This window comes from Rhodamnia argentea, chromosome 2 (genome assembly GCF_020921035.1).
Source record: "Rhodamnia argentea isolate NSW1041297 chromosome 2, ASM2092103v1, whole genome shotgun sequence".
Classification (NCBI taxonomy): Eukaryota; Viridiplantae; Streptophyta; class Magnoliopsida; order Myrtales; family Myrtaceae; genus Rhodamnia; species Rhodamnia argentea.
The window spans coordinates 16,755,592-16,824,909 of NC_063151.1; the positions used below are offsets into that span (position 1 = coordinate 16,755,592).

The 69,318-nt window shown below is 39.1% G+C and overlaps 8 protein-coding genes and 1 long non-coding RNA gene across 25 annotated transcripts; 6 read left to right on the plus strand and 3 right to left on the minus strand.

Annotated features, from left to right (window-relative positions):
• The first annotated feature begins 1,406 nt into the window (after nt 1-1,406).
• LOC115757520 (probable protein phosphatase 2C 55) lies at nt 1,407-5,422 on the plus strand. The gene is made up of 6 exons (XM_030697778.2): nt 1,407-1,773; nt 2,068-2,992; nt 3,354-3,678; nt 4,272-4,421; nt 4,722-5,012; nt 5,109-5,422. Exons 2-6 carry the CDS (start codon nt 2,226-2,228, stop codon nt 5,127-5,129), a joined length of 1,554 nt encoding a protein of 517 aa, XP_030553638.2. The 5' UTR covers nt 1,407-1,773; nt 2,068-2,225; the 3' UTR covers nt 5,130-5,422.
• A 4,247-nt stretch (nt 5,423-9,669) lies between these two features.
• Nucleotides 9,670-13,478, plus strand: LOC115757536 (DNA polymerase zeta processivity subunit). 6 transcript variants are annotated; one of them, XM_048274405.1, is made up of 6 exons: nt 9,670-10,106; nt 11,694-12,183; nt 12,269-12,349; nt 12,515-12,627; nt 12,755-12,944; nt 13,179-13,478. In XM_048274405.1, exons 2-6 carry the CDS (start codon nt 12,153-12,155, stop codon nt 13,394-13,396), a joined length of 633 nt encoding a protein of 210 aa, XP_048130362.1. In that variant the 5' UTR covers nt 9,670-10,106; nt 11,694-12,152; the 3' UTR covers nt 13,397-13,478. The 6 variants fall into 6 exon arrangements, with proteins under 6 accessions (XP_048130362.1, XP_048130364.1, XP_030553677.1 ...); XM_048274407.1 differs by having other exon boundaries at nt 13,226-13,478; XM_030697817.2 differs by having other exon boundaries at nt 12,119-12,183.
• LOC115757530 (protein WHAT'S THIS FACTOR 1 homolog, chloroplastic) lies at nt 10,105-11,515 on the plus strand. The gene has a single exon (XM_030697796.2). It carries the CDS (start codon nt 10,271-10,273, stop codon nt 11,462-11,464), a length of 1,194 nt encoding a protein of 397 aa, XP_030553656.1. The 5' UTR covers nt 10,105-10,270; the 3' UTR covers nt 11,465-11,515.
• A 4,619-nt stretch (nt 13,479-18,097) lies between the features above and the next one.
• On the plus strand, nt 18,098-23,124 carry LOC115757534 (deSI-like protein At4g17486). 7 transcript variants are annotated; one of them, XM_030697809.2, is made up of 5 exons: nt 18,098-18,119; nt 18,234-18,348; nt 20,368-20,682; nt 21,396-21,683; nt 22,672-23,124. In XM_030697809.2, exons 3-5 carry the CDS (start codon nt 20,472-20,474, stop codon nt 22,914-22,916), a joined length of 744 nt encoding a protein of 247 aa, XP_030553669.1. In that variant the 5' UTR covers nt 18,098-18,119; nt 18,234-18,348; nt 20,368-20,471; the 3' UTR covers nt 22,917-23,124. The 7 variants fall into 7 exon arrangements, with proteins under 7 accessions (XP_030553669.1, XP_030553667.1, XP_030553668.1 ...); XM_030697807.2 differs by having other exon boundaries at nt 18,100-18,119; nt 20,423-20,682; XM_030697808.2 differs by lacking the exon at nt 18,098-18,119 and adding an exon at nt 19,341-19,514 and having other exon boundaries at nt 18,226-18,348; nt 20,422-20,682.
• LOC115757537 lies at nt 18,197-18,540 on the minus strand. Its single transcript, XR_004017346.2, has 2 exons — nt 18,369-18,540; nt 18,197-18,332 (listed from the first exon to the last, which is right to left on the minus strand). It is a non-coding gene; the product is annotated as an uncharacterized LOC115757537 (long non-coding RNA).
• A 1,181-nt stretch (nt 23,125-24,305) lies between the features above and the next one.
• On the minus strand, nt 24,306-29,447 carry LOC115757531 (lysophospholipid acyltransferase LPEAT1-like). Its single transcript, XM_030697799.2, is given in 10 exon segments — nt 24,306-24,725; nt 25,100-25,163; nt 26,096-26,236; nt 26,914-27,047; nt 27,201-27,269; nt 27,548-27,612; nt 28,065-28,102; nt 28,235-28,354; nt 28,784-29,230; nt 29,233-29,447. Coding segments are annotated over 10 exon segments (1,149 nt in total). The 5' UTR covers nt 29,284-29,447; the 3' UTR covers nt 24,306-24,705.
• Nucleotides 29,448-33,924: 4,477 nt separating this feature from the next.
• On the minus strand, nt 33,925-35,090 carry LOC115757533 (peroxisomal membrane protein 11A). The gene has a single exon (XM_048274402.1). It carries the CDS (start codon nt 35,023-35,025, stop codon nt 34,225-34,227), a length of 801 nt encoding a protein of 266 aa, XP_048130359.1. The 5' UTR covers nt 35,026-35,090; the 3' UTR covers nt 33,925-34,224.
• An 11,371-nt stretch (nt 35,091-46,461) lies between these two features.
• LOC115757532 (NAC domain-containing protein 83-like) lies at nt 46,462-52,564 on the plus strand. Of its 5 annotated transcripts, none has more exons than XM_030697801.2 (6): nt 46,462-46,558; nt 47,621-47,844; nt 49,267-49,493; nt 49,596-49,769; nt 50,598-50,892; nt 51,940-52,564. In XM_030697801.2, exons 2-6 carry the CDS (start codon nt 47,679-47,681, stop codon nt 52,206-52,208), a joined length of 1,131 nt encoding a protein of 376 aa, XP_030553661.1. In that variant the 5' UTR covers nt 46,462-46,558; nt 47,621-47,678; the 3' UTR covers nt 52,209-52,564. The 5 variants fall into 5 exon arrangements, with proteins under 5 accessions (XP_030553661.1, XP_030553662.1, XP_048130358.1 ...); XM_030697802.2 differs by having other exon boundaries at nt 46,484-46,743; XM_048274401.1 differs by lacking the exon at nt 46,462-46,558 and adding an exon at nt 46,783-46,965.
• An 8,777-nt stretch (nt 52,565-61,341) lies between these two features.
• LOC115757538 lies at nt 61,342-64,690 on the plus strand. 2 transcript variants are annotated; one of them, XR_004017347.2, is made up of 7 exons: nt 61,342-61,763; nt 62,885-63,011; nt 63,524-63,663; nt 63,804-63,866; nt 63,985-64,053; nt 64,296-64,450; nt 64,545-64,690. XR_004017347.2 is itself a non-coding variant. In XM_030697821.2 (6 exons), the coding sequence occupies exons 1-6, from the start codon at nt 61,554-61,556 to the stop codon at nt 64,380-64,382; spliced, it is 696 nt and encodes a 231-aa protein (XP_030553681.1). In that variant the 5' UTR covers nt 61,342-61,553; the 3' UTR covers nt 64,383-64,690. The 2 variants fall into 2 exon arrangements, 1 of the variants encoding a protein (XP_030553681.1); XM_030697821.2 differs by having other exon boundaries at nt 64,296-64,690.
• The last annotated feature ends 4,628 nt before the right edge of the window (nt 64,691-69,318 follow it).

Consider the following 69,318-nt stretch of genomic DNA (forward strand, 5'->3'; position numbering starts at 1 on the left):
TTGCGTTGAGAATTTTGTGAACACTTGGTAATAGCTAGTGTCGAGTGAGTCCTCGGCCAACGTCGATTCGCCCTTGATCGGCATTGAGCAATCGTCGGGCAACTATGCTTGACCTCCTCCACGAGTTTCCAGCTACGCTTCCAAACCGTCAAAGAGGAGATGATAAACAATGGAGTGAGGGTAAGAGGGGAATATGAAAGTGTTAGTGAGGGTAGATTTGAAAGAAAAAAAATTAATTAACCCTAAAATTTGCCTTCCAAAAATGTTGAAAGCCCAAGGCACGTCCCCTTGTCTTGGCTTTGAGCTTTTCCAATGCTAACGTTTTTTTCTATGGCAGTCCCAATAAAATTCACCAAACATCCTAACTTTTTATAAGGGACTTTGGTCCTTTGAAGTTCAGATTGTGGCATATATATATATGTACGCAGATTGTGGGATTTGATCGGTTCAACCTCCAGTTCCGTTCGTGGAAATCCCTCTATGCCCCCACTGATTGCACCCAAAACCTAGAAGTTCTATGAAGCCTTTTTGTCTAGTTTGCTCTCTCGAGTATTATGTATGATGATTGAGCTCTTGGGACTTTTCATTTGCAACGGTGTGCCTATGAGAAAAAGATGAATGATCTCATTTTTGTTTCCTCCTAAATTTTGATGAAGAGCATAAACGGCCCATTGGAATATGGTTGTATTTGGCATGAAATGGGTCTTAAAATTTAAAAACATCGTGAATCTATGTACCAATATCTTAATGTGGTGAAAATGACGGGATTATCGGATTAGATAAAAAAAGGAGTGTAAGCGCGTGGGCTACGGAATCTAGATTAAGTACAAAGTAAAAGTCAATCTCGACAGACCCGCAATATTTTCCCTTCAACATCAAAACTCTTCTTCTTCTTCTTTTTGATCATATATTGCCGTTCCATCTTCTAAGCATCCTGTAAAATACTTACTTCTATATATCGAGATTGCTATCGCTAAAGCTAGCATTTGAACTTCCCTTCTTTCCTTTGATTGGAATGTTGGGCATGTGATCTCTCAACAAAGCCAACGCTACCTGAGAATAAGTAAGTAGAAATTCCCACACGAATCACGTTCAGGAAATTTCACGCACAGCATCTTGTTGTACCTTCCAACTTCGTTGGCACCCGACACCAACAAAGAACGACCACCGCAAAAAAAGGGAATTAAGAATGTTAGCTCTGCCACGCCGGCCGTTGCAAAATGACCAAACTAACCCCCGTTAATTCCCCGCGCCATCGCCCTTCGCGAAGCTAATGTCGCGGTCAAATCGGTCAAAACACAATTTAGCCGTCATAAAATTCATTTTGTAATCACTAGAGTCAGAGCGAAGGATTAAACACCTTCATCTCTTTTGCCTCTCTCGCCGCGCTGGGCGTTTGCTAGGGTTTCGTCATCGTCAACGCGATCGCCATCGCCATCGCCATCGCATCTCACTTTGAAGCTTTTTGCTTCGAGAGGAACTCTCTCTCTCTCTCTCTCTCTCTCTCTCTCTTCGTTGGCTTCTTACCGTTCAGCGACGGCCAGTTGAAGGGCAGAGAGGGAGAAAGACAGGGGCCTCGTGTCTGCCACCAAACGCCGCTCGTGCTTTGTCCTCTTGCTGGAGCTTCGCTTTCGGGTCTTTCGATCGTCCCCTGTCCACAGGAGCTGATTCGTGGTTCCGGAGGTTCTTGTTTCCTTTCGTGCCTCGACGTTGATTCGTCGTGCTCGTGCTCGTCTGCGATTGTCTTGAGGGCCGGTGATCCGACGAGGGCAGGTGCGATTTTTGGGCTTCAGCTCATAATTTCTGCTAATTGCGGCAGAGTCTGGCTTCTCTTGAATAGCTTCTTCTGGTTAGGCGAATTTTATTTGTTGGTGATTAGTGTCGTATTGCTCTATTGCTTTTGTTTTCCTGGAAGAAGATGTGCTAAGGGTTGAGGGTGATGAGTTTTTACCAGGAGAGTTTTTTTTATTATTATTATTGAGCTTGTCCCTGTTTTTTGTGATTGTTTTAAGACCTGGTTATTGGAGGTGATTTGCTCATTAGTCTAGTCATTCGCTCTGTTTACAGGTCATTGGGACCTTGTTGGGCACTGAAGAGGAGACTGCCAGTTCCCTGCGAAATAGATGTTGTTGAGATATGATAACACTTGTCGTATCGGCTGTTAATCGCTGTGCTCTTTGCTATAGAAAAGTTCGAGAGAGACTGTTTTATTTTAGGAGTTCAAGATGCCACCCTCCTCTATTTTGAAATTGAGATCTGCTGCTCAGAATGGTGTCCCGAAAGCGAGTATTGGGAAGGATGGTAAGGTGCAAGGGCCAGTGGAAGCTCTAGTCGAGCAAGGGAAGTCTTGGTTTGGAAATTCTAGGTTATTTCATTCTGTGCCTTTTTCTGGAGTTCCAGACCTGCAATTGCTTTTGCCTCCTGGCACTGTTGTTGCTGCAAGATCAGATTCGCAGTTAGCTAATCAAAGAAGAAACATCTCTGTTGTCGGAGCTCTGTCTCGCACATTTTCTACTCCTTCAGTGTCCGGCCCTTCATTTCAGGTTTGTGCATATCACGTTGATCGGACCTTATCTGAATCAGGCCAATCTGTGGACAGCTGCAAGTCTCGAGATAAACCAATGGCTGCCTGTGGTTCAAGAGCTGTGTTGAGTGATTGCCGTCTGGATAATTTAATTTCGCGGCATCCACATCATTCAGTGTCTGCAAATCATGCTACTGCTTATTCTAGCAACAAAAGCTTTGACAGTTGCCAAAGAGTTAGCATGAGTTTGAAAAATAAGGAGCAACCCAATAAGCATCAGATATATGGGTACTTTGTGTTCAGTGCCTTGAAGGGGAAATACAATTCTGGTCAATACTTTGAGTCAGGGCTCAGAGATCTTTTTGCTTCATCTTGCAGAAGTTTATCTACAGGCACTGCTCCAGATGTCTCCTTTGACAATTTTTCGAGGGACGAACAGCTTGGAAGTGAAACAGCGTCTTCTGAGGGGTATATTTCTGTTTTAAAATTCAATCATTTTGTTACTTATTATGGTTCTTAATCTGTGTTTCGTTTTCTTGGTGTCTTATTTAAGATTTCTCCTTACAACAAAATTAGGCAAAGGACAGAAGGCTTGTTGAATATTTATACTTGGTAGCTAATTTGGTTTGTAAAGAACTTGGTAGGTTTTTGGGTTTGTAATTCAAGTAGGTTCTTTCTTACATAAGTTGTTTTCTTTTTCTTTTTCTATGGTTAGCCATTGAATTAGCACGAGCACAGTGTGCCATGAAACTATTTAGTCCTTCCTCATTATTGGTGGAAAGGTTTATTTGGTCCCTTGTTATTTATGTTTGTCTTTCTGTGACACCAGAACAAATCTACCTGGCAAAACACTGAAGTTACTTTCAGGGTCGTGTTACCTACCCCATCCTGATAAAGAAGAAACTGGTGGAGAGGATGCTCATTTTATCTGTTCTGATGAGCAAGCAGTAGGTGTGGCAGATGGTGTTGGTGGATGGGCAGAGTATGGAATAGATGCAGGGCAGTATTCTCGAGAGCTTATGTCTCATTCAATTACTGCTATTCAGGAGGAGCCCAAGGGCTCTATTGATCCCTTCAGAGTTTTGGAAAAGGCATACTCAAGTACCAAAGCAAAGGGTTCATCCACAGCTTGCATCATTGCTCTCACAGACCAGGTATTGTGCTCTTTGAACACAGGTCTTACCATATGATGTATCTGTTATTGAAAATAAAGATGCATCTGTCCTTGAAAATAACTAGTATTTAAACTATTACATTGTTTTGATATTTCCCTTTTTGGATGGCAATACAAATCACAATTGCTTCTGCTTTGTTGCATCCACAAGTAAATAGTTGAATCACATCATATGATTTGTTTTAGTGGGCAGCAATGATTCTGAAATTTTTATGGAAGAGTGATTCCACTTGTTTGGTTGGACACTAGGTCACAGAGCTCATAGAATTGAATACGCTCGGAGGGAATTTTCCAGCTGATCTGGCTTAGTTGCAAAAGATTTTTATATGTCTTGGGTGCGTTGATGTATATTGTGTGCATGAGGTTGCTTGATGGAGTTGATTTGCCTGACTTGCTGACAAATTACTTGTGCTGGTTACATATTGATCTGCAGTCCAAAAAATGGATGATTTAAGATGAATCTTCCTTTGACTTTGAACTTTTCCACAGAAGAATGATGTTGTCTTTTGAGTTGTCTGGTAGGATGATTTGCTCTTTTCAACAATCGTATGTTGCTCCTTTTTTATATGGCAGGGTCTCCATGCTATTAATTTGGGTGACAGTGGGTTCATGGTAGTCCGGGATGGATGCACAATCTTTAGGTCTCCTGTTCAACAGCATGATTTTAATCTGACCTATCAACTGGAGTGTGGAAACAGTGGTGATTTACCCAGTTCTGGTCAGGTCAGTAAAGGCGTTAGTTCTGTTGTGTCTTATTTTCCTAGATACTCATCGCTCAGCTATTTACTTGCCTGGAGTTAATTCTGCTTTTCGTTGTTCCTATTCACCTGTTTGCTGACTTTTGCCCTGGGATTATCTGGTTTGATACGGTATTGAAAGTAACTATTAATTTGGAATTTCTTGTACAAGTCGACATGTCGGTGGTAATGAAATAACTAAGCAAGGATTATACATGCTTATGATTCGCCATAATGCAACTGTTGGTTCAATATTCCAGCTATCTTAATGGCCTTCTTGACGCAGGTATTCACAATTCCTGTTGCACCGGGGGATGTTGTAATTGCTGGTACTGATGGACTATTTGATAACCTCTACAACAATGAGATTACTGCTGTAGTTGTTCATGCGACAAGGGCTGGTCTAGGGCCTCAAGTCACAGCTCAGAAGATAGCAGCATTGGCGCGCCAAAGAGCACAGGATAGGGATCGACAGACTCCTTTCTCTACTGCTGCACAAGATGCTGGTTTTCGCTATTATGGTGGAAAGCTTGATGACATCACTGTTGTTGTTTCCTACATAACCGGTACTAGAGATGTATGTTCTGTTCCTTTGCATACTTCATTCATTTTCTTTTTCATATTTGGAGATTAGAACCTAAATCATTGATTGCTCTTCTGCTTGCATCTGTAGGAAAAACAATCGTCAGCTTAAGATGGTGCTCCTTGTACAAATATGCAGTCATCACACGAGACAGATCAATTTTGGTACTTGTACTTCTAGGTTGTGTTATTTTCAGGGCTCAAGCTGACATGGAATATCATGAGCTAGAAAGCATTTTTACACCCCATATAGACATTTATTGGTTGATGGTCTCTGAGCAGCTCCTGTAAATATCGTTTGGTCGGCATGTCCATAATGAATTCATGTGATGAGTAAAACGCCCGTGACTTTGCAAAAATTACATGAATTTCTAATGGGTGAGATGAGATTACGGTGGGATAATATTTCATCTTCTTCTGCCCCCCTTTTCTTTCTTGTGTTTTTTCCCCCTCCTGAGTCCCTGAATATTGGCCAAACTGAACTTAAATCTTCGTGTGCCCCTAATTGAATGGGAGAGAGGAAAATTTGCAAGTGACGCCCTGAACTGTTTCATGATGTGTGTTCGGCTTAGCCTGGTAAGCCTGACACTGACTTCTCTTGTTTAGTTCACTTCATATCGTTGAAACTCCTACTAAGTGCAGGTAAGGTTCAGTTGGTTTATTACTTCTGTCTTGCTCGTCCACATGTTTGTTCCTTCTGTTCTCCTCTCTCTTGATTTATGAAACACAATAAAATTGTCCGTACACTTCATATGTCAAGTTATTCATGCTTGGAAACCATTTTTGTGTTTGATTCCCTTCCCATTTTTTTTTATTTTTTATTGATGATTTCTTCGTTTGGGATTATGGGTTAAAACGAGGAGCTTTGGCTACTTTATGACATTGAGATTTTTATGTAATATCTTTGTGTAGCGGTCATACCTTCACTTGCTATTACTGTAATGTTTTGTTTAACGTATGTACAGATACAAAGCCAACCCATCAAGGGTGTGGTCGACTTCCCTCACTCCTTCAATACGTTTCACCTGGAATCACTAGGAATCACTCTGTAGAGTCGAAACCTTCCTTCACAAGATTGCAGAGAGAATCACCAACACCATCCGACCGTAATTGAAACAATTCTTTGATTATTGTAGCTAGACATTGACATTATTGTATGTTTTAAATGTTGATCGTGACATTGCCCGACGTAATTAAAAGACTTGGTTGCACTTGCACGATAAGGGAGGGGGAGAGGAAAGCTTAATTGGATCATTGTTTTGCATGTGAGCTGGTATTATTGTTTTGTCATGGGAGATGATGAGCGGATCTTATCACTAGAACTAGGAATATGCTTATATCGGAAAGACTTGTCCGCTTGTGAAGGATTTATCCTGGAACTTACTATACGTAAGGCTTGAGCCTTGAGCGGAGGGAAAGATCTCCCACCCTCGCACCTCAAAAGGGTTAACTAAAATGAGTTTGTAATTTGAAAATTGACCCGCCTTCAGAATCGCCGGACTGCCAAAATATTATCTAAAGGTGGTATTTCGTCTTATACACATCAAATAAGTATTTATGCACGAATGTGAAATAGAACATACATAGACGGGGGGCTTAATTTCTTTTGTTAATAACATGAAATTGGAACATACTTTAGTTTTCATAATTTGACGACATGCGGGCGCGATATCTCAATGTTTGTCCAAATTTGACGTTCATTTAAAATGTTTTCAATTTTCCCTCTTTGAAAATACTTTCGCTAGTATTGTGCGTTGTAGAAGACTCCATCGCCCCGAAGGTGGCGCGCCTTTTTGCTGAGAATGGCCTCGGAAGCTATTTCTGCCTTTCCTGCTTTACCAGCCCTAACCATGAAAGGTCCATTAGGGTTTTCTCTCTCTCGAGCTCCAAGCTCGAAGCTTTGCGACCCCCCCTACCAGACTGCTTCTTCTTCCACCACGATTGAGAGAGAGAGTTGCAGGAGAGCAATGGAAGAGTGCACGAAAGAGATCAAAAGGGCACTAACACCCTCACCATCTCGGCGAAAGTTGCTGTTTCATGGCATTTGTTCCCCTGTCTCTTTCTCTCTCTTTCATATGGATTAAACAGAGCTTTAAGAAGACTTTCATACTCCTTTGCAGCTTAGGGCATGTAGATTTCGATAGTTAGGAAAAGGGTGCGCGCTTTGCTGTATCTGATGTGTTTCGCATTCTTCACTACCGTAGCATGACAAATCTGACTTATTCCCAGAAAAAAAAAAAAAAAACAAAAACAAAGTGAAAAGTCTGCTTGACCTTTAGAGGTTGTTAATATGCTTTCCAGAAATGCTACTGCCTCTTTGATGTTTCATGTCCCAGTGTCCTCATAGATGCTCAGACCATTTCGGATTCTGTGTTTACTTCAGCTTGCCCTTCCTATGATCTTTTAAGGTTAGTAACTTGTAGAGTTACAAACGAGAGACGTATTCTCTTTTTCGTTGTCTTTCTAAACAGTCAAAAGAGAGATGTAAATCCCGAAAATGGACGATGCTGATATAAAGTGGGAAAAAGACTAGTAATGTATGCATTATGGTCCTTCATTGATGTAATATGTTGAGATCCTTCGTTAATGGTATTGTAAATAGGAGGTTAATTTCATTCCCCCTATTTATAATACCATCAATGTAGCATCTCAACATGCCCCGAGATTCTAATCAACAGTGTCCTGAGATGGAATGAGCTTCACATCTTCCTGCACGTTCTCCCATAAAAAGGAAGCTGAACAAGATGTTGCTTAAATTGCACTAGATCAGTTTACACACATGCGAGGTGTGATAGTTCTGTAGTTTCTGCTTATATGCTTGATATGCATTGCAATCATGCCACTTGAATTTGATAATTAGCTGAAATGCTGTAAATCATTATTTTTTGAATTGCAGTCATATCCTCATTATGCAAGTGGTGATCTTGAGGAAGCCTTGAACTAGACCGATTAATTCATTTGAGACCTTGGCGGATATCTTTCTTTCTTTTCCTCACTTATATTGTCTTGCAAAAGTTGATCTAGTGCAACTGGAAAATAATATGTTTGCTTCACACTGTCAATGCTATAGTTTGATTCTTGATTCATCCTTTTCAATTATTTCTCGGGTTTATTTTAACTATTCTACTGGTAATTTCATTATAGCACAGGATTCAATCTTTGGGGAGTCTATTCTGAATGAACATGCAGCCAAGATGAAGCAGGAGATGCCCTATTGCACAAGTGTCCACCCACAAGGACCAGTTCCTGTTTTTGTATCTCATTTGGTGTTCAATGGTGTAGCTTAAACCGGAAACATTGGTAAAAGCAAAAAGAAGGCTGAACAATTGGCAGCACACGCTGCCATTCAATCCCTCTATGATATGCTATTTTCTTTACTTTATTTTGAAGATATGCATGTTTCTATCAATGCAACTAATAGCAAGTTGCAAATGGTTCTTTTGAAGATGATAAAGTCTAATTTCAGACTTCATGCTGCATATGATACATGAGTACCATTTTTGCCTTGAAATCAAGCAGCAAAAATATTACTGCCGGTTGAAGCAGCATCGGTTGCAGTTGTAGTTGAAGGTCTAGTTTAAGTAGTAGGCTGATCAAGAGGAAGAAAAATAATGATAAGTGAAGTAGTGTGGCTGTGTTTTTTTCTTTTTTTCCTTCAAATTCTGAGTTCAGTGAACTTGTATGGGGTGGATTGATTATGTATTTATGTTGTAGTAGTGCTTGTAATCCCTCTCTTATCATAATAAACTATGCTTGTTCGTTTGATATGTGATGCCATCGATCGAAATGGATCAATGTAGCCTTGATTTCTTTGTCTTAGTCCGATGGTCATTTGTAATTTTATTTATATGGGCAAGATGGACAGTCTAAGAGTTTGCACAATGCCAAGGTATGGTTTGTTGTTCAACAAATCATACCAGCAAGGCATACCAGAGAGAGTTAGGAACAATGCCAACCTCCTCTGTTGCGGCTTGCAATGGAGGAGCTTGCATAAAAACATGTGCAAATGTCCAGCGGGTCCAACAATACGTGTGATTACAGCAGCTCATACATGAGTGATTTCCCACCATTTCTGCAAAACATGTCCACGAATGCAACAAATGTACAAGCAAGGATTATACATGCTTATGATTTGCCATAATGCAACTGTTGGTTCAATCTTAATGACCTCTACTTGACACTGGTATCCGCAATTCCTGTTGTTGCAGGGGATGATGTGATTGCTGTGACTGATGGAAATTATTAAAGTATTGTCCCACAATGCTTGACAACGGGTTCTAAATGCTCTTTATATTTATGTAGTTTTCATCCATCTATTAATTAAGTTTTTGGATTGAACTTTCTAACATGGTATCGTAGCAAGTACTAACCCTTTCGTGAATGTGCGTTGTAAAATATTGAGTCTAGGAACGCTAGTATCATAAGTGCGAGTTTCGATAACCTTGCTTCGTAAGGAGGTAAAAGTTTGCGAGAGATGGGAGGGAGAGACATGGCAGGCCAAAAAAAAGAACTTGCAGTCTGTTACAACGACGGGAACCGGCCGGACGGTCCAGGAGAAAATGGCATTGATTCGGTCAGGGCTGGGTTTTCGGGCCGGATGTCCGGACCGACCGGTGCCTAATCTCCGGTCCTTGAGACAAAACCCCCCAAAACCCTTACTGCAATATCGTAGCTTTCTTCTGCCAAAGATCTTTTGTTCTGTCGATTTTCCAAGCTATATCTTCCATTTCAGCGACGAATTTCTCACCGATCTCTGGCACCTTTAAGAAAGGTAACGCACTCGTTACGGTTTTCCTTTCACGATGATCTTACGGGGAGGATGACGGGATGACATCGAGCAATAGAACAGCGAACGTAGTCATAAGATAAAAGAGGGATTTGATAGGTTTCATACCGGGGGCGTGTGCTGGCTTTAGCGGATTCTCTTTATCTCAAAATTTTCAGTTGGATCCTCAATGATTGCTGCAGATTTGTGAGCTTATGTTCCGCTCTGGATTAATTGATTAGAAAACGAGCTGCCCACGGGATTGCCTGTAGCGGAGGGGGATTCGGATTCGGATTCGGACGCGTAAGAGATCGCGATTTGGTGGTACGTCTTCTGATGCGAATTTTGCCAGGCAAATGCAATTAGATTGTCCAGTTAGGTTTCCTTTGCTTTAGCTTGGTGACATTTTACATATATGTGATCGCGCTGGGTACGGATTTGGTATCTCAGACTGTTCTTGGTTGCTGCGTGTGGTGTCTATAAGTTTCATGATTAAGCTTTCAGAGAGATCTCCGAGATATGCCATCAGAGTTAGTGATGTTGCAAATAGGTCGTCGCCTTCAGTTCCCATTTCGAAATCGTGGTCCTTGTGGATTCAGTTGAAGCAAAAATCCAGTCGAGCAGGAAGACCCAAGAAGAAAATCTACCATAGAGTCCCGGAACTTGACAAAGTCATGGACTTGCAAAAGAAGCCAGCTTTAATCCTACAGCTCAAATCTATCATCCAATCCCACAAGAACCAATCTCTCCTCCTTAGGGACCTAGAAAAAGAAGTAGGGTTCGTTCAAAAGTGGAACTTTATGGCTGTGATTGAAAGGTACCCTTCAATGTTCCACGTAGGTGGTGGCAATAGAATGCCTCCTTTTGTATCACTCACTGAGAGAGCTGAGAAGATTGCTTGTGGAGAAGCTAAAGTCAGGACGTTAATGGAACCCATTTTGGTGAAAAATTTGAGGAAGCTGTTAATGTTGTCCGTGGATTGTCAAATCCCGCTCGAGAAGATTGAATTTATAGGGTCTGGACTGGGATTGCCTGATAATTTCAAGAATACTTTGATCCCAAAGTACCCTGAGTTTTTCTCAGTCAAAAATGTCAATGGAAGAGATTGCCTTAGGCTGGAACATTGGGATTCCTCATTGGCTGTTACAGCCCGTGAGGAAAAACTAGCACGTGAAGGTTTTCTGGACTCTAACGTAGGTCAAGAGAAGGTTAAAATATCCAAAGATGGTAATTATGCAGGTCCCTTTGCGTTCAGAATGAGTTATCCTGCTGGTTTTAGACCAAACACAGGTTATCTTGCAGCAGTTGAGAGGTGGCAGAGATTGGAATTTCCTTCACCTTACTTGAACGCGAGAAGATTTGAGGTAACCGATCATAAAGCTCGAAAAAGGGTGGTGGCTGTGCTTCATGAGCTCCTCAGTTTGACTATGGAGAAAAGGATGTCATATTCACAATTGGATGCATTTCACTCGGAGTATCTGTTGCCATCTAGGTTGGTCCTTTGTTTGATCAAGCATCAAGGCATCTTTTACCTTACTAATAAGGGTGCTAGGGGCACGGTGTTCCTTAAAGAAGCCTTTGATGGATCAAATCTATTAGAGAAGTGTCCTTTGCTATCTTTCAATGAGAAGTTTATGGAACTTTGTGGGCGAAGGGCTACGAGTTCATGTGTAACAAGATGACTTTGTCAGATGGTGTTGAATGATATATACTTAATCGTTCCTTTGTCCTGACGTTGAGAATGTAATGCCTTAGATGGAGTCAAACATAGTTTAACATGTGAAGTACTTTCGCTGTCTCTAAAACCTCTTACTGAGATCTACTTTGTGACACTATGCCTTTCCAAGTGGAAACAAACTTAGGCAAGGATTGCTAATGAGGTCACTTATCCAAGTACTATCTTTGTAACAGGTGTCCATACTTCGATTGATCCAATTCGTCCAATTAACAGTTTTATGTCCAAAAGAAGTTACACGTGTGATTTAATAATTTTTTGGGTGACTCGACAAAGTTGGATGGACTGAAGGCAATACGAAAGGAGCAAAATCAATGTGCAGCTGAGGTTTCATCGTCAGAAGGTAGACGAGATACCATAAGGGCCCAATATCTTGATAGCACCTTTGTCTTCGAATGATGGTTAATTAAGTGAGAATTACTTGAGATTGAATTCTGATTTTGTGAATAGATGGAAAGTTTTGTAATCTGTTATGCTCGGTGAGAATGATTTGGTCAAAATGAGTTAAATAGGTAAATTCAAGTCAAACTGATTCTGAACCCACCTATTTGCAACTGCCAGTTCATAGACCCATTATATACATCAGCATTTCTATTATTAGCCGGTGCAGGAGACATTTCAGAGAGAGAACACTTATGGATCGGAGAGAGAATCGATCTCCCCAAGGTGATTTGCTTTTCATTTGTTGATTTATTTATGAAAAGACTGGTTGTACTAGTTCTTAGTTCTCTTTTTTCACAAAAAATTGCAGGCGAGACTGCTCGAATTCTGGTGGAGTTCTTAGAGGTTGCCATCACTTCCATTGTTTACCTCAAGGGACTCTATCCTTCTGGTAAGAAAATAGCCGTAGCTGTTCTTGAATTTTTGAATGGGCAAAGAAATAGGACTTCTTGATGAAAGCAACTTTGCTATATTTGGGGGCTTGTGCCTCATCCTTTTGACCTTTTTACTTTTCTGCATCACCTACCAATATGTATATTTGCCAAATTTTTTGGAGGTGCCTTTGAGAGGAGGAGATATTTGAGTTTGGTTGTCCATAGAGCTCGGCATCCTCAACTCAGGGATTATATCCATATGGCTGTATCAGGGCTTCAACCTTTCATTGAAAAGGTTTGCATGTTTCTTTTCTTTTCCTTCGGTAGCTTGTATTCCAATTTCCAAGTGAATAGAATTGCTTAACGAACACTTGCCAGTGTTTGGAGCCTCTTCACAAATGAGCTTTTTGAATGGATAGCAGGGACTGATAGAGAGAGTAGCTGTTGTATTCTTTGACACTGGGAATATCCCACTGGAGAGATTCATTTTGAAGTTCTCAGTAAACCAGTCATGTGGCTCAAAGGTGGAAGATGTTGAGCTAGAATTTTCTCTTCGATCATTTTTGATCAAGTTGTCTGTGTCCCAACCCCTGACTAGTGCTCTTTCTCAAGGTAAGTAATTCATGTCTCGGATGCAGTTTTTGTCTTGTTGGTGGGTACCCTTAAGCTCGCTTTAGAATGTGTGTGATTATGCTTGTTGCATCGTCGAGGATGAAAATATACTTTAGGTGTTGAAACAGTCGAAGCATCTTTTGAGCTCAGCTTCCTCGTTTCTTGTGAGGTCTATGTTTCTTGGTTCTTAGTGCTTGTCAGTTGGGGACCATTCTTCTAAAACCATCATGGCACTAGATTGCAGGTGGGAGATCGTAGCTTACTTTTGTACGATTCCTCAGGCCAATGTGGGCAACACTGCTGCATTGTGGATCCCGACGGATACAAAGCAGTGGCAGCAGCCTCCACTCATAACCCCCATCAAGTCAATGAGCAGTGAACCTTTGAATGTCCAGTTATATTTGGAGCATCCAAGTTTATCCAAGACGATGAACTCCAACCTTCAACGATAATCACGTTATGTGTAACATGTAAATTAGTTGGCACTAAGTAGAATTTGACAACTTCCTTCCATTTTGATGGAAATAATGAGTTGATAGATTTTGCCAATGCTCATTTTCTCCACCGAGATATTGCAGGGTCCTATCTTTCAGTTCATTTGTGAGATCTCCTTACCTGTTATGGAGTCATTCGGTTTTCCAAGAACGAGTCGGGTACAAACTAGGGGCAGCATTCCCTTAAGGAGTGCCCGACCATGGAGGAAGGCTGACGACTAGATTTTTGCACCTGCTCATCGTTTCTTGATCAAATATCTGTTTTTTTCCTTGTCATGTTTTGCATTCAACATCTGTCTCGGGGTTGATTAACCGTCTGAAGAATCTGACTTGCCCCCCACCGGAGGGATTTATGCATTCCGGCAACTCCTTGTCTATGCAATTTCTCTATAGTTCTACATCTGAATTGGTTAGAGCTTATATTTGTAAAATGGATGATGAACTTGTCATCCTGATGTATTTTCGGAGGAAATTTTCAATTAAGAGCCCGGAGTGCTCTCATTTTCTCAAATAAGGGCATAAAGTGAGCTCATTATTTCAAATAAAGGCATAAAGTGGTAATAACTAATTTAGATGAGGGCTTGACCTCACCTTGTCGGCTAATTATTACGCCGATCAATGGCATTTTTGTTAAAATACAATTGAAACTTAATTTTTAATTAAATTAAATTGAAAATTAAATAAATCAAAAAAAAAAAAAAAGGAAGAAGAAGAACACACAGGCGAGAGGGCTGTCTCCCCACCACCGGTGGGGCGTTAGGCGAGTCGGCCTTGCCAAACAGAGGTGACGGGCCGTTGGCCTTCCCTAGAATTGGGCGGGGGCGGGTGACCCTCATCTAGGCCTGACAGAGGACTACGGCCCTCACCCCGTTCCGGCAAGGGAGAACGAGCCTCACCTTTGGTTTGTGAGGTCGCCGTCCCTCACCGAGGCGCCGGAAACCCGTTGGCAATGCCAAATGTCCCACCGGTGTGAGGGCGGCCACGGGTGAGAGGCGATCCTCTTTCATTTGAAAAAATGGAAACCATCATTATTGGATGATCATGATACTTCCCAAAAATCGAAATTATGGATCAAACTACCTCTAGCCTACGGTTTATCTTCTTCCTTTTTTTTAACTTTTAGATTTTTTTTAAAAAAAAATTCAAGAAACATAATAAGGGAAAAATAAGTAAGTGACCTATATGCCCTTAACAAGCCGGTGAGTCAAGTCCTTTTTTTAGACTAATATTGACACTTCAGGTCATTATTTGAAATAATATCTATTTTATGTTCTTATTTGAAATAAGATTCACTTCATGCATTTATTTAAGAAAATCAGGGCACTTTGGGCCCTTATTTGAGATTTTTTCTATTTTCGGGGTGCCAATAGATGAGGAAAATAGATCAAGGCTTACATTGTTGTGCAAACCGCGTATGACCTTCAAAACCAAGTCAACTTGGGCAATTGGAGTGATGGTGATTTATTTTTCTTTTAGTCCTATTTTTTAGTTTTTAAATTGTATTTAAAACTTTAAATTTCATAACATTATTGTAGACCAAAAGCCCCACTCCTCAATAAGGGTGATCGGTTTCAGGTGGATAGGTTTCGATCGTGAAACTTGAAACCTACCTTGTTATAATCGATTTCAGTTTTTAGATCCCGAAACCTATCACGTTTTTCTAAAATCTGTTCTAGAACCTATCCTGTTTTTCTTGTTCGGTTTTCAAGGTCTACCTAGGAATATTTTTTTTCCCCTTTTTTGATCTCATATTTTACAGCAAAATAATGTGAGCAACAAAACGACTCAAAGTAAAAAATGATCAACATAAATCCCTATCCGCAAACACGTGTTCACATATAACTATAAACAATGAAAAGTTCAAACTCATAACACATACAATTATAAACAATAAAAAGTTCAAACACGTAATATAAAATATAAAATATAAAACTCCGTTCTCCATTCATCAAAATAAATTTTAAACTCCATTTTCCATTCATCCATAAAAATATTGCTCCAAAGAATAGACAGAGAGGCGACAAAGAATGGAGAAGAATCAAATGAGGCAAGGTAGAGTGAGTCCGAACTTAGAAAAATTATGTTGTTTTTACTATAGTCAAAAATCGGTTCCGAAATCGGTTCGATTCTCTAGTGGGTCTTCACTTGAAATCAAGAACCGGACCTATTCAGACCGGTTTCAAAATATCGAAATCGGGAACCAAACCTGTTCACATTGAAATCTAGAACTGGACCGATTTTCGAACAGTCCGATCCTATTCCTAGTTCTACCCGGTCCGGTTGCACACCCCTACTCATCAAGCATCCTTAACTTCTGAGGAAAAGTGTAGTAAAAAGTAAAAGTGAAGTAGATAAATTCAATTGACATGAAAAAGCAGAATTCTAATTAAAGTGAGTTCGTTTAAAAACTAGGGGTTAATTTTTCTATAAAAAAAATTGCAATCTTAGGTCCTTTCCAATTTTGCCTTGATTTTTTTTTTTTTTTTTGGTCTAAAATGATCACAAACTTTTGCTATAGTTCCAAATATGCTCCCACGTGAAAAAATGGCCATTAGTTTCTGAAAAGTTATCACTATTAAAGCCAGGTAGAGGTTCATTATCATAACTCACGTCTTTACAATATTTTTACCTTCGTATGGAACAACAATTGCTTCTGATGTTGATAATTTTGAAGAGAACAGTGGCTATTTTTGGACGCGGACAAGATTTGGGATAGAGTGGAAGTTTTTGATTATTTTAGACCAAAAAAAAAGTTTGGGACAAAATTGGATTTAGACCTAAAATTTGAGTTTTTTTTTTTTTTAGAGAATTAGGTCTATACACTAGTGATGATAAATAAATAAATAAATAAAAGAGCTATTTACATCCTTCTAATTGCGGATAACATCACACTATACAAAAAGTCCACAAGCCATATAACTCAATCTGAAAGACTCAATGCTAAGCATTTGGAAAAGAATTGATGGACACATTGGGCAGTCTTGTATTAAACGGGCTAAACAACTACACGACACATGACTAATCAAGACTTATGAGTCCCCACCTTAAAAATTATGTCCTTTAAGGATTCTCATGAAGTCTTTCGAGGAAACAAATTTATATGACAAACTTCTTTTTAACAATTGAAGTGAAGAGGAGAAAATGACGGAGTTGTAAGTCAGTCTTTTTAATATATCATCGCCGTCCAATCAGCGGCATTCGTAAGATTCCGGTCCTGTAAGTAATTCTTAAGCAAGAATGTTCTCTATCTAATAATAATCATATTACATTTTCGCTGCTTAATTCAATCAGATAACATTTTCTTTTTCACTTTCTACGAGTTGGATTCATTACTTTGTTTTTTTCTTTTCATCGGATGAAATCGTTTATCAGACAGCTGGTAGTTGCTCAACTCAAGAACACACAAGATGTTCATGAATGCCTTTAAAACTTTTGATAAAGCCTGCGTCCACGAGAAAGCTCTCTTGATCTCTACCCTCCTCCAAGCTTGGACTTATCATTAAAAGCCCCCCGTTGACTTTTGACCGTTCTTCAGACTACAATGCCAGGAGAGATGAATAATTAAATACCGTAAATGTGTTATATCGATGGTCAATAATGGAATGATTTTTTTTTTTTTGGTCTAAATAATGGAATGAGTTGAGGGGCTAGCATTGTTTTATTCGATTTGTTTATTCTTTTTCCCAGTATTTATTTTTTTTATCCATTTTTTTGCAAGCTGTGTGACATTTATTATATTCCACGGGGATCATCTTTCTGGGTGGAAGAAATTGGCAGAGAGAGGAACAGAGAAAATGATCAAAAAAGTCATATACATATTGCAATTGTATCAATTTGGTCTTAAATCTTTTTTTTTTTTTTTTGTCAATTGAGTCTTAAATTTTTTGCATTCATCCTAATCCAATCAATCCGGTTAATTTCGACCAAAAACCACCGACATAGAGCGATCGCTTTGACGTGACATGACCGATATTAACTTGGACAATTTTTAATAATATTTTAATATTTTTGAATTTTTCATTACTTTTTATTTTTTTATATATTTTTTCCTTCCTACTTTTCATTTTATGTTACCACTGGTCCACTGTGGTAGGCAAGTAACGCGAAAGCAGTGAGATACTTACTTAGTTAGGGTTAATTACTGCCGTCGTTATCACCTGTCTAGAAACGGGTCGACTGAAGTGTTGTGAATCCTCAAAGTAGAGTAGGGGAATTCACTCTTTCGACGTATGTTTGGCGAGGTGTGTTTAGGGTACGCCTTTTACCGTTAAAGCAACCCAAGACAGATCTCTTTGGTAAAAAAAATGTGACTTTTTATTTACTTTTTGGATGTGTGTGATCAGTCATTGTCTATAAAATGTCGGCCGTCGTCAACTATTCTTCTTTTCTTTTCTTTTTTGGGTTATAAGGGGGGACTAATGTGTCCCAGTTGTCGCGCTTTACCAATCTGCGAGTCCAATAATTACCCCCAGGCAGTATATAACTATTCATTTTCTAGATTCTATTTCCTCCTTTTTGTTTCTGTTAAAATTTCTCGTTTCTTTCTCGCAAGTTGTAGCTGCAAGAACAAGACAGCATATAATTCTAGAGAGAGAGAGAGAGGGAGAGAGAGTCCGTGATTGAGCAGTGAAGATAGAGAAGGCAGGTGAGAGAGTCTTTGGGTGGTCGCTTGAGGCTCCGAGTTCTTCGTCTTTTCTCTGTCTTTTTTCTTTTCTTTTTTTCATTCCCACATTTTTCTCTGCTGGGTCTTTCTTCTTTTTGATGTTGTTGTTGCTGTTGTCGTTCTGGTTGTCAGAAAATGAGAGTGTGTGTTTCAGGAGCAAGCATTCTCTTGCTCAAAGACTGAACTTGGTGGCTTTTGGAGGTGGTCCTCCACTTGGGCTCTAATGGCGGCCTCCTCCTCCAATTCTGTAAGTCCTATCTCTTTCACTCTCTTATCACTCTGCCATATTTGGTCCGCTGCTTTAATCTCGAGATTTCCTCTTCAGTTTAATGGTGGGTACTTTTAGACACCTTGTACTTCGCCAACTAAAGAAGAAGAAACGATAATTGATCTATTCGTTGCTTTTTCGTTTGATCTGGTACTGTAGCTCTGTAATGCAGGTGAGCTTGTTGTGCATTTTCGTTCCTATTTTGCTTTGTCTCTTGTTCTGTGCCATTCTGAAGCAGATCTCTGGTTCTTGACCCTTAAGATCTGAAGTTGACCCTGTTCGCTTGGTGGGTTCTTGAGTTTGAAGCTGCTGGCTCTGATGCTGCAATTTTAGCTCCGGTTCTTTTTTGTCTTATCTCCTCCCAAATTTGAATAGTTTTTGGTAAAATGAGTTGCTCTACTTCAGTTGTCTTTTAACTTGCAGAAATGAAAGAATTGTGTCCTCTGCTCTTTTGAGTTTTAAAATGAAAAAAAAAGAAGTTTCGGGCTTGAATTGAATGGGAGTCAGTCTTTTTCCAACTCTGTGATGTCTTTCTTTAGCTGCTGCAATGAGAATCTCTACTGAGATGATGGAATTTGGCACACATATTTTCTGCCTCGTGCTCTGGATACAATCCAGAATGCGCTACTTCCATAGAATTTCACCTTCACAATGAAGGTCTCATCCCCTCATGTCACCCCCTTAATTTTCATCGCCTTTGCTATGAACAATCTAAGCAGTTTTGTAGTCAGTTTCTCAGCTATTTCCAATCAAGTTTGACCTAATTGTGCTAAAGGTCGGTCAAAGCTTCTGCCACACATATTCTAGAGTGGAGAAGGCTACTTTTCTTCAAATACCGTTTGTTTTATTCGTTATTCACCAAAATATTATAAGCCTGCATCTGTCATCTTTTTCATGCTTTATTTTTTTTCGCCTGCAATGTCATGACATGCACAGCACTAACTAATATTTCTTGTTGACTTGTGTCAAAGGGTGGGAATCATGTAGATTGGTTACATTCTTGAAGCTTTCTGAGTTTAATCTGGGGAGGCTTATCTTGTATTCCTGTTTCAAATTTGACCATCTAGTCTTTTGGTGCTTGCTAAAGAAATACCCTACTGGATTGAAACATAGTGCTTGACCTTATTTGATTTGCTTATATCTGGGTAGACTTGGTCGTGTATTTGACTGCGGTATTACACGTATATATGGAGAAAGATTCATGGATGACTGCAGTCACTGCTTATTTGTGATTTTTTGGCTTTAGGATGTATAGTTACTATCTATGCTAACATGTGAACGAAAGTTGTTGGAGAGGAGTTGAGTCCCGAAGATCCCTTGAAGCATATAGATAGAAGATCAGAGCAAGATTCCTTTTATGGAAGAACTCAGTAAAAGTCAATTGATAAAAATACTGAATAACTGATTCATCTTTTTGCTTATTGTGAGTGCTGTAAATATGTTTCCCCAATAGTTGTTTGGCCCTCATGTTGATACAGTAACCTCCCAATCTCTGAAATTTTTTGACGTCACCAGCCTCAAAAGCTAGCATTTGTAGATAAGGCATTGGTCATTTATATGAAATCTTAGTATGAAGTGAAAGGCTGTTGCAGTTAATTTTTCACATCGTTTTTAGATTTGCTAGTCATTGGTTTATCTAGTCTCTTCTGCTCAGCAAATTTTGGGAAATTTGATGATTCCTGATTTTAATGGCTGTTTGATTATCTTGACACTTTGATAATTCAGGATTCCATTCATCAAATCGCAATGTTGACATTATTATCATTTGGTTGAGAAGTAATTTATTAACTGATTTTAGAGCTTTGGAATGCAAAGAAATGTCCTTTTCTAGTACTCAACCAATTCATTGCCACATTGTCGACCTTCTCTTCTCCCCCCCCTCCCCCAACCCCCCCACAACCGCGGCCCCCTGAAATAGTAAATAAAGTCATTAATAAATAAAATGCAGCATGAATTCATACAGGTTGCTTATGGTTCTGCATTGGGCCTATTATTCAGGTTGTTTGTTCTCCTTTGACTAAACTTTTGTTTCTATTGTCGGCCTTTCATACAGGTACATAAAACTTTTTGACTGAGATTTTGTTTTTTCACCCAAGATAAGAATGAAACTGGGATCCAAGAAAGCATGGAAATCGGTGGTTCCCCGTCGTTTGAGAGGCAAATCAGCAGCCCGGTTCTGCTTCCTTCCCAAGGCAAAGTCAGTTGACTATGGTCCAGGCTGTGCACCAGTTTATCTCAATGTGTATGATCTGACCCCAATGAATGGATATGTTTACTGGGCTGGACTTGGCATCTTTCATTCTGGTGTAGAGGGTAAGCCAACCTTATTCAATACAGAATTTATTAAAATTATTACATCTGGTTGTCCTTTTGGACTTAAAATGGGAGCTTATATATTAAATAGTAGAAAGGGGAAGTTACATATCTGGGCATATATTAGTTTAACATGTAGAACAAGGTGCAATTCTAGTGGAACATGGAACTGCGCTTGATGCTGAGTGGTTTCGATCTAAAATGCATTTGAAAAGACTAAAAGTTCAAAGTTTTTGTTGGTGTAGTTTGTTGTAGCATATGTGGATCTTACTGCTCTTCTTCTGACTCTAAACTCTTGAAAGTACAATGACTGGATATATCTTTATTTTACATTCAGACAAACAATCAGAAAGATGAATCAGTCAGGAAGTTAATGCTTTTGTACGATTTTCTCTGTGAAAATTTTGAATGAACTTCCTGTAAACCAATACAAGTCCTACTTACCCAGCAAGGATACGTTAGTGAACCGTTTGGATGAGTATAAACATGTTCGGAAAATCCACGAAATGGTAAGTTGGATGTATACCTAAACTAATATTGCTGCCTGGATCCTCGAGGAAGCTATTCGCTAGTGGAGAAAGACTTCACGAAATTTATTCCGTCTTTTTTTCTATGAATGAGCAATCACCGTGCATTGTAATAAATCCAGATATCACTGCAGTTAATACTTCCGAACTTAGTTCTACGTTTTGACAATTGCAACTTCTTTGCAGTTCATGGTGTAGAATATGCATTTGGAGCCCATGACTATCCAAGCAGTGGTGTTTTTGAGGTCGAACCTCGGCAGTGCCCTGGCTTCAAGTTTAGAAAATCGATATTCATTGGGACCACCTCCTTAGACCCTACTCAGGTTAGGGAGTTCATGGAAAACCATGCCGCAAGCTACAATGGTGATTCATATCACTTGATTTTTAAGAATTGCAACCACTTCTGCAAGGATGTTTGTTACAAGCTGACGGGGAAACTGATTCCAAAATGGGTCAATCGGCTTGCGAAAATAGGTATCCAAGTCGTATCTTGCTTTTCTACACTGAGTTTCTTCTGAAATATAATACAACCCAAAGCATGCTTCCGGGGTGATTGCGATCATGCTGGACTTTTTGTCTTTTGTCTTTTTACACTACAAGTCTACATAAAAAAATGGATAAAATATGCATGACCTTCATTTCATTTTAATATTTCTCATGAAACCTAACTGTTCTAGAAATTGGTCATCACGGCCTAGCTTTTATGCTTCCTTTAAACTCATTTTTTGAGCTACATAAGTTGCTGCTTTTTTCATCCCAAATATACTAATGCCTATCTTTTGTGATGCTGCTGCTTTAGTTCAATTTCTCTTCTCCAACTCTGGAGGATTGAAAAGTTACTACCTTTCCAGTTTACTTCCAAGATAGTACCTCTCAAAATTGCAACATTTACTTGCATCATCTGGACTTCTTTTCACTCTTCTTATCTGTGTATCTTGCATCATGTTAACGAGGTCATCAAGGGCATTTGTTGAGTATCTTAATTTGGAAGGAGGATTTCTAAAGCATTAATTAAAATTATCGACAGAAGATATAGAGCATTGAAAACTGCAAATTTTCCTTATTTGATTACATGGCAAGTGCCTAGAAGGCTCTTTTAACAAAATCTCCATAATAATTTGGTTTTGTCCATGGACGGATGTAGCAGAATGTTTTCTGCTACTCACTGCAAAATAGATCGCAAGCCTTTCATGTGTGCGTGTAACTTAAAAGAAACATTGGTTTAGTCCAGAGATGAATACACGGTTTAGCGTTTGGTGTGCTGGATACCATGGCCCTCTTTCTTCCACAAGAAGGACCAGAAGAAGAAAAAGGACTGGTTAGTTCTAGTATATGATAAATGATAGATCCCCAAATATAGAGAAAAGAAAATAGTACTCTTTTATTCCAATATTCTTCAATTCTTCCCGTTGGTTACTCTCTTAAGTTTTTGAGGATTTCCACTGTATCTGGTCCATCATAGGTTCTGCCTGCAACTGCTTACTTCCCGAAACCCTTAAGATCGCTGCGGTACGTCATGAACCTAACTGCCAACCATGCGAAAGTGAGAAGCGGAGGTTAACAAACAACTTCAGTTGCCTGTCTTCGATATCAATGAGGCAGAAGCAGTTATCCACATCCTCGTTATTCCTCCGTTCTCCCTTGAGAGGCTGTCTACCGCCTTGGGAACTCAAAAGGTCTAACAATGGCTCCCTGAAGGAAAGGTGAGAAAATGCCAGAGTGAAACTGCATCCCAATGGCTTCTCACATTTGCTTATGCTGTGCTGGTTAGAAAAGAAGCTCGTTGCCAATTGTAAGACGTGTGTGAAACCCCTAATTCTCCGCAGAAGGCATTCATGTGAACTGAGAGAGAGTAATCTGTATACAGTTAGGGACTTTATGTATGAGTGGTGTGCTTGTTCCCTAGGTTTTCTGTACCAAGTCCGATGGAATGAGAAAGGATCCTGCCTGTCCATCTTGTAATGTGCTCACTCTCTCTTTACCTTCATGGTTGTTCAATTGTCTGGACACTTGAATGAAGAAATTCTGTACTACCCCCTCATAGGAAGTAATTACATTTTAAGTGGTCTTTGACGAGGAAGGTTTCGATATTTCTTTGGCTTCCTTACCCTAGATGTCTGCTTTGGTTCTCTTCAAGATGGAGAGGGCTTGCATCACCTGAGAACCGGCTTCAATCCTCTAGCAAATGCCGCACTGTTTAGAAGTATTTGTACATGAAATACAGCGTGTGATACTATTTATGCCTAGCTGGTGTGACAAATCAATTTTTCCTAGACATATTCTTTCGAGCACAACATAACACTCTACTTATCTTAAGTTGCAAAGTTGATGAATGGATTGTTCTTCGAGGTTGCCCAGGAGAATTTACTGCAACTCCATGGAACTTCAGTATATACTCATGGACATCTGTAATTCTTGTCTCGCGATTGCAACACCAAATTGGACTCCAAACTTTTAACAACCAAGATAAGATCCCGCCTAAGGTGAAGTCGTTGGGACTCATTCATGGCTGGTATAGGCAGCTGCAGCACTGAAGAATTAACACCCACTAAAATTTCTGAAAAGTAAAAGCTTACCTTCAGGGCATTAGGTTTCTAGATGTCGCTGGGTGAGAAGAAAAAACAGAAATAACTGAAGATTTCTCCTTCATGACATGATTTCAAAACCTGTCCCTGCCATTTGATCTAATCTAGGCAAAAGAAATTTGTAATCTAGACAATAATAACGGAAAGATAGAAACTTGTGTAGGCTTGTTGGATTGACAGCGATGAAGCTACTATAATATGTCTTGTCCTGCTGCATTCACCATTACTCTTAGTGTCCACAGCAGTGAAATTGCTGAATCTCATGAGAACTCTTCTAAGCTGCCATCTTAACAAACTTAGTTCATGCATTTGCGATTTCTTTCTTTTCACATGCGTGAAGGAGTTTCACATGAGATGCCACATGGAGCCATTAGTATTTCATTTTCAGGAGTTGCAAAGACTCATCCGCCACACAGTGCACACCCGGTGCATGACAAGTACAGGCCCCCAAGGATGGAAATGTCCCGAATAAAAGTTTCAGTGCGATCTAAGTAGCAGCAGATATATCATCTGAGAGGTTAAGAATTGCAGGCAATCCCGAATATGCTTCACATGATCACCCACTTATAAAGCTTAAATGTCAATATGGAATTGTGGCTACCACTACTCCCAAGCTAAACCTACAAGCAGACTATAAACTGATGTTCCCATTCCCCATGGCTACACAAGAAGTGCCTCTGTGAAAAAACATTCAAAGTACAGTTAATTAATCAATAATGTAAAAACGAAACTGTGGCCAGATTCGAAAATGCCACCCTAGCTACAGAGGAAAAAACTATGGTGTGGAAAATACATTTTGGTCGGGTTCGATGCAAGTATTCTGGTTCTGCACAGGGTTTTCACAATGATTTTTTAGTTTGTTTAAATTAATAATAGAATTGAGTAATGAATACACAGACGGCATATCCAGATTAGCATTGGCAAATCAAACCTGCAGCACAACGAAAGAGAAGCTTCAGCATTACAGATCCATATTGCTGCTCATAAGGTTTTATTTAGGGGCTTTGCATTATTCAAGAGACAGGCCAACACAACCCATGAAAAAAAAGCATTAGCATCACGACCTTCAATTGTATTTCAAAATTTCAACTTTTCATTCACTAAATTTACTGTAAGTTACAAGATCAGCTCAACTATTCCCATTTCCTTCAAATGGATAAAATGATAACCTTTGCATTGGCAGAACCAGCCAGAGCAAATATCACTGTATATTATACTCAACCGGAACAAGAAATCAATTGGGAGCCTAGCCATGAAATAATCAGTCTTCTTTCTGATGCAAAACACTAGGCAGGCTATTATTACCATTAAGAGCCGCATGATATACACGCTTCTCAGCGAGGCCAATATCTGATAGAATCAAATGACCCTGCAGGCAAAACAAACCAATATTTCTGACTCAGATGTGAATTATGTCACCGTCATGCCTTGTACACAGCTTAGTCGCAGCTATATGACATCAGCAATATATATGAGTTTCACAGCGTAGTTCTTCATAGTAAAAAATCAAATGATAAATTAAGGCAAAGTCCAGTATCCAACATATACTAAACATTGACTTTAGACCAGGAATAAATGGAGAGAGAGAGAGGGAGAGAGAGAGAGATCTAATGAAGGTCTTTTCAACTTTCTGATTATTTTCAATGGCTTTTGATCAAGTCACGGGGTAAGCAACTAAAGACAGGAGATCTGAAACCACAGGAATGGAACAGACAGGTGAGTTTGGGGGTGGAGTAGGAATATTCATTTTATATTATCTCTGCAGTGCTCTCATAACTTGGAGGCCCACATATGTTGCACGTGCAGGGAAAATACTCATGTCTTAAAGAAAATAAGCAGTAATTTTAGTACCCAGATGTTAAGGGATTCCATTTGAAACTGTCAATGAGTCCAAGTTAACACTGACATGCAATTTGCATAGGCCTGTCCTGGCTTACTAGGTTCAGAATTTACAGCAACCCCCCTTCAATGGGTGCCTCGACAATGGAAATAGGTAGTTGAATTGATTTTCTACTCAAAATCCACCTACTTTGTGAGAGATCAAATTTCTCTTAATTCACACTCAAAAGATTCTTCCTTCCAGAAAAGGAAGAGTCACAATGTCTTTACAAAACAAACTGTAGATGAACATACATTTGTTTTGAAATATCGAAGGAGGATGGAATGTGTTCTGCCAATGATAAGCTAACCTAATCCTTACAGCATTTACTTTGTCAGGACCATAAAGAGGCAACTAAAGCAGCCTACAAGAAAACACCGACTTCAAATGCTACACAAAGCTAGAACGATGACAGTGCATACCTCTTTGGCCATCAGCCTTCTAACATTGTTCGCATACAGTTTTGCATCACCCTTTTCTTGCTCTGATGGGTAGTAAACAGGCAGCCGTGTCACTTCAATATGATTTATGAATTGACAGAGAAGAAAAATCACATGGCGAGCCTGCAAAGAGAATCCATGATTACTTTTCATTTGGAATAGATAAAGCAACCCAAGATAGTCTTTTCTTGAAAGAAAAAAAGAACAGATAGGTTCTCAGAATTTTGACTTGTGCAAAGAAGTAGACAAGAATACAAGCACGAAGAAGATAAACACGTCACTAATATTTATGAGACTACATCATGGTAACCAATACAAAGAACAAGAACGAACTGGAAAGCAATAATGCAAACTTAAATTTCTTTTTTTCCGTTTTAGACTTGACAGATAGCTTCAATTTGGCAGGAGTCTGTCCAGCAAATCAGACCTCTTTCTTTCTTTACCTCGAGCATAAATTCTATGGGTTCTATCCTTAAGTTGCCAATTTTTTTGGGACAACTTAGCGAACAGTCAAGATGAATCTCCCACTAAAAGATGACTAGTTTGAGCATCCTCCCTAGAACAATGAAAAAACTTCTTTTAGCAAACCCTAGAGAGATCATCCATTCATTATAAAACAAATGTAAGGATTCGGAAGTCCTCTCATCATGCCAACTGAAATGCATGAGTAAGCCAATTAGAATCTAATGCAAAATAAAGTAGGTTCGGAAGAAAACTGAGGATGCTGGCCAACATTGTGAAGTTTCCTGCAATCTGCATCTTGAACTTTGTTGATAAGGAAGGAAAAGCCAATAACTCACCCCACTTATGGAGTCCCAGGCAGGACTAAATCTCTGATAAGGATATTTTAGGATCACCGGAAGTACAGGAGCTTTTGCCAAAAATGCACCTGTCTTGAAAGGAAGTAGGTAGTCCCCATTTGTGGTTGTGCCTTCTGTTGACAGTAGATTGTTACTATTTGATAATTCTCAGATAACATACAGAAAGAGACAAAAAAAAACTGAGCACCATGGCACAATGGAAGACCATAGTGCTAGACATATTTAACCACGATCAGCAAATATGCAGAGGATTAAATAATGATAACCTGGAAAAAGCATCATCATTGGAGCATCTTTGTTCTGATGAGCTTCCCTAACTCTTTCAGTGATAACACCTACAAAAGAAATGCCAGTGTAAGCTGTCAAATATTTGGTATGGTGAAAAAGTACTAGAACCCAGAACTGCTAAAAAAAAAAAAGAAAAACTGCAAGGAGAATAGATACTGTGTCTATCTTACAAATCATTCGGAGCATAAAGGCAAGAAGGGGAAGTGCCAAATGATCTAGTTAAATGAAAGAAGTGAACAAAATGCAACAATCTATTCTCAAGAGTAAGTAATAGACTGTGTCCAGCTCGTGCAACAATTTGGCCATGTCAGCCTAAGGTACGCACCGGAAACACCCTTGAAGTCAGATGACTTGGACTCTCGTTGAACGTAGACACAGCCAAGGCATTTGCTGCCAAAAGCAAGCGATAAAGGGTATCAATTCCTAAGCATGTCTATCAAGAAAGGCCAATAGCTGGCAATGGACAAAGCAATTAAATCAGGAATGTAGAAGCTATCATATTAAAAATTTTAAAAAAAATCAGCGGATGTTCACATGTGCAGGTGAAGGTCACGATAAACGACTGTCAAAATTCATGGAAACAGAAAGACAACCACACATAGAGACTTGGCATTTTTTGGTTAAAGAAAAAAGATAAAGTTCTAGTATAAACTTCAATATAGCCATTTGACTAATATTCAAAATGAGGAACCAATGATCAAAACTAAGAAGCAAGTCCGTAACAAAGATCACATGACGATCTGGAAGAGAGTATACTTCATCTTCGACTACAAATAAAATTACGTAACAGTAAAAACACGTAACCAGACAAATTCAGGATGCTCACAGAAAAGTAGACCAACCTGATGAGACCAACCAGAGGAAGTTTAGCCACTGATCTCTTCAGCCATTACAGAAAAAGAAAGAGATTGTCAGCAATAATAGAAAAGGTACAAGAGAAGATAAGGCACCAAAGCCATTATGACCTAAGCGGCAGAAACAGCACATTCTCACGCATGAAAAGCTAACGAACCTTGGCCACAAAGCTCGGGAAGGAAGAAGACATGTGGTACAAGATATCAACGTAAGACACGTGATTGGATACAATCGCCCCAGGTCTTTCCTGCTCTCCATGTTGTTTCCCGCCCTCATTCTAATGATATTGGGGAAAAACAGAAAGAATTGGAGTCATTCCTGTGCAACAGAGGAACAAATGGATTTTGCGAACCCAAAACTCACTATCAATCATATCCCACAACGAAAATCACTTGTAAATGACTAGGCTAAGATACCTCACAACAACAGGCCGTGGATTCACAATCAAGTTCAATTAGCAAGGCGTGTGTTAATCCCATTCATAGGTTTAATTGATTCAATACCAAGAGTTGATGAGAACAGATACTGAATTATCGAAACTTATTTCAATTAGCAAGTGAAAAGCCCTAGTGACCACTACACAAAAACCAATCCTAAAGCAGACACAATGAATTACTCCTTATCTCTGAGAACAGAAAAACACAATCAATATCAATCAAGCACCAATAGCTTCGAACTAAAACTCAAAAGGGGGAAAGAAAGGTACTTCAGGACCGCTGGAAGCGCCACGGAATGTCTCGTTGATCCAATAAAACCCAAAAACGAAGAGCATGGCTCGAGACAACACCCTCCCGCACGCAACAATCACCTTCCTCCTCCACCCTCCCATGTGCGCGTAGTCCTCCTGCTCCCCCTGCTCCTCCCGGTTCGGCGCCTTGAGCAGCGTGCAGGCCCTACAGATCAGGTAGTACGCCACCAGTATCACCAGCGCCGCGACCACGCGCATGGGCACGAGCGTGGCCATCGCGACGCCGAGAAGCACCTTCTCCCGCAGCGGGAGCTCGCCGCGGCCCATGCTACCGTAGGAGTCGCGGCGGACGTACGCGGCGAACCGCTTCTCGAGCTCGGCCAGGTTCTCCGGCGTGATCGAGGAGGCCTCGGTCTCGGCCTCCGGCTCCGGCTTGAGGAGGGGGCGGTCGTCCTTGTCGGAGGGGGCGGGGGCGGGGGCGGGGCAGTGGGGGTGAGGTCTTTGAGCTCGCTTTCCATGTCGGAGGGGGAGATTCTGCTGACGCGGCGGGGGACGTTTCAATGGAATCGGAGCGGCGGGAGCGGCGGCGGCGGCGGTTGCATTGTGGAGGAGGAAGAGAGGAGCGCTGGTAGATCTGAGAAAGCTAGTGTCATGGTTTTCCGATCGTTCGTTGGCGTGAGAGTTCTGTTTTTTTCGCTTTTTTTAAATGCGCCCACCAAGTGGAGTGGTCGGATTCGATGCCGGTATGGGCCCCGCGACGAGGACAGATCGGGCACCGATCGTAGCCCCTCGATTGGATGACGTGTCATCATCAGGCGGTGGCCTGTTGGAGATTTTTTATTTTCTTTAGTTGATTGCTTAAGAAGTGCACATGGGGCGTTAATTAATTAATACAATCCTTTGAGCACCACACATTTTACCAAAGCAACAAGATCTTTTTTTGTCAAAAAAAAAAAATCTTGTTGCTAGATAGACAAGAGTTGGATTTGTGATCCATTGAGATTTTCGATTCTAAGTTGATCTTCTCAACTATTTTCGTAAGTCTCCCCGATCATCATCATATAGGGAACAAGAGATGGGCAAGTGCTCGTCAACCCTCGTCGAAACTCAATCAAGAGTCTCTCGCCAACTCAAATGGCGGAGGAGGAAGAAAGCGGAACTCCCCCTCCTCTCCCTTTTTCTCTTAAACCTTTCAATATGATGTCCGATGCAGATGTTATCTCAACACTTTCGATAGGCAATTTTGATCGCACTACCTTTGCCTTGTTAAAAAAAAAAAAAAAAGAGGTCATGTCATAGAAGGACCTAACAACAAAAATCAAGTAATCACAAGGTGTTTCCACCATGGTCTTGCGAATCTACGACCTAGTCTTCAAGCCAAAAATTATGACTTTAATTTCACAGTTTATCCTCGATCTAAAAAGGAAAAAATCATGGCTATTCTACAAAAGATGGGTCCGATCGTCGATGAAATCACTGGTCTCAAACTCCCCTATTTGCATCTGTCAAGGATGGGGCGACTAGGATCGTCTAGTGGGTCGTAATGCGCAAATAAATTTCGCAACTCTAAGTTAAAGCAATTTTCGTATTGAAGGCTTCGTTTGTTTCACAGAAAATAAATTATTTGAACAATATTTTCCTTAAAACGATCATTCATATCTTTCACAAAAATAAATGAATTTAAAAATATTTTCATCGTCTATGAAAATCTTTATACAAAAATTAGTGTCGATAACAAAAAATTTCTCCACTAACTACTAATTTCGAGTGACACGAGCAATTATTTTTAAAAAATTATTTTTGAATTATTTATTTTTGCGAAACAAATGGAAAAATTGGAGTACAGTCAATTTCCACGAAACGTATAAATTGTTCCCCTTTCTTTTCATGTTGGTTGAGGGACAAACGGATATTCGGGGAATCCTAAATAAATAAATAAAAACGAAGTGATTGATTCCTCCTTGCATTAGTGGGGGGTGGGACCCAATATTGACTTCACGTTAATCAAATTTGCTTTATCCATTTTATTTTTTATTTTTTATTTTTATTTTTTGGTCGAAGCTTTATCCATTTTCTCCCGCAGCCAAAACGGCTCACATCTTATTTTCCTTTTTTCTCGATTGGCCTTTTTCTGTTTCAAAGTTCTCCGGTTGACAGGGTTTTTGGTTTAGGCTAATACCACGGAAAATTCAAAACCGATATACCTGCAACAAATTTATCATAAATTATTTTTTAACCACAAAAGACTCTAAATTGATACATTTGTAACAAATTTACCCTTCATTAATTTTCGTTAAATATAACCGTTAAAGCATTAAGTTGTATGACACACGGCAACCGACGAATGCACTAGTTTGAGGTTTTTACTTTCTGTTTGTTATATATGTGTATCGGTTTGAAATTTTTCATGGTATTAACCCAATTTAACGGAAAGTAAATTTATCAAAGATATATAAGTTTGAGACTTTTTGTGAAAAAAAAAATTAGTTTAGGGTAAATCAGTCACAACTATATCAGTTTAGAATTTTTAGTGATCAAAAAAATAATTTGGTATAAATTTGTCACAAATATATCGGTTTCGATTTTTCGTGATCAAAAAATTATTTTGAGGTAAATTGGTGTAAATTTTTCGTGGTGTAAATTTACACCAATTTAGGGTTTTTCATGATATTAACCATTTTAGTTTTAAACTTCGTTAACAAAATACTCGGTACTCCGACCCAAAAAAAAGAGGACGAAATACTCGTATTCTCACATACGTAATCTTCGAAAAGACTAGATTTATGCACAAAAAAAAAAAGGCTCTTTCTTTCGAGGTAGAACGTGATTTTCTCGCAAAAATACTCGTACATGCAAGAGCACATGATGTATTGCATTCTCGCAAAAATATTCTAATTTTTTTTTACTTATTTTATATTATTTTCGTTACTCAATTCATGACGTAACATGTCCATTAATGCATATAGACGGATACCAAAAACATGATTTTCTTATGTTATAACTCTAGTAAATGGATGTTATATGTCCTTTTGATTAATCATCAGCTGCCAGAAATAATAACAGGCTCGGTTTTTTAGCCGCGATAGTTTTATACAAGTTTGCAATTAAAATGTGTACATTTTTATGTGCAGATTTTATTTATCTGTAACACAACTATCGTAAACCCATGACCACAATATTTTCAAATTTCACTATAATTACATCGAATCTTTTTTCCATGTTTTTTTTTAAAGAAAAATGACTACATATGCTGGTTTGTGTGTGTACCTTTAAATCTCAATCTCTGATGTTACCCATGGAAGTTTTAGAAGATAATCCCAGCATTTCCATGGTAACTATTCGAAGTTAAATCTAATATTCTTTTGGTTAATAACATGGAATACTTCAAATTGATATATTTGTGACAAATTTACTCATTTTTTATCACAAAGAACCCAAACAAGTACACATGTGACAATTTTAGCCAAAACTACTTTTTTGAACACCAAAATCCCCAAATTGGTATACCTATAATAAATTTATTCCAAACTATTTTTTTAACCATAATAACCCTAAACCGGTACTACGTGACAAAAAATTTACCAAAAATTATATTTTTGACCACCAAAAATCTCAAATTAGTACATCCTTAACAAATTTACCCACAACTAATTTTTTTACCACAAAAAATCTCAAACCGATGCACATGCGACAAATTTACTCTCCGTTAGTTTCCGTTAAATTATACCGTGAAATTGTTGAATTAGATAACACGTGGCGGTTGATCAGTATATCGGTTTAGATTTTTTACTCTCTGTTTATCACAGGTGTATTAATTTGGGATATTTCGTGGTATTAACCCAATTTAACAGAAATTAATGAAGGGTAATTTTGTTACAAATATACCAATTTAAGATTTTTGGTAGTAAGAAAAATAATTTAGGATAAAGTTGTTTCGTGTGTATCGGTTTAGGATTTATTGTGGTCAATAAATTAGTTTGAGATAAATTTATTATAAATATACTAGTTTGGGATTTTTGTGGAAAAAAAAATAATTTAGAATAAATTTATCACATGTAAATTAATTTAGTGTTTTCCGTGATATTAAATCTATGTATCATTGTTTTGCTTACTGTGATTGATGGCAATAGAAAAATTAAAAAAATGGCCTTTCTATATTTCATTTAATAATTAATGCAAGGAATGAGAGTCTTTTATATACCCTCCAGAGTATTATGAAAACACACACATATGATACACGCGATAATTTTAGATTATTATGAGATTCCATATATCGCGATAATCAAATATATGACATTTATCAATCGATCACGACGAAGATTATGTTGGAGGGGGAGAAAATCCAAATAAATAAATATTCTTTACTTCCTCGTCTTGAAGAAAGATAGACTAGCGAAGGAAATGGGGTCTTGCAAAACGTCCTTTTCTCTTTTAGGAAAATTCCAAATGAGGGTTTTCTTTTTGTTAAAAAATAAAAATTTGAAATGTCATCATTTTCACAAATGAAGGTTTAAAGTGAATTTTATTTCAAATAAAGGCATGAAATGATCGTGACTGTTTTAAATAAAAGCATAACCTCGCCGGCCAGCTAAATATTCTAGCCGGTCAAGAGCATTTTGGTCCAAAGACAATTTTAACTTAAACTTTGATTAAATTAGATTAAAAATTAAAAAAGACAAAAGCTTCTTAAAAAAAAAAAAAAAAAAAAAAAAAGGAGAGGGTCACGGCCCTCTCCCGACTCTGGCGAGGGCCAAGGCCCTTGTCCCTGGTTGGCGGTCGCTGGCCCTCCCCGAAGAGCAGTGAGCACCACCATATGCTGGAGGTTACAGTTACTGATAATAGTCAGCGTAGCAAATGACTCAAAACCAGCTCCTTTCGGCAAGTCCAAAACATCTGCAGCCACCAGAGACATCATTCGAAGACCGCTGGTTGCGATAAGCTCGCCAAGTTCCTACAGAGAGATCGACCCAAGAGTTAAAACCATCAATTTTTCAGCGGACTCCAGAAGGGGGCTATGCATTCCCCTTCGTTTGATTCGATTTGAATTCGACATTCTTGGTCGAATTCCGACACGATAAGTTCAGACCGAGGATTCGAGATTGAAATTCTCAGTCAATGTCATCATCCTCCCTGCTTGAATTGTGAGACTCTTATTATACTTGACAAAGAACTTAAAGAACGGACATTGCAATTGCAACTATTGCTCAAGAATGACATCTCAGTTTGCACATCAGAACCCATCAATCGAATAGATAAAATCCGCTATGCCTTCATCAAATGATGGTGAAGCACAAGAACCTCTCTTTATTTGTATCCCATCCCCATTTCCAGTTCCAATTCCAATTCCTAGTCCTTCTCTACCATTTGCCCTGCCAAATCCTCTAAACAAGAATCCATGTGATCGCCATTGAAATGAAAGAAAGCAGCTAGGAACTCACCGCGCAGAGCCGTGGCAAGGATCAACAAGACACCCAGTTCTTATGGGTGCTAATCAGGGCCGACACGAGCCCCGCGGACGACAACAAAAGCGGGGCCGACAGCCGCCCCTTCCCGTCCCTGATGTCGGCCAAAGCCATCAATCCGTCAGCCAGGTCCTGAACCACGGACATCTTCTTCATCAACTTCTTCTCCCTCAGCTTCCTCAATTTCAACTCTTCCTCCTTGGGATTAATCCCCCTCGACGTCGCGATCTCGATGCTCGACTCGACGCACGCCTCGTCCTCCCGCAACCTCCTCAAATCCCTAATTTTCAGATTCACGCTGCCGATGTAGCCGACGAACTCCGCCCACGCGCTGATCTTCGACAGAACACGCGAGTGGCGGCCATCGATGAGGCCGGATTTCGCCAACCAGACGAACTGCTCGACGAAGTAGTATATCCCCTCGCCGCCGTAGGCGATGAGGGAGAGGATCAGGTCCTGCCCGGAGTCGAGGTGCGAGGCTCGGAAGGCGTTCACGTCCTGGACGAACTTGCCGACCCGGAAGGCCTTCCGGCTCAGGCCGACGCTGGACTCGAAGCCCTTGAGGCGGCGATGGAGGGGTAGGGTTTCGGGCAGGAGGGAGGAGGAGAGGATGATCTTCGCGGCGTACCTGGAGATTTTGAGGACCTTGTCGACGCCGTCTCGCTTGGCGAGGTAGGCCTCGAGGTGGAGGAGGAAGTCCCTGTCTCTGGTTTTGCTCGTGGCCGTCGCGGCCGGGTTTTTGGTGGTGGTCGGGGACGGATCGAGCGGGGGTGGAGCTCGAGACGTCGGTGGTTCCATGGAGTTGCAGAGAGATAGACAGAGAGAAGGAAAGCGATCCGACCGAACCGGCAGAGAAAGAGACACATTAAATGACGGCGCTTTAGGACTAATTCTCCGGAAGTCCCACGCGCTTAGAAGTGGTGGGAATTGGACGCGCTCAGTATTCCACCGTAATGCCCTCTTGCGGTAGGGTTAATTATCAAATTTTGAGAATTAAGTGCATTAACAATTGAAATTTATTCGTCCTCCAACAAATGAAATTTTGAGAATTAGGTGTAAATCCTTTATATAGGAAATGTGACTAAAATTTAATCAGATGCTAAAACTATATGAGGAAGCACAATCAAGTCCTACATCTTTTGATTGATGCAATAAAATCTAAAAAATCTATTGAAAAGTGAAATTAAATCATAAATGTATCGAGAAAAGTGAAATTTAATATTGCAATGTAGGCAACTTTCATGGACTTTTCCATGAAAACTTCGATATTGTTCATTAAGGGACTTGATTGTAGATTTAGACTTGGCCGATATGATCCAAAAGTTTAGAAGTGATTTGCATTTCATTGATAAAATTCAAGGACTTCAAATGAATATTTCTCTTCGTGTATGTTTAAGTATTCATTGGCAAGAGGAAAATCAAAGTGCATAAACTTGAGTTCAAATTGATATGTCCACCTCAAACCTAACTAGAGTTCACAATTTTAGTTAATGAGATTGACATTTTAGACCTTGGTCACACCATTCATACTTTGATTGCCCTCCAACTTAAGAGATTGTGCTTGAAGGTGAATTAGTCATCAAAAGAAATATATTTTCTTCCTTTATATACAAATTACATTGCAAACACGTGTCTGTCGGGCAAGCCCATCACCCTTCGTGTGTAAGCATGAAGGGGCCGTAAAAAATTTAGGGATGAGCATGGCTCCATATAAAACCTGTCTGATTCCAGGTTCCTAGTGTATGCGGGGTAGGTTGCATGTTCCAAAAATTAATGAATCTATTCCGAAGAGTTGGTTCCGAGCTTCGGGTAGCATAATCTAGAACTTGAAATAAGTTTTTATGTTTTTCTAAGTATATATTTTCGCGCGATCCTGCAGTTCTATGGCGTCCGATGATAAGTGTGTAGTCCGTAATCACTAGTCGAAGCTTTCATTTCCGACAATATGTATAATTGAGACTTTTTTTTTGTTTTGTTAATATATCATATCATTTTAGTGTCTAAATATGAATTGTGGTTGGTGGATTGTAATGGGCTAGCAGCAAGTAATGTTAATTAAATGTGATGATTCACTACAATCATTCAATTGAGAATATAGATAAACTTGAGTAGACCCTCGAACCTTAAAACCTGTGATGTGGTAGGTTTCACGTTTCAAGATATGTAGGGTAGATTTCAAGGAACGAAAAGCCTATTCCGATGGGTAGGTTTCATGTGAATTTTGTATGGAACCTAAAACCATTCATACCTATAAAAAAATTTTCTTTGTTGGGATGACACTTGAGTTGGGTTTTATGTGAGTAGCTCGGGTTCAACTCGACCATTGCTCGAGTTCCACTCCCTTGATTCTACTCAAGCACCTTACCGAGTCGAGCTCAACTCGCCAAATACTTTTCTCAATGAGCTGGAGAGCTTAATCGAGCTGCTACTATTATTACTTTTCTTTCTCAAATCATTCAGAACATAAGCAAAATTTGATCCAAAAGTTCTCTCAAAACTACGTGATATGCTCGTTATACCGTAGCTTTTTGAGAAAGCTCAAGCTCTTTTGTAAACCAATCGAAATAGATCTCAACTTTTATATTCGAGCATAACTTCCAATGCTCAATCGAGCTCGAGCCAAGTTTCCGAGCACAGAAATGCGAATTGAGCCGAGCTCAAATTTGGCGCGGTATTCGATCTGAGTCGCTTTTGATTGTACCCCCAGGTGAAGTAGAAAGCACGAAACTCTTGGGCATGACACTGTGACCCCATGACGTTCTCCGAGCTTTGGCATAATACGATCAGTTCGGGGAGTCTAGAGTAATTAGACGTGGGTCGCGGGAAGGGGGACTCTCTCAACGGAGGCGGCGTGTAATTTGGAAGCAAGCGCAGCCCGCGTGGCTGTGGATAAGCCAAAATTATCGGAAGCATGGTGGAGTGTGCCTTCCATCCTATCATTGTTATGCGTGCCTTCCTTGTCTTTAAAAAAAAACGAAAAAAAAAAAAAAAAACTTATCGTACTGGCCGATAGGCATCCGACCCTACCGGTAAAGAGATTGGGGGTAAGGACGTTAGTATCATTGGTGTAGATTTCAATTCTCGCGCTCTGCAAAGAGGCATAACAAAAGTAGAGAGAAGAGAGTTAGAGATAGGATAGACAAAAAAACAAAAAAAAAAAATATGCTCTAATGGCGTTGCGTAGCGGCAAGCTCTGACTTTGGGCTAAAATTACCGAAAAAAATCTCAGACTTTGGATCTAATTATGGCCATAAACTTGAACTCCAACCTTTCCGAAGTACAAATAGATACAAAATGAGCACGATCATAAATAAATTATGTGATTCGGAGGCTTAGTCGATCCCAAAGAAGCTACACTTTCTTAGAATGAAAGGGTTTTCCTTTAAAATGAAATACGATACTCAACTTGAGATTCAAAATATCTCAAGTACACACAATTAAAAGTTAATTAGATTATTTTTTTAGTCTAAAAATAGTCATCAATTTTCGCTCTAGTCTTAAATTTGTCCACTAATCCAAAATTCACTATTGATTTTTTCAAGATTATAAATGTTAGAATGCTGCTATTGTGCCATACTAATGTAAGGGTTTTAAAGAAAACGTAAGTTCTGACAATAGACATCTACCTGGCCCTCATGTTGAAAATTCTGAAGAAGCTAGTGCGAATTCTTGGGTGGGTTGGCAGACTTCCGAATAGGGTGAATGTTCTGCTATTTTTTTGGACAAAAGTTGGGGGCAGAAATTTGAATTGGTCATAAAATCAATTTTTTTTTTTTTGAATTAATATCACGAAAGACCGTAAATCGATACATCGGTGATAAATTTATCCCAAACTATTATTTTGATCATGAAAAACCCCAAATCGGTATACTTATGACAAATTTACCCAAAATTGGTATATCGGTGCCAAATTTATCCTCCATTAGTTTTCGCTAAATTTAACCGTCAAGTTGTTAAGTTAGATGGCATGTGACAGTTCATGGGTATACCACTTTAGGGTTTTCACCCTTTGTTTGTCATAGGTGTATCAATTTGAGATTTTTCGTGATATTAACCTAATTTAACAAAGGGTAAATTTGTCACAAATGTATCAATTTGAGATTTTTCGTGGTCAAAAAAATTAGTTTAGGGTAAATTTGTCACTGGGGTATGAGTTTAAGGTTTTTGATTGTCAAAAAAATAGTTTGGAGTAAATTTATCACAAGTGTACATGTTTGGGGTTTTTCGTGGTTAAAAAAAATTTGGGGTAAATTTGTCATGGAAGTACCATTTTGAGATTTTTCGTGGCATTAATCCTTTTTTTCAAAGGAATTAGGCCCTCAAATGTCATGTCCAAACAATCAATTTTGACAACTTCTTTTGAGGACGACTATGTACAAAATTTCTTTTTTGGGATATGTGCATTATAAGTCATAAAACTTGTCGCAAATGTGCAATCAAGTCATAAAACTTATCTAATTAATGCAATCGAATTTTTTTGTTAATGCTGTCAACTTGTTAAATGAAAAATGCTGACTTGATATTTTAAAATTAATTTATTTCTCCTACATGGCATTTTTTATTTCCTTTTTAAAATTTATTTTAAACTAATTAAAAACTAAGAAAAGGCTAAATTTTAGTTTTAAAAAGAAAAAAAAAGAGGAAGAGCAGCTAGAGCAGGGCCTTACCAGTGAGGCTAGGCCGCGGCCGCAGCCCATCACTGGAGATCGCCGACCCTAGCCGAGGGTGACCGGCCGTCGCCAGCCCCGGGTGAGACCTCACCAGCCCGGCTCGCCCAGATCTAGGTTGAGGATATCGCCACAGAGCAACTGAGCAAGCAACTGAGTCCCAAGCGGCATATTAAAGGGGATGGAGTCAATATCGCCGCATTGAATCCCAAACAAGTTCTGTATCCGTGTTTGCGGTTGGACCGCCTGCAGCACTGCATCATGATCAGGTGTAGAATGAACTGTTACGGGAAAAATTACTTCCTCAGGGTTGTCAGCTTCCTCCTTCCATAGCACCTACGCCCCCTTTAATTAATCAGCGAGAGAATGAGGCAAACAAGAATAGAAGGACGATCAGGTGCTTTTGGCCTAGAGTTATTTGACCGTGAAGCAGTTGCTCAATTCTGGGTTTCTAACCCAGACCTGGCTAGATCTGGGCAAGTCGAGCCGATGAGATCTTTCCTGAGTCTGGCGATGGCCGACCACCCCCGGCCAAGGTCGGCGACCTCCGCCGACTCTCCGGCAATGGGGGGCGGCGGCGGCGGCCCAGCCTCACCGGCGAGACCCTGCTCGAACTGCTCTTCCACTCTTTTTTTCTGTTTTAGTTTTTGCCTTTCAAAACTAAATTATGGCCTTTTCTTAGTTTTTTAATTAGTTTAAAATAAAATTTTAAAAATAAAATAACAAAAAATGCCACTTAAGAGAGAGAAATTAATTTTAAAATTCCATGCCAGCATTTTCTGTTAGATAAGTTGATGGCGTTAACGGAAGACTTCGATTGCATTAATTTGACAAGTTTTAGGACTTAATTGTATTTTTTTGAAAGTTTTATGACTTAATTATGTTTTCGAGATAAATTTTAGGACGTTCAGTGCATATACTTTTTTTTTTTTTTTTTTGGTGGTCAAACTATGTACAAAATTGGCATGCCCATGATTCGCAGCAATTAGAGTCCACGACTTATAATCTGCCACTAGTCGATACCTATTCATCTTAGTAAGAGAAGACGGAGAGAGTATATGATCGTGTACGTCACATACGTCATCGACTAGAAGCCTTTGTGCCATTTCGGTCAAATCACCTGTCGATTCTTCAACTGAAACTTGCTTTGCCCGACTTGGACCCGGCGACGCCACATCCCAGTGGGCCTGTGGCGATTCTGAATCGGACATGTCACCGTCACGCGAGGAAAATTGGCGACCAAGTTTCCATGGAATCAAACGTACATCAACTTTATCGAAATTTAATCGACGACAAAGCTTGATGACATAAAAGTACAAAGTTGAAATTTAACCAACGGCGAGGGCATGAAAGCAACAACTAAGATAAGATACATACCGGAATTTAATCAATGGCGAGATATTTGGAAACTACGGCTACGATTCAGGAAAAGAAAGATAATTGGGAGATAACATGTCCTATTTGTTTGTGCAGGGGGAGTCATCCGTATACCGATGATAATATTTATAATGTTCACAACATAACTGCCTATAAGCAGTTCTTCAGCAGTCTTGGCATGCTTTCACATCTCAGGAATTTCCGATCCCAAACGATCAACTTTAAGTCAATCTCTTAATCGGTTATCTATGAACAAACTCGATGAATTTTTCATTTGACACCTTTGTCGACTAACTAAAAGTTAACCAGGAAAGTAGGGTGCTTCATTTGTTTACTCAAATGGAACAATACATGTATGGTTCCTTCCTTGGTTTTGTCCACTGATTATCGATGACTTGTTGTTTTACTCGTCGATAAGACGCTAATGCCGTACGAATGCAAGTTATAGGAAAACAAGAACCATATGCGAATAACAGATCAATCAACCCTTGCCTAACTAACAATTCGGCGATCAAAATGAGTACTCCGAGTAAAAGCTGGTGAATATTTGAGAGTGGACCTTACTCATGAATAACATCACAATGTCTCGTTGGAGTGTAGGTTGTGAATTATCAGTGGGCACACACTAGCCACTTAAAAGAATTGACATCCTCGTCGGTTTCGATCCGTATTATCTGGCGATACTCCTTCTATTCGATGGGTGGCCCGAAATATTCATACCACTTCCATCATCTTAGAAGCTTGTCAAGAGTCGCATGTTGTATGAACCCTGTCACCCTACGGATCATTCTTGAGAGTGGGTCACGTCTTATTTATGAAATAATATCGCAAGGTCGCATCCATCTAACACGAGACTTCATATGCCACGATCCAAAGGCTAAGATATTGGACTCTAGTTGATATCGAACATCTAAAAACTTTCTAAAAACTCACAAGCGTTGACATGTAGAGTCAAGTAGAGTTTCTCATAATTTCAAACTTTAAAAATATACCTTTTATGCGATTTCGAATTTCTTTAGGAAAGCAAAAAGCTACAAAAAAAATTAACTAATTATTTCATGCGATACAAGACAAACACGTATGTTATTGGATCGACAACCATTGCTACCTAGGGACATGTTTCTTGCATACTATTAATTAATTATTTCAAGCGATGCGGACGATCATTTTTAGAAAAATATTTTCCAAATCATCCATTATTGATGAAACAAACGAAGCCAAAGTATGCTCCGACTTTCCTTTTTCACATCATATACTTCAATGGCAACAACATTATTTTAGTGTCTGTTTAACAAACTGCCTGATTTTTTCTTTTCTTTTCACAATCGAACAAATGTAACTAAAGAATAGATATAAGCGAAAGTGAATAAACATCGTGTGTTAAACCTTCTTTTTATTTTGCACGATAAAGTAAATCTGCTATCTAATTTAGTTATTGCGTGAGGGATTAATAATCTAAAGTTAAAATTATAGGACTTGTCAGGATTAAAACGGAAGAGGGACAGGAGGGGAGGCTTCACGGTAATACAGAGGCAAGAAGAACCGAAGAGAAAGATAGAGAAAAATTCATTTTGGACGTCCCGACAAGCCAAATTAACAATGTTTCGCAACGCCTAATAAGGATGCAAGCCTTTTTGTTCATCTAGCTGGAGTAATTTTCGGAGTTAGGGCATAATCGGAGTTATGTGAATTCTAGATTGTGAAGTCTGATTTAGGAATTTTTAAGATGTGGATTATATGGAAATGATAGTTAGGGTGTTGTGGAGTCGTAGGTGTCAACGGAAATTGACTATAGATTACGGTTCGATTCAAATGAATTTTTAAAGTTTCACGCACAAGCTTTACGATATAGACAACTTTAAATATCTGTTTTGCGCGAGTGTTATGTTAGTGCGTAGAAGTCATTTTGTCAGCGAATTAACTTAATAATGGATTGGACAATTCTCTTTATTCAAATGGTTATGGACTAAGATACTGAGAACGCATTGCGACACAAGCCATCAATTGGTCGTTGTCGGATCACATAGGACAAATGGACCGAACGGGCGCACCGAAAAAAAAAAAAATTCTGTCTTATGCTTCTAAGTCCTCTGAGTTGGTGACATAATTATAATGTTTAAAGACTTAAGAGGTTTATATATATATATATATATATATTAACCAACAAAGTTAGCACCAAACTTTGTCCTTATCTTCGTTTTATAGTCAATCTTTAACTAATACAGAGGGTTTTTTCCAAAATAATTTTTTAAAAATAAATATTTACAAAATTAATTTTTTAAAATAAATATTTACTGATTTGGGCCTCGCTCGGCGGTTGAATTGCCTAGTGAGGCCCGCTCGGCGATGGGCCCGCCGAGCAAGGCACAAATCCGGACCGCAATCTTTTTTTTTTTTAATTTCGTATTTTTTTTAATTATTGATACTTAGAATATTTATTTTATTTATAATTTTTTTTCTTGTGAAGCTTATATTTATAACATTATTAGAAATAATTAATGTAAATATTTATTAAGATATATAATTAATAAATAATGTTGTGATATAATGCAATATAGCCGCAGGAATATGTTGGAAACCGCAGTAATAGATATATGGGAAACCGTAGCAAAAGAGTTAAAAACCGCATGGAAAGATTAAAAATCGCAACAAAAGAGTGGAAACAAATAAAGAAAAGGCAAAACTTTGGAATGGCATATCTCATCGCTCGGACGTCCTTTTGAGACGATTTTTTTTTTATTTCACGTAATTTTTCGAGACGAATCCATTGCAAACAGCCGTAGGCGGTTTGGCTCGGCTTTTTCCCCAAAAAACGTCGTTTTCCTTGTCAATTTTGCATTTTCTCCCTCCGGTGCCACTTCTCGATATCGAACAAACCCTTCTTTCCCTCTTTCCTCTTTAATTAACTGCCTAGACCCCTTTCCCACTATAAAAGACGTGATTTAATGAGTCTAGCATGGAAAGATTGAAAGAGGAAAAGTTATAAACTTATTGCAATTGTGTCAATTCAGTTCACTTTATCGCCCAACGCTAATGTGGATATCTTTTAATAATATTTCAATTTTTTATGTTTTCTTTATTTTTTTCTGTTTCTATTTTTTCTTTCCTTTTGCTATTATGGCCGCCGAGGGCTTCACGGCCCCCGATCGGCCTCGCCTAGGTTGGGTGAGGCCATGACGGTTGTGGGCCAAGGTAGCCATGGCGAGGTCGGTTGGGGACCGTAATGCCCTCACTAGCCACAAATAGAAGCAGAGAAGGAAGAACATAAAAAAGAAAAGAAAAAATAAAAAAATTAATTAAAAATTCTAAAAAATATATTGAAAAATTAAAATATAGTAAAATTTTGGTCACGTCAATGCCAACCAACTAAATGGACTGAATTAGCACAATTGCAATAGGATTAGGATTAAATTGGTATAATTGCAATAGTTTATGACTGTTTTGGTAAGTATCCCCATGATTTCCATTTAAATACTAGCTGAGCCATGTAGAATGGCCGGCGTTGACTAGTTTGTCACGTTTGAAAATCTGCCGGGAGCACTACATTAGCGAATTGTCAAAGGTTCAGGACTAGATTAGTGAATTATAAAAATGTTCAGGACTAAATTAACTAAATTGAAAAGTTTAAGATCGAATTGATCGTCATACAATTTATGACTTTTTGAATAATTTTTCCCGATCGGACATGAGAAATTGAAAAACAGCACATCAGATTTTGACTCTAAAAGCATGAAGATATGAGGATCGTTTGTAACAAATCAATTTAGATTAGATGTGCCTAGGTTCGAATTTTAAATTCAAATTAGATTAGGCTTCATAATTCTAGCACCTTTAATTATAAAAGCTCTCTATACAAATTTTGTAAGGTTATTTATTTTCTACGCGCTTCAGTCATCTCCATTAGCGGTTTATGTTCACTTTTCGTCATCGAGCAAGCATGATCTTAAAAAAAAAAAATGTAAGCTGCTCGTTCTAATTTGAAAAAGTTTCATGCAATTTGTCTGATTGTTTCCCATCTATCTTTTATTCAAGGTCGAATTTGAAAATTTAATTTGACCATCATCGACTACCCTCGATTGGACTTTAATCACTAATTAAATCTCCGAGTGTCTAATGATCACGACATCGCAAGAGTTCATATAACATATTTTTTTCGTCGGAACATACACGAGTCACATAAAAAGAAATAATAGTTTGCTCACAATTTTGGACTTTACTTTTAAAAATAGTTGTCCTTATTTTCGTTCGAATATTTGTCTTAAAGCATTTATAAAATGCTGAGCTGTTTCCATTTCTTAGTTAAGATATAGAGAGAAATATAAAATTATTTTCCTAGCAAGAAAAATCATTAATAGGAGATACAGAAAGTTTTCTAATTCAAACAATTTGAATTTGACCTTTTCCACCAACTTTCTTTCTTTCTCTTTCCTATCAGATCGCCCATGATTAGAAGCGCACGACGCCGTACTCGCCCTTCACCCAAAAAAGAGGCAAAATGACTTTGTTATCTTATTTGGAAAAGAAAAAGGACAGCACCTCTCATTTGGGCGTTTGACCTGAATTAGACTCATGCAAACAACCTTGATGATTGGTCAAGTACTTCAGAAATTGGCTTTGCAAGTCAAGGGTCACAGGGTTTCATCCTCAGGGCTCGAGAAAACTTTGGTCAGTCTGCGAATGACGGGTTTGAGTTCGAGTACATCGTTCGTTTTGGACTCTCCACTCGTATTTTGGGAGGTGCAAGGATAGTCGACTTGCCTAGCAGACCGTGAGGTTAAATCTGCAACATTGAATTAAACATGCTCTTGCGGATAATATGTAGTTTGTTAAGGGTCAGAACTTTTTTTTTTATAGATGGCAAGAAAAGTAAGATACAGTTGAGGATGACGATTCTGAAAAAAGAGCATGCATTGTAATTGTCTAGGCTGGAAATCGTTTGTAGCGATTTTATTTTATTTTTATTTTATCAAATCATGGAAATTTCAATATGCTTTGCCGCTGAACACCTGTAAATACCAAGACCACATGTGGAATATACATAATTTTTTGAAATTAGGCTCCGTTTGTTTAAAAAAAAAATCTTTCGGGAAAAAGTTTTTCGAATTTTTTAGCATTTGGCTCATTGAAAATAAGTTGGTCGGTTAAAATATGTTTCACCCATGAAAGAAACATATTCAAAAGTGGAAAAAATGATTATCTATTTTTGAAAGAAGAAAAAAATTCCCTCGTCTTTCATCCCTCCACTCATTCACATTAATTTTATTTTTCTTTTCCTTTTTATTATTTATTTATTTTTTAATAGTTTCAATTGTTTATTTTTTTTATTCTTTTTTCCTCTGCTGGTCATCGGCCTCGAGCGAGATCGAGCTTGCCGGAGGCCGCCAAGCTTGTCCCTCGCCTATGGCCGGTCGCCGGCGATTGGTAGAGAAAGACAAAAAAGGAAAAAAGAATTCATAAATTCAAATTAAAAAAATATTAAAACTCGAAATTGTCCATGTTGATGCCGGCCGTGCCATGCAGGAAAGCCGGGTCCACGTCGGTAATTTCCGACTAGATGACGACGCTGAAAATCAAATGAGATTTTTCTTACCAATAGACAAAAAGTATTTTTCAGTTGATTTTTGGGTGTCAGCCAAATACTAAATTATTTTATCATTTTCTTGAAAAATAAATTTTCAAAAAATATTTTCTAGAAAAGTCACTTTTTTTCGGTAGCCCGACGGTAAAAAGAAAAAGAAAAAAAGACTACACATTTTTTGGGTTGCGGCATGGAGAGAAATGAGCAAGCAGAACACAGTCAGCGACACCAAACTAAACCGCGCCACGTGTCCCGACGGCTCCGAAGATTCTTTCGGATTCACAACGAACCGGGTCCCCCGAGCAAATGCAGCATGCGCTCGGTACTACAATAGGCTGGCGACGTGTAACGGCCGAGATGAAGTGGATCCGTGGTCTGATGCATCCGCGGCCTGGCGGGGCCCACTTCACCGTACTAGCAGGACCAATGGGAGCACGCCGCGTAATCAACTCTCACTGGCCAAATGATGCTCCCAAGCTCTTCTTCGTGTCGTGACGTCGCCGAGAGTGACGATAATGGGGAGGGATAGGTGCATAGTGACCTTTTGCCTTAACTGCGTGCGCGGGCAGCTCCTTAACCACGGTCAAGTGACGATCCTGTTCAACTATAAAAACCATCACTGCCTTCTCTTTCTCGGACCAAAGCGCGACCAAAGCGAGTGAAGTGGGGACGACGACGACTTCGGTTCTTCTTAGCCGTCTTCGGCTAGGTTAGAATCCCCCGATCACTGTCCCTTCTTCGATTGCGATCGTAATTCCCAACTGAGAGAGCGATTCGAACTCGCTCGCGTCTGTTTCGCGGCCTGTAATTCCCAGATTCCCCGCCCGATTAGTTCTGGGAGGGACGGGGGTGATTGGGAGGTAACCGATTGCTTTCTGCTTCGTCGGAGCTTGGGTAAATTTCCTGATTTTGAAGCGCGGGTCGGGTGGGGTTTTTTCTGAATGTGGAAGTGTTGTCCGAGTGTGGCGATCGTCCTCTGTAAGGGTTTTGAATCGATAGCGATCAGATTAGAGAATTTAGGAGGCGGATGTTGGTTGATGGCTGTAGGACTGCACTTATGATGCCGGATTAGGTACTTATGAGCATCGCTGTTTCTTACTGCTCCAGATGAAGAGCGTGAGTTGAGCCATCAGTCGAGAAACTCTTGGGGTCTTGGATTTTTCTGTAATTGGTCTTGGGATTATGCTTTTTCTTTTGATCGGCTTATTCTTTGTATTGATCGCGAGTGTTTTGTGGTTGAGCCCAACGGGCGCAAGAAGATTCACGTGGCCGAACCCACTTTGCCGGTTCTTCTTGTTATCAACGTTTTATGATTGTTGCATTCACGATGTTACGAACACAACAGATTTTGGTGAGGTTTTGCTGGAATGTGATTTTCTATATGCTTGATTTCATACTTCCATAACTTTGTCATATCCAGGCTGCATCATCTGGGACCTTTAGTTATGGTCTGTAATTGTCCACTCCTAACTTATACGCAACTTACTTTTGGAATAAATTACTTAACATGGATGCAACTAAAACCACATTTTTTTTTATTTCTGAGGATACAACTGAATGATTTCTCAAATGTGGTTATAACTATCAGAAAGTAACTAGACGTGCTTAGTCATCCCCATTGTACTTGTGAAGTTCCAATTGCAGCTTTCACTTTGCAATATTTCAAGTATCCATGCTCTTAATTTGTTACACTATTTTGGCGACTAAATAATTTTACCTTACCTTTTTTCTCCTGGGACATTGCCTTCACTTTTCTTATGCTCTTTTCCAGATTGAAAATCATCCTGGTCGTGGGGCATTTTCTCAAGTGACAATTCAATTCTAGTTTTATGATCATGTGTCCTCTGGCAGCTGAACCTCTGGCCGACATTAAGTATGATTGTTCTGATGAGGAAGTGTTCAAGTCCTTGGAGTGCATTACAAGTGGAAATTCTCTTCCTGGGAATGTAATCCGTGATATAAATCCCTACTGCTATCGGCCTGAAAATTTACCTGGTAAGAGTTGTGTTTTTGCAAATTTTTGCTCTTTTCAGGTTTTACTTACTGTTGAATATCTAATTTTGAGCAATTCGCCATCTTTTATTCCCTCATGCTGGCCTGCACTGTCAGACCATTCAGTTGTTTAAGTAAATAGTCCTATGAATCCTGTGAAACAACAATATCTTTGACTTCTTGCTGGACCTGGTTGGGGGTCTACACTGAAGTATAGATGGCTCAAAAACCTCTGTATTCTCCGTATGCCGTGTTTCCCATATGCAACCACTAGGTTTAATTGGTACTTTTAAATGCTTGAGCAGCATGATGTCTAACTTCTATAGATAAGTGATTTTCCTGTGTCATCATATCAGAATATTTCGAAGAGTTAGGAGACCATGTAAGCGAAATTACTTCTTTGGTATGACAATCTCTGTTATGCTAAGGGACAGCCTATATTTCTCCTCCCTTGCTCTGTGCTTCTTACCTTTGGATGGCAATTCTCACCCATCTGGATGTCACGCCTATTTAAGGAGATTTAAATTGCATCTCAACTGTATGTTCACACTTTCTAAATTAGTAACTTCTTGGATAAACCTGTTTTCATAAATAGGGAGAGGCATGTTTCAGGTTATTACGATCATCTTAATATACCAGTCGGACAGAGTCCAGAACTTGTTGTGTCTTTATACAATTATAATCCTGGTTGAAGTAAAAGTTTTCCGATTTTTAGTACCTCTCACAAGACAGAAAGTCTCTGTCCTACGTATTAGTATTGATGTGCTAGCTAAGCTAGTGTTTACTGTTGTGATTTCTTAATTGATAGTGCTATAGGAAAATGGAACACCAAAGCAAACTAACTTTTTATTATCTTGAGAAAGAAGAGAATGTGTCACCCTGTTAGAGGTTTGTATGTGGGCCTAGTCCCCTCTCAAGTTCTTGAAAGGCAATGAAATTATCTTATTGAAAAGAGGAAAAAAAAAAAGAAGGAACACTAACAATGACATGTGAAGTTATAATTTGAGAAGACTTATTTCTCACATTTTTCCTTTGGCGTTTGTGTCTATTATGATGCACTTGTGTTGGCCATTTTGTGCTTTGGGCAAGAAGCATGTGCCTTTTCCAAAGTCAGGTTGAGTCAACGAGATGCTCTTGATGACATAATATTTATAACGGATCTTAAAGTTGTATGTGTCTTGTTATAGTACCTGCCGATGCTAGCAGTAGGGAAATAATAGGTGGTGCAATGTTTCATAGAGACAAAATTGAGTAAAGTGAAAAATCATTTGCGCGTCTAGAGGAACTGCACTTTTGGCTTCAAGCGGTTTCATTTTGATTGTTTAAGAAAAGTGCATTTGATTTAGAAAACTGTTTGTCAGCCTATCAAGCAAATAAGAAGTGCTTGTTAGAATTGTACTTGACCCATGGAGATGATATATGCAGATCGTATTTGGTACCTGACATGTTCGGGGGATAATAGAGCTCCAGAGAATGGATTCTGGAAGCCCAAAGGGAATCCCCTTAGGGTACCTTTAAATTCCTCCATTAGCGGCTTGAAAACAACTCTCGAATTCTGTGATCGACAAGCTTTGGAGGGTTTTAAAACCGATTGGATAATGCAGGAGTACAAAATAACATGGAATGGGTCAAACTGTGACACCAGGGCGAAGGTAACAAGATCGGTTGAGCTGTAGGCTAAAATATCAAGATGTTTCTTTTGCTTTAATCATTTTATCTGCTTACCACTCTTACTTTGGTTGGGCAAAATGCAGGCAGTCAATTCACTTTGCAGAGTTTTCCAAGAACGTGTTTATGTAGTTGACCAGAAAATGGCCCGTACATTTGATGGTTCTGACATCACTAGAGGATGCAACCTCCTGTCAACTGCTTTGCTTGCCATTACCTCCAGGAGCAATACTGAACAAGGATCCACAAGTGACCACCAGGTAAATTATACAATCCAATTTTGCTCTCCTTGAATGCTTCTTGAACTCTTCTGAACATCTTTGCATCTAGGTATGTAACCTTGAACGTATGTAGCCTCTTATGTTGGATAATTCACGGTCGATACTTTCTACTAGAAAAGCACTAAACTGCTTAGATATCCATGTCTGGTGGTTGAATTTTCATTCTTTCCATAAGGGCTTACTTTTGATGAGTTATATTCTTCATCTTTCATGTGGTTATCATAATGCTCCCGGTAGGGATGACCTTGATCATTTCTGATGTCCGCACAACTAATGATGACAACGTTATGGGCTATGAGTTTACTGTTTCAGATATGACTTGGTTTTCCCCGTCCATCTATTGTTTTTGCATCACTAAGTGACAAACATTTTTCAGTGTCCTGATGAATAAGTTACATTATGGTCTTCAATCATGTAAGATCAGCTAGTTTTGCTATTTCGAGATTTTTCTTCACCAAATTGGTTATTGCATGCTATAGAAGTCCCCCTAAATTGAGTTACTCTAAACATCTTAAATATAGGATGCTGAGCTTAGATGGTCTTGCGATAAGCTTTTGATACATTGTAATCATGGTAATGATGCTAATTTTTTGTCTACTTTTTGAGAGAACATCCTGCTCAATAAAATTTACATTTTCTCACTTGACTAAAGGAGCAAAATAGATTCTGTGACTTCTGTCTTCGTATGATCTCCTCCTTTGTTGCTTTATCCTATATCTGTTCTTTCGGAAATGGGAGATGAACTGCTTGCCAGGTGGTAAAATTCTCTTAGCATGAGTGGGTGGATAATATATTTGGAAATTACAGGTCGTTGCAGCAGATATTCCTCAGAACCATCCTATGGAAAACCTGCATGCAAATGTTGATGCCTTGGATGACTTCTTGGAGCTGCGGGATCTTGATATTCCTCAGTCACCTTCCTCTAGTTCAGACAATTCTAGTTGCTTGACCAAGTCATCAGATGAATATTTTGATTCATTGGCCCTTTTGCAAGACATTGAGGCTGAACAGCTCCGAGAGGTGCAGCAGAAGGATGCTCATGCGAAGCTCAGTGTGTCAACTGTTAAACCATCCAATGTGGTTACACATGAAGTGACTTCAGGTAATATTTAGGAAAAAGAAAAGTCCTAGGCAAATTAAGTGCTTTTATTGACTTCTGATATTTTAATTCTAATTTCATCGTTGGGAGTTGCGATCATTGTTAAGTGTTTATATGGTCTTCAATTTTGAGAATAGCTAATTTACTCTGCTTATGGGTGTAGATTGAATTAGCATGCTTATGCAATTTCATTGTTTATCTTGCTTACGGCTCTTAGATTCCTATACGAACATGCCTTTTCCTTAGTGACAGAAAAAAAATGAACTTATATAATGTGATAATCTCACCTCCCGAGTCTTCTTTCCAATCCGTGTTCCTAACTGATGCCTTGGATGTTGAAGCGTACAGAAGAGTGTGCCTGCTTATTCTTTGTCAGGGCCTTCTTCTCCAAAGAGTCACTTGTGGGGAAGCGGAAGCTCTCTTTCAGGATTCTGGGGATACGAAGCAGAAGATATTGCATCCTATGATTCTTTCTAATACATAAACAACTTGAAACTCTTAAATGAATAGTTTTGGTTTGACCCTGAATTAGAAGAACAGAGACCTTTTCCATTTTGAGGGAATTAGCCAGCTAACATAAAGAAATGACTGAATTTGTTGCTTTTTTTCTTTGTTCAATTTATACAACCTGAAGTGCGGAATCTAGAATTAGATCAGACAGACAGCAGAAGGATCGCTAACGCAAGTTAATTTTCCACGATCTATGCAAAGTCCATTATTATGCTTGACAGGTTTTCTGTGGCTTTGCTGTTGCTAATTTTAAGTGGTAATTGGTCTCTGTAAGAGATTTGGAACAGTTGTAAAGTGAAGCCAAGCTAACTTGTCTCTGCTGATGTAAATTCTTTTCTTTTACTGCCAAAAGTATTGTCATATACCTCTAGTACTTTTTGCACATGGATGCTATTTGGAGTTCTTAAAGAATTTCTTACGGTCAGTGTAGACACTAGTTCTTCTTACTACTTAGATTGGAATGCTAGAAATTGCTTTTACTATCATTTCACTGATCTGAATCGCACAAAGGCAACCAAATTAATATTCAATCATCTGCAGGATCATTTACCAGTCATGAACGGGAAGACATGCCCAAAACTGGTTCCTCTCTTTGCGATACAGCTTCAGCTATAGGAAGTAAAGCAGCAAAGAAGAGGAATCTGAAGCATGTAGTTGGAGATGGGAAAAGCCAATCTGGTTGCGAAAATATTGCATCCCGTGCTTCAACAAGTGAAAATACTTCAGCCTTGGAAAGGAGAAGGAAGTCTGATAAGAAAACCAATATGTTGAAGAAGTTGTGCTTCATACCATTTCCCTTCCTGTTCTGATCCTTACCCTTTTGGAGTTTCTTTTCCTGCCACTTAATCATATTAATCAAGAACACGGTGCTCTCTGTATGATTATAGCGGTAGCAATATGCAGGGATAGGTATACAAAATGGTCTTTAGCTGATTTAAGAGGTTAGGGTACATTGAGAAGAGAATACGACCTGATTGATGGCCACAAGAGTAGTAGATTGGATACAATAGCAAATGGATGGGGACTTGATAACTTTGTTGTGATGTATGTGTGAATAATGGAAAGTAGTTATTTCCATCTCCTTGTACTTAGTCTACCAATGTCAATTACAAATATTAATAGGATTGGTCTGTGTATATTGTACTGAAATTTCGAGTATTGAGGTTGAAAAGGAAGTAGGAAACATCAAATCCGCAATTTCTAACATGGTATCTTCTGTTTTCGTTGCGTCGATTATATGATGCTGACTCATCTACAGTTGCGGGGTTTTTATACGGTGCCTCGACCTACGTCATTGTACCAAGTTTATTGTTGTCTTTTTCTTTTTCATTTCTTTGATTGGCAAGTTCATTATTGTCGGAATTCTTGACGTTCTTATTAAAGAATTCTGTTTACGGGGGCTGCGTACCCAGAATATTTAATTCTCTATTCTAGTAATTTACCAACGGAATTTAAATTGATGGAGGGCTTGGTTGGAGCAGTAAAGACAGACTTCTGACTAGGAAACACGACAGGGACAATGCAACTGACAAGGGTCTAGACGATTGATGAGCCGGCCACACGAGAAAAAAAACCAAACATTCGTGATTAGTGCATGCCGCAGCCAACACCGCTAAGACATTATTAATTTTGTCGGTCACGAACGATGCGTTGGACAGCGATATCTCCCGGCCAGAGACACGGATCGCTCCAAAGGCCATTCTTGTCGACTTTTACCCCATTGCTAAAGACATCGAAAGTATGATCGTTATGGCCGAACGTGCATTGATTTCGAGAGCACCCTTACTAGACAGACCCATTTGTACAAATAGTAAAAGAATGCCGAACACGGCACAATTTGTGCAACGTACTTATCGATTAGGAAGCACCGACACTCTCCGGGGGCTTTCATGCTGTATCGTGTCGTGTCTGATACTCTTCGACATAGGACCGACACGTGATCAGCACTCCAAACACGCCAACAACATACAAGTTTAGCATTCCAACACGTCATTTCGACATGTACATGGTTAATTTTAAGCATTTTCAATAAATTAGGAGTCAAGATGTAAATTTATTAAAAATCTATATACTTTAGTCATATACCTTGGGAAATTACCAAAAAAGTCCTAAACCTATTGCAATTGTGCTAATTTAGTCCTAAACTTTTTTTTTTTTTTTTTTGCGATTCAGTCCTAAACCTTTTGCAATTGTGCCATTTCGGTCCATCCGGCGAATTTTGATCGGCCGGCGCCGACGTGGATGTCGGCCGGCCAGTCTTGACATGAATACCAACCTGCCGGCGATCGAATATTTTAATATTTTTTAGAATTTTGTTATAATTTTTATGTTTTTTTTCTTCTTTTTTCTGTCCCTCCCCTCCCCACCTCCCCTCTATAGGCCGGCGAGGCTCGGCCTCTCCAACCGTGCCTCTAACCAATTGTCGGACTATGGCAATCGGCTAGAGGGGAGGGGCAGAAAAAAGAAAAAGAAAATAACATAAAAATTATAACAAAATTCTATAAAATATTAAAATATTCGATCACCGGCCGGCCGGCATCCATGTCGAGCCTCGCCGGCTAAAATTCGCCGGATGGACTGAAATGACACAATTGCAAAAGGTTTAAGATTGAATCGGCAAAATAAAAATGTTTAGGAATGAATTTGTACATTACAATAGGTTTAAGATTATTTTGGTAATTTTTCCTATATGCCCAGACATCCCAAATTTAATAGACCTAGCCATGCCCAACAAACCTAATCATGAATACCAACAGAATAAGAAGAAGAAGAGACCTGTCGTTGATATTTTTATATATACATGAAAATTTATCATGTATATATAAAAATATAAATTTAATATACAACGTGTCGGAATTCTCCAATTTTTTTTTTTTTATTAGCGTGTCGGTGTGTGGTGTCACGTGTCGGTATCGGTGCTATTTAGCTTATTGACCGACGTTCGTATATGAACATGTTTAATGTGTGCATGAGCCCATGTTAATTGGGAGATCTAAAGCTAACACGTCTCAGTAAAGAAGTCTAGACTTTGTTAAAGTGGCTCATGTGTAGGAGAATATGCATCTCGTATTGGTGATGACCGGATTAGTTTATTAATGACACACACAGAGTTCACCCACAAAATAACGTAGTTGTATAGATCAATTGCGACTTCTATCTTTCTCTATGAAAATATTCACTCATCGAAAAAAAAAAACAATCTACCAACTATCAAATTACACTAGCGCGATACTTAACTAATTAGTGCTACTAATTTCTATTGCTATGAATTATTACTCCCTTTAAAGATAATGGTATCCGTGTTCCTATGCTATTGTTCGTTAATCCTATCTCCGCAAATAAGAAAGGGACAAGTGTTTTTACATCTGCCATATTAGCACTATGATAGTTAAATTAAATAAAAAAGATTCCCCCTAGATTTTTGAACAAGTAACATGAATGAAATTGATTTTCGAATAAGAGCATAGAGAGACTGGTGGTGTCATTTACTTTTCTCTTCTTCTGTTTTTTTTTTTGTTGAAAACCTCGTTGTTAGCTTGTCCAACACGTGCTCAACACTCTCTGACATGCGATCGACACATGATTAGCACACCGGACGATATGCCATTCCAACACATACATGGGGTCAATTTAAACATTTTCAACAAATTATGGGTCAATTTTAAATATTTTCAATAAATTACGGGTCAAAATGTGTGTGTGCGTAGAGTATACGCAGCCACTCTAAAAATAATGTATTCAGCTAGTCCCAAAAAAACCTAATCTTGAATTCCTAACATAAGAAGAAGAAACACATGGTGGATCTTTTTATTCATTTAATATATAACGTGTTCTAATGTTTCGAAAATTCTCTATTTTTTTAATAAATGACATGGCGGCGTATCGTGTCGCGTGTCGGTGTCGGTGCTACTTAAATTGTTAGTACGTTAATGGTCTGGGCCAAGTATTCAATTAAGTAAAGCGCTTATGAAGATCATTTGCTCTCCAATATGCGATTGACGCATGGTTAGCACACAGAACACAATAGTGAAGCGAGATCAGCATCCCGACACGTCTTTTCAACGCGTGCATGGGGTCAATTTAAACATTTTCAATCAATTATGGATCAATTTTAAATATTTTCAATAAATTACGGGTTAAAATGTATTCTATATATATAGTATACACAGTCACTCCAAAAATAAAATACCCAACCAGTCCCAAAAAAACCTAATCTTGAATCCCTAATAGAAGAAGAAGAAATATACCGCTGATATTTTTATATATTTAATAGATAACATGTCCCAATGTTTCGGAGAATACATTTAATAGATAATGTGCCCTAACGTTTTGAAATTCTCTATTTTTTTAATAAATAACGTGTCGGCGTATCGCGTTACGTATTGGTATTAGTGCTAATTAATTGTTAGTACCTTAATGGCACAGTAAAGCGCTTGTGGATATACTTTGCTTTGCTGCAATTTCTCAAAGATATCCTCCTTCTTCTGAAGACACGTGCACAGTCGTTATTTTGAAAGTCGAATGTCCCATCGATAGATTTGTTCAGCAAATGCTCGACAAAAGCTCATTGGCAAAACTCTTTATTTCCATTACACAAGATGATATTTTAAGGAGGCACAATTATAATCCCCCAACAAATTTTTACATGCAACGGAAGTTGGGTGAATTGAAAGAGCCAGCATCATCATTGGTTAAGTTAGCTTATTAGTTAATTTACTGAAAACATAATCACCAAAGGTCGTTAATGGTGCTCTTGAGGCACTTATTAATCATGTTTTTTGTCTCGATTTTCAAAACACTATACTTTGGAGAGAATAATTAACACGTTGAATACTAATTAAAGTTAGTTAATAAGTATTTCACTACATAGATAGTGGTTAAATAATTTCTTTACAAAAGTAATTTTCATAATTTAAGCACCAATAATTTGTTCTTCCAAATATAAGTTCCTCACTTGGCAGTATTTTCCCTTGAAATTGCATAGAGAATCAATGTAGAGCCGGTACGAGTCGCCCATTTTTTAGGGAACCATTGTGTTTTAAGGAGCTAACAATCCGTGTTTTCACGATGAAACCATATCAAATCAATTTCCTATTTTGTCAAATTTGAATTTGGGCTTTATTTATTCAACGAAAAGTGAATGATTTGAAAAGTATTTTCCTAAAAATGATTGCTCATACCATTTAAAATAATTATTTAACAAAAAAATCAATTGTCTACAACATTTTATGTCTAAATATTTTCTTGAACGAGGAAATCTTTTTTCATTCGTTTATTTTTTCAAGCAATGTAAACAATCATTTTCTGAAAAATATTTTTCGAATCATTCATTTTTTCGCAAAACAAATGGAGCCTTAATCTCAACACGACATAATTATTAAACATGTCATAACTTTAATGCTCCAAATGTAGTACGTGTATTGTCCGGGCTACATGATATGACGGGTTGAAGATATAATAACTTCTTTTATATAAGGGATACCGTAAGTATCTGATTTTTTGCTAATTGCACAATCAACTATCTAAACTTATTTTTCTACGAAGTGCCTCAAATTTTCATATCTAAAACTTGTGTGAAATATTCATTTGGAGTTCCAAACATACCATGTTGACACCAATAACATGCTAACATGTATGGTTGAACGTCGTTAAAATGGTTGGCTTGCAAATACAGTGTTTATAATTCCTGTATAAATGAGTTGACCCGTTTATAACGAGCTTACACTTGACGCGAACATTCTTAACGTCTAGTAATGCAAAAGTCTTGTGTCAAAATGACTGGCCTCATTAATAAATTTCACCAGAAATTAGTTCGCACGATCTCAGCACCAATAATTAAAATCCATTGACAAACGTTTCAAGAACAATTTCCTAGTAGAAAGTGTAGGCATAAAGTCACCGAGGATTATGAACTTTTAATTTGTACAATTTCATCTATTAACTGTTTCTTTTTTCAACAGTATCACTCAGGATATATGTCATTGTCTGCTCATGTTGATTCTTCTGTCAAAGGCCTAAATGATAATGCTAACACGACTTTCGAGTGCCATGTCGACTCTCGCGTGGTTTACACGTAACGCTTATGTAGCTAAAAATTTGAAGCAAATTTATATTTAACATTATCAATTTCCAACTAAAAACTAAAGTGAAAGGAAAATTGCTATCATACAATAAAGGCCGGCGGTGTCTCTTAGCCACCGGCGATGGTGGCTAGACTCTTGCCGAGCTTGGGCAAAGGCGGGGCTGCCCCCAACCATCACAGACACCCATAGAGGGATGAAGACGTAGAGACTAGTGTGTGTGTGTGTGTTAGAGAGAGAGAGAGAGAGAGAGAGAGAGAGAGAGAGAGAGAGAGAGAGAGAGAGAGATCCCGATTAGGTCGCAGCCTTCGCTGACCTAGCCACCGGTCAACAAAGGATACAATCCTCATGAGCATCGAATTTGTAAATTCTGCATACTTGAAACTCCTAAGTAGGTTAAAGGTACCATTATTCTTGTTCTTCATCTCTAATTAAAACTAAGGGTTTGCATGACAACCATTCTGATTTTGTTTCTCGGAATAAAAAAAGATGAGAATCATATTTGGTAACGTAAATTATTTTGATTCTGTTTCCAATAACTGTTTTGAAGCAAAAATAAGAACAAAAAAAAGTTAGTTCTAGAAAAAAAAAATCACTTTTAAGAATCAATCCCGCATCTCACTTTTCCCTTTCGGTTCTCTTATCTCTTTTTTCTTGAACTAAAACAGAATGGGGTCTCATTTAAAAAAAAATGTAAGATAATAAAAAATTAAAAATTAAAAATTTAAAAAAAATTGGAAAAAATTCTAAAAATCAGAAAAATTTCAAAAAATCCCTACGAATAGAAGAAGCTTAGATTAGGCTAGTTTGATATCATTTTCATAAATTTGGGCCTAAATTCCCTAGATTTCATAGATTTTATTCTTTTTTAGGAAAATTATAAACACCTTTGAAATTAAATCCGAACCACATTTCTCTAAGCCCTTAGGGCTTCATTAGAATTTTATGATGTGATTTATTAATGCCATGATTCCTTGATTATGCACTTGATTTCATTGGTTGTAATTTGCCTAGGTTTAGGTATTGAAAATTTGAAAAAAAAAAAAACAAAAAACAACTTGCATGAACACTTAGCATTGGGTTTAAAAAAGAATTGAAAATTTGTATGAAACACATATAGAAAACAATCAACTTCGGTGCTAAAAGGGTGTCGGAAGAAACACCAACAAAATCAAATTTCCAGACCCTAGATTTTTTTGGTTGCGTAAAATCAAACGGCTTCTCCCGATCGCTCGATAAAGTTTTCGGTCTACCTTTCTCGGAGACTAGTGGGGACTCCATTAGCATGTACACATATACATATCGCCAATCACACTAAGATTGAATTCTATATTTCCTTATTGCCATTTGGTAAAAGCCTGAGAGAACTCGATCTAATCCAAAATCACACACTAACCCAAAATTGTCTCTCCTTTTTTAAGCTTAAAATGACTTGTTATGACATATTAATTAAATGGAATAGCAAGAAAAAATTATTATATACAATATGTTATATAAGAGAATCAATATGAATTAATCTTCAATTAATTCGAAATGTATGATATAATTTCACAAAGTAACTACGTAATTATTTGACTTAAATGACAAAAATTGAGAATAGAAATTATTCTCAAGAATAAAACATTTGTGCGGTTATCAAACGCGTTTCTGTTCCAAGAACATAAATTTTGTGCAGTTATCAAACATGTTCCGATTCTCTTAAACTCATCCTGGGAACAAAACTAGAAAAAATCAATTCTAATCGGAATCACTTTTTAGGATTAGAATCATTGTCATGCAAGCCCTAAGTGTCCCTCTCGTGCTTTAGAGCATCAAGTTCAAGTCCGGCCACAAGACCCTCCAATCATTCCATTTCTTGACCACGGACACCTGCTTCAGCGATTCACCGGTATCATGCGGTGGAGGAGTTGCCATCTAACCCTCGCTCATTGGAACTCAATGCCTCCTCATTTCCCCTCCGAGGGCCAGCTCAATTGTGAACTCCTAGCCGGACGTCGAGTACTTTTACAATTGAAATATCTCATTTCGTTAGTTTATGGGGATTATATGTTCTTGGTATACAATGTAGTCTTCATATACCTATCAGTTTAAACTTTCGAATTGAATATTCTAACATGATGTCGTTAACCAAATATTTCCCTAGGATATTTTGCATGTGCACTCCCTTGTTCCTTAAAATTACATGGAGCTTCTAATATAGTTTATATGTGAGGGGAATTGTTAAAATATCCCATGACATCGCAGGGTTAACCGGGCAACCATATGCTTTCAAAATGCGTTAAATGCTAAGCTATTCACTGAAAGCAAATCAAGAAGGAAAAAAGAATTCACTTGTGCATATATATATATATATGCGATTTCCTTTCGTTTGGGTTGTCATTCGAATGCTTTCTCCTTCGGCTCCTCTGGTGACGATCATTGATTTCCTTTTCTTCTTTGATGCAAAATTTCTTCTTTTCGAAAGTCGTTTGTTTTTTTATAATAATCGATAACCATGGAGAACTCACGGGACAGTCATATAAGTGAAAAGCGCAGCACTTAATGACTTTTTGACGTTCACCTCATCATTCGTTTCGTCTCATTTAACGGAAGCATCAATATAAAAAAATTATTATTTACGGACCACATTGTACAAATAAAATGCTGTGAAATCCTTATTGCATAAATAAAAAGAGTCCGTTGAGGGGTCGACGGGAGCAGCACAAGCCGGCGGGGTTGCCGACACCTTGGCGAGGGTCGACGACCCCATCGACCGGAGGCTAGGACCTCTAGCCCGGGCGCCTACAATCCCGCTAGGCAGAGGTTAGGGCCTCTGGCCCTCTCCAAAATCGGGAGAGGGTCGGGCCCTCGCCTAGGACTAAGTGGGGGTCGCCGACCCTCCCCCGGTCAGGGCGGGGGCCGCGACCCCGGCCTAGATCCAGGAGAGAGCCCGACCCTCACCTTGTTTTGGCGAGGGCTAGCAAGCCCTCGTCGAGGCGCCGGCAAGCACGCCGGCCTTTGTTTGTCGGCCACCCCCCGACGGTGGGGCAACGACCATGGGTGGGAGGGGCCCCTCTTGCCTATGTGTGTAGGTTGTCTTTTTATTATTATTAGTATAATTAATTTTTAATAAAATAGAAAAATAAAGGTCTAATTAAAAAGAAGAAAATCAAATAAAAAATGATGAAATTGCCCTTGAAATCAAATTATTTTTTCAAATTTTATAATCACTTTAGGCTCTTATTTAAAACAACATTCACTTCAAACTCTTATTTAAGAAAAATAGGGTGATTCAGACCTTTATTTTAAAAAAAGTTCACTTAGAGCTCTTATTTAAAAAAATAAGAGGAATCCGAGCCCTTTTTTGAAATTTTATCTTTTCAATTTATCCATTTATTTAAGAAAAAACATTTCAACAACGTAAATAAGAAATCAAAAAAGAGAGAATCCCATGCTGGATAAGACAGCACTCCTCCCACGTCAGGGTCTCCGACCGGGCCCCACCGTCCCGTGTGTAGGCCCCACCCGGTGCTCCTTCATTTCTGGCTTGTTAACCGTTGCTTCCGGTTCTACGGACCCCTTATTTTACCCTTTTCTCCTCGACCACGCGCCGCTATTACGCAACAACCACCGCCTCCCGAGTTAAGACGAGGGCACTCGCGTCATTTCGCAACCCACCCCACGCGCCTCCTCGCTTCCCGTCTCTCCGGTCAACCGGTCAACCGCCGGTAAACGCTCCCTCCCCAAGCACCCGCGACAAGCTGTGTCGCACAATGGTGGGGAAACCGAAACCTCCCGTCCGACGTGGCAGCATCGTATTGGCTGGTTCCGTGTCGTCGGGATTCATAGAACCACGCCAATAAAAAACACCGGTCACTCTCCCTTCTCTCTCTCTCTCTCTCTCTCTCTCTCTCCACTACGACTGTGTTTTTTCTCCCTGCTAAAACCCGAAATCTGTAGCGATTTCGCCCGCCATACGCCTCCGAGACCTTTGAATTCGAGCTCAGCGATGCGCGATCTCTCCGTTGACTCCGATTTCACCCCGTGAGACCTCCGAATTCGGAGCAGAGTCGGGTTACAGCTCGCGAAGGAGAAATGCTGGAAGCAGTGCAGAGTTCAGTGAACGGAGGACTGTCTCAATTGCAGAGCTGTGGCGGGGGCGGCGACAGCAGCGAGGAGGAGCTCTCCGTGCTGCCGCGTCACACCAAGGTCGTCGTCACCGGGAACAACCGCACCAAGTCGGTGCTAGTCGGCCTCCAGGGCGTCGTCAAGAAGGCCGTCGGCCTCGGGGGGTGGCATTGGCTGGTAAATTCTCCGGTTCTTCTGTTTGTTCAGTTTCGCGTTCGGCTCGGCAATGTCGCTTTGGTTGAGTCCTCTGCATTGCGACATGCAATGTGCTTTGCCTGCATTTTGAATTTTGAATTCTCCGAGCTGCAATCGTTGCTTCCCCACAATGTAGGTGCGAGTTTGGCCATTAGGGCAATTTCCCTTTCTCCGGCGATAGATTGGAGATTTTGTTTTGATGACGAGTAAGATTCAATTTCCTCTGTGGGGCGCTGGAATTAGGTCTTTCTGCACATTGCTGGGTAATGCATGTTTACTCTTGCAATGGGGAGATCCTGCGTGCCTATTAAGGATTTAGTTTTATTTGGCTCCAATCGAGGATTTTTTTCTTATGATTGTGCTATCTATTGGGCATTGCATGTTTGATCGAGTCCACGGGATCTGGTGATTGGATAGTCCTCCTTCTCATGCTGTGACTTTGTTGACTGGCGTTTGACTGAAATTGAGCTTGCTATTTGGTACTTCATAGTCAACTTTCCTTGCTTACTGATAATACTTCTTCCTGGGCTGTTACTTGAGCTCATATTTTATGTTTTTGTTTTGTTTTTGTGCTTGAATCTGAAGCTTGTCTTACTAACATGTACTGCATTTGATTTCTCTTTGCTGACATTGGAGAAGTTCGATCGGGGAATTTGCACGCTAAAATATGTAGGAAATAGGAGATTTTTGCACTTGTTGCTCCGGAGAATTTAGTAAGGGGATTCCTCAACCAATTATGCAGATTGGCCTCGAAAAAAATATCATTTGGGTGAGGATACGTTCTAGGCTTCTTTTCTTTGTTTCCCAAGTATCAACTGGATAGTGTTCTCTAATGACAATTATGTGCCATGAAGAAACTTTCTCCTTATTTATTAGCAAAAGTGAAAGGGCACTTTTGCATTTGTTGTTAGAGAAAATTTGTTGCAGTCTGTGCTTATTAGTGAGATTATCTTCTTTTTAAGCAACAGCATTTCATCTGTTTTGCTTCGTCATCATATATCCCTTCAGGTCTCTTCCTTTCATGGGTTTATGCTCATCTTTCTGTTCGTCCTTCACTCGATTGTGGGAATCACTTTTCGGCCTGCCAAATTCTGATGGTGTAGGTTCTGACCAATGGAATCGAAGTTAAGCTTCAAAGAAATGCACTTAGCGTGATTGAAGCTCCAACTGGAAATGAGGAAGATGATGACCTTGATTTTGAGAATGGGCAATGCAATGGATCAGATATGGGTGAGTATAAGTTAAGTATAACTTTAAAAAGCCACTTATTCCTTCGGAGAAAAAAAAGGTTCCTTTTAAGTGGAGCCTGGTGGAAATTATCTCATTGTGTGAACCTGGGATTATTGTTAAACCAGACTAAAGGCGTTTCATTAGACAGCATTCTTTTCCTTAATCATGCTGTCTGCCGCCTAAGGAAAGAAAGCTAATAATAAACCTCTTTATGTCTCTGATACTTCTACCAAATTTGTTTATGAATGCGTCCTTGATTATAAAAAAGTGATATTCGTAATAGGTTCTTTGTGGTCACACTTGTTGTTTAGTAAGGAAATTGCTGATTGCCACTGCATAATAATCTGGAAGAACAGGTTGAGGTTGTTACATTGGATTCCAATTTTTTATGCTGTTTGCTTTTCACATTGCTTAATATCTCCCTTGCCTACCGACTTTTTTTTATATTGTCATGTCATTGGCTCTAACACTCTTTCAATTGTGCTATGTTTGTGCAATACCTTGTTTTTTAGCTTCAGATGACACTCAGAAGTCACACAAATCGAGGCATCGAGTGCATAAATCATCTGGGTCCTCCCACAAGACTATGAGCCGGTCCCTCTCTTGTGATTCACACTCTAAAGGATCTATCTCTTTTCCCCGTGGGTCCACAGTATGTAGAAAAGCACCTTTGCTTTCTCCTATTTTGTTTTGCATAGCTGGAGAGCAATTCTTCACTTTCCTTCTGTTGCTTGCTATGGTTTCTCTTCCATGGCCTTGAAATATTGCTCAAACTGAGCTTCTCCTGTGCAGAAGGTTGACCTTAGCAAATTGGAGACAGCTGCTTTGTGGAGATATTTACGGCATTTTAATCTTGTTAGTTCTTTTTCTTTTCCTTTTGTTTCTTTATGTGGCAAAAAACATTGATTGCATGTGAGTGTCTCTGTCTCATCTCAGCTCGTTTCATCTCATCTCATCACTGTCATTTTTCCAGGTGGACGCCATCCCCAACCCATCGAAAGAGCAACTAATCAATGTTGTTCAGAGGCATTTCATGTCGCAGGTATTCGCATAATTGCCGCATTTGCTCATTATTCAGTTGCATGCGGTGCTCAATGTGCTGGAGGATGCTCGCATTCATCTTGAACTTTGATTATATTATTTAGGTTGAAGCAATGGAAACCTCATAGTTGTGTTAAGTAGATAGCAAATTGTTTACGGGGCTCAACTTCAATCTTGTTAGCATTCAAGTTTTTGTGAAGTGCCAACATCTTTGTTTTTTTTTTTCCCCTTGTTCTGGTGAAGCAAATGGACGAGCTGCAGGTTATTGTGGGGTTTGTTCATGCTGCGAAGAGGATGAAAACTGCTGGAAAATTAACCCGAGAGAAATGACCGCTTTTGCCGGTGTTGATGCTAACCGATCAACTGATACTGCTACTGGAGTCCTCTTCCCCGTACTTGTAACATATGTGTCCATGTGCTGTCTATCCTTCTAATCTCGATTACTAGTTTAGGGTTGGTCTCTGACTTGTAGAGTTTCTTTAACATTTTCAGGTAGCGTTAAAACTTGTAGATATGATGTGAGACTCTTGACATGATACTCAAGAACCAGGAATCCCATGTGGATGACTTTAAATCAATTCCTGACTCAGGGAAAGAGGGTTTCTACAATATATGTACATATGCTCCATTTAATCCAATTCTCTCTCTCTCTCTCTCTCGCCCACATGTTCTTGGTACTTTGTAGTAGTGCATATGGATATATTGGAATGTCTGGTTACTGTTGATTGTCTCTTTTCATTGTTGATTTTACCAATGTGAGAAGGTGGTCCCGCCAATCCAAATATACTGTAGAGTTAAATGAAGGAGACTATAGGCTGCGATTCCCTCTGTTAAAGAACTTGAGGCTTTCATGCGCGTTTGAACTTTGTAGTAATCCATTTATAACACCAAAATGCTTTGAGCTTGTCAAGTTTCACGGACAGCATTCGCGTCATCCTCCCGGTCGTGTGAATGATGTCCGCAATGAGCAACTTCCTACGATCTCGCACTCGCTACAAGAAAGCAAGGAGCAGAAGACCCCCGGGAAAAAAATCAGAGTGAGGGCTACAAAAACGAGGGGCATTCCCCAAAATGGAAGTGACAACCGGATAGAAAGCGGCAAGAATTCGACAACGCGTCGTATTTAAAGCATTTAGATGCTACTGCTTTAAAGAAATTGAGTGTATTTCCATCACTTAACGCTGCAAAATGATCAACCGTAACACAACGGATCGTGGTGAGGCCGAAAACTGCATGTTCCCGGAACTACGTGCATGTGAAACAAAAGTGGAGCAGCAATAGAATACAGTAATCTGTATGGATATCAAGCGCCACAACCTCATCCTTGGACAGTTCTCTCGAGCTCTCAAACACGATGCCTGTGGCCAGCAACTCCGGAGCCGGTAGAAAGATGAAAACAGACGCGGGACGAACAAGAAGCGGAATTAGAGTAGGAGGAAGGAACCGTCTAAAGAGGAAGTAGAGATTGAACCGAGAAGACAAACTGCAAAACAAGAGAAGTAGAGACAATTTGGGCGAGAACATATCCATTATCCAAGGCTTGGTCTGGGAAAGATTATGTGTGCAGCTAAAACCTATTGAGCTGCGTCTTTGACACTTGCTTATTTCAGCGGAGAGAAAATAAGTAGCCTCTGAAAAAAGGGAATGATGTGGGAAGTTATTGGGGGATGTGTTGCCTTATAAAGTACGAGTAATTTAGGAATGTCTGGTAAGTGAGACAAAGCCTCTCGTTTTTTCCTTAAACAATCCCAAGGGTATCTGTACGTGGAGACTCAGCTACCTGTGGAGAAGCATGAAACCTATATTACGTTAACACTCTTCGAAGGCATCTGCGTCATATCGTGTCGGATACTCTCTGACATGCGACCGACACGTGATCAACGCTCCGGATACGCTAGCCACACGCGAGCCCAACATCCCGACATGCACGGAGTCAATTTTAAGCATTCTTGATAAATTAGAGGTCAAAATGTAAATTAATTATAAATATAATTAAGTAAGTCATATATCCAACCACTCCAAAATTAATATACCTAATCAAAAAACCTAATCGTAAATCCCTAATAGAAAAAGAAAAAGAAACTCATTATTGATATTTTTAAACATACATGATACATAAAAAATATACATTTAATACACAATGTGTCCCAACGTGTTTAAATTCTCTACTTTTTGAGAAATTATGTGTCGGTGTGTCGTGTTGGTACAACATAGCATGAAACATCATATGAGGCCTATGAACCGGTTAAGTTTAGGCACTTGTCCTTTGCAAGTGGCCTTGACACAAAGCAGCTTGCATGCGGTTTGAGGGATTCGAGACGGGTGATTTTCAATTTAGGAATCGGAAATTCTCAAGCACTTCATTCGAAATTGTTTGTGGATTCCAAACCGCTTTACTGATTGAACCCAATAAGGTAGCAATTACAATCCAAGAAGTAATAAGTACTTGAAAACATCCTATTTGCCAATAGAGGTTAGAGCCACTATCTTATTCAGACTAGAAAGTACTAGGAAAGCTTCAGATTAGAACCCCGTCGTATGTAGGTCACTAGAGCATCCTCGAATAGCACAATAATTAGATCGCTGTATCGCTTGATTGCTGCATGACTCAATTTGATAGAGGAGCAGTTCACTAAATGTATGAACAACGTATGAGGGTGCTTAGGGAGATTTATTGTTGAACTTTAGTTTCTCTATTCATATTTCCTTAGATGCTAAACATTCTAACGATTCGAAAACATACGAGTTATAAATTTAAGGTGTCTGCACATTCGTCCGCGCACCACTGTCCGGTGAGCGAGTCGGTTGCTCAATGTGAGCGGGAAGCCAAGAACTGGCGATACACCCGAGTCCACCCCTCGATATCACTAATCGCAAACATTGCCCTGGAGGAGATATTATGAGTCAAACGCTTTGTTAAATTGCATACAGACCTCCGAAAATGATGGTTTGCACTTGGGCACGATAGGGATCCCACCGGACTCGACAGTTCATATGCATCTTAGCATATATTTGGATTTCTCGTCACCGAGAGAGTACCATAACATCAGAAATAGAGAAGGAACCTAGAGATGAAAATTCTGTTTAGCATAGCTTCGACTCTTCTTTGGGCCGTTTTGATTGGACTGTGCTTCGTTTAGGCCCATATCCTAACTTCGGGCCCGGTTTTAACCATTCTCGAAATAAAGACTAGTTAGTAGTTTACAATTTACATGACGAGCTTAAATTTACAGAGTTCTAGGGCATAATCCCTGTAACCAGGCAACTAGTTAAGTTTTATCGGTTGATTTATCCAATTTTTGTTTCAAAAAATTAATTTGGTCAACCTATTTCTAACTTGTGGCAATCTATATTTGAAGGAAACTAGGTTTCTTCTTCGACAAGCAGTCAAATTCTATTTCGTAACGCATGTTTTAATGGGACAGAAACAATTGATGTCTAATGGAGAGACTAGTCACCCGCAATAGGAGGATAAATTAAGATTACCATCACAACATTTCGGAGTTGTATATGTAGTGTTTAATATGCTTTTCCGCTTAAATTATCATTCTCGGGCAAGCAACCTGTGCCTTGTCCGTTCGCATAGTTCATGCCCACATTGATAGATCCTTTTGGTGTGTATCAGGTCCATTCTCGTTCCAACCTGCGACCTCGTTCCAGGCACGCCTAGCCCATGGTTACGATCTAGGCTTGACGTCCTTTGAAGGCCCTAGTTCTTGCATGAGGCCACAAGTTAGGGTGACATAGCGAGTGAACCTCTAGTAAACTCGTGCAATGGGCATCCATTTAACAAATGCGGAGACTTTGACACGCTAGGGGAGCTACGTGATGGGGTCGCCAATGTTGGACCTTTGTGTTCAGGGTGGAATGAGCAGTTACGATTCAAACCAAACATATTTTTTTGGCGATTGTGAATCCCTCTTACTGATCTTTAGAGAAATAGCTGTGCTGGCGGCCCGTTCCCCGCCCTTTCGCCTATATAGAAAAGGAAGACAATCTGCAAACTTGTCTTTCAACTCCAATTAGGTACGCAAAAAATCCCAAAAGCTTTTGATTCAATCCCTATCACCCTCTTTTTTCGTAGGGGGTGTAAAATGAAGTGGTGATTCTGTCGGCCACAATGACTAGCTCTTCTTTGCGGGTACGTACAAACACCAACGCCCCTCGTCGTAAAGACTTCCACTTCCCGACATCTTTCTCTTCCTTCTTTCCACTTGAGAAATCATGGGACGTCACCAAAACTAAGCACCCAACAAAGATCCTAAGACCCCTTTTGGTCAAAGATCCATTGGAGACCCCATGGTGTGGGATTCTCTACAATCCAAGCGTCACTAATTTGCAACTTTAGCAATAATCTGTTTCCCGGCGCGTCGTGAATGACCTCACGATTAGAAATTTGTCAACAGCCCCACTGAGTTTTTTTCAGTCAAAGAAAACGACTTTTCTGCTTTGGCCACTCCACTTGTTTAAGTGGGCCAATCGGATGGGAAAAGGGAAATGGAAGGAACAATTTGCAAACTAGCCATTACAGCTCATTGATAGTGAGATTTGATTTGCTCGGAAACATCACGGGTTGACAAGTGTAACTGATGATGAGCGAATTGACAATGACATACGAAGAGATTCTCCAACAACATACGAGACTTTAAGGAGGCGTATTGGGAGACTTAGATTTTAGGAAAAAGTGTGAAAAAAGTCTTATACTTATTGTATTAGTGCCAATTTAGTCCTAAATTTATTTTTGATACCAATTCAGTCCGTCCTAAAACTTTTATTAGTTCCAATTCAACTCTAAACCTTTTGCATTGGTGCCAATTCAGTCCTAAATTTTTTTGTATTTATACTAATTGAGTTAATCAGGCTAATTTTGATTGAAAATCGGCGACGTGGACGTCGATTGTCCTACGTGGCACGGCTAGCATTGACTTGGATATTTTTAAATATTATTTAAATATTTTAAATATTTTTTTAAAGCATTTTTTGGTTTTTTTTTAAATATTCTTAAAAATTATTAAAAATATAAAAATATATATATTAAAAAATGTCTACGTTAGCATTGGTTGTGCCACGTAGGACAATTAACGTCCACTTCCAGTGATTTCCTACCAAAATTAGCCGAATTGACTCAATTGGCATATATACAAAAAATTTAGGACTAACTTGGCATTGATGCAAAAGGTTTCTGATCGAATTGACACCAATAAAAGGTTTAGGACTGAATTGACACCAATGCAAAAGGTTTAGGACTGAATTGACACCAAAAATA

Coding starts and splice junctions, on each gene's coding strand:
- LOC115757520 (XM_030697778.2), top strand. CDS start 2,226: ATGCCACCCTCCTCTATTTTGAAATTGAGATCTGCTGCTCAGAATGGT. Junction 4,422..4,721: donor ATTTACCCAGTTCTGGTCAG/GTCAGTAAAGGC, acceptor TTCTTGACGCAG/GTATTCACAATTCCTGTTGC. Junction 5,013..5,108: donor ACATAACCGGTACTAGAGAT/GTATGTTCTGTT, acceptor TTGCATCTGTAG/GAAAAACAATCGTCAGCTTA.
- LOC115757530 (XM_030697796.2), top strand. CDS start 10,271: ATGATTAAGCTTTCAGAGAGATCTCCGAGATATGCCATCAGAGTTAGT.
- LOC115757536 (XM_048274405.1), top strand. CDS start 12,153: ATGGATCGGAGAGAGAATCGATCTCCCCAAG. Junction 12,184..12,268: donor AGAGAATCGATCTCCCCAAG/GTGATTTGCTTT, acceptor AAAAAATTGCAG/GCGAGACTGCTCGAATTCTG. Junction 12,628..12,754: donor TTCAACCTTTCATTGAAAAG/GTTTGCATGTTT, acceptor AATGGATAGCAG/GGACTGATAGAGAGAGTAGC.
- LOC115757534 (XM_030697806.2), top strand. Junction 20,683..21,395: donor CTTTCATTCTGGTGTAGAGG/GTAAGCCAACCT, acceptor ACTTCTTTGCAG/TTCATGGTGTAGAATATGCA. Junction 21,684..22,671: donor CAATCGGCTTGCGAAAATAG/GTATCCAAGTCG, acceptor GGTCCATCATAG/GTTCTGCCTGCAACTGCTTA.
- LOC115757533 (XM_048274402.1), bottom strand. CDS start 35,025: ATGGAACCACCGACGTCTCGAGCTCCACCCCCGCTCGATCCGTCCCCG.
- LOC115757532 (XM_030697801.2), top strand. CDS start 47,679: ATGATCATGTGTCCTCTGGCAGCTGAACCTCTGGCCGACATTAAGTAT. Junction 49,494..49,595: donor ACTGTGACACCAGGGCGAAG/GTAACAAGATCG, acceptor GGCAAAATGCAG/GCAGTCAATTCACTTTGCAG. Junction 50,893..51,939: donor TACACATGAAGTGACTTCAG/GTAATATTTAGG, acceptor AATCATCTGCAG/GATCATTTACCAGTCATGAA.
- LOC115757538 (XM_030697821.2), top strand. CDS start 61,554: ATGCTGGAAGCAGTGCAGAGTTCAGTGAACGGAGGACTGTCTCAATTG. Junction 61,764..62,884: donor TCGGGGGGTGGCATTGGCTG/GTAAATTCTCCG, acceptor CTGATGGTGTAG/GTTCTGACCAATGGAATCGA. Junction 63,664..63,803: donor CTTTTCCCCGTGGGTCCACA/GTATGTAGAAAA, acceptor TCTCCTGTGCAG/AAGGTTGACCTTAGCAAATT.